At 44.1% G+C, this 60,948-nt stretch overlaps 1 protein-coding gene across 1 annotated transcript; it reads right to left on the reverse strand.

The window, feature by feature from the left end:
- Window positions 1–4,937: 4,937 nt before the first annotated feature.
- ELAPOR2 (endosome-lysosome associated apoptosis and autophagy regulator family member 2) lies at window positions 4,938–42,490 on the reverse strand. The gene is made up of 21 exons (XM_070946866.1): window positions 42,414–42,490; window positions 38,147–38,342; window positions 36,604–36,751; window positions 34,453–34,539; window positions 32,840–32,945; window positions 31,033–31,185; window positions 29,269–29,357; window positions 27,373–27,553; window positions 25,449–25,577; window positions 24,616–24,706; window positions 23,272–23,374; window positions 22,257–22,394; window positions 20,527–20,790; window positions 17,769–17,942; window positions 15,203–15,392; window positions 13,956–14,052; window positions 11,986–12,087; window positions 8,851–8,977; window positions 7,299–7,477; window positions 6,573–6,738; window positions 4,938–5,340 (listed from the first exon to the last, which is right to left on the reverse strand). The coding sequence occupies exons 2-21, from the start codon at window positions 38,308–38,310 to the stop codon at window positions 5,281–5,283; spliced, it is 2,748 nt and encodes a 915-aa protein (XP_070802967.1). The 5' UTR covers window positions 38,311–38,342; window positions 42,414–42,490; the 3' UTR covers window positions 4,938–5,280.
- Between the last annotated feature and the right edge of the window lie 18,458 nt (window positions 42,491–60,948).

The raw sequence follows: 60,948 nt of genomic DNA on the forward strand, positions 1-60,948 counted from the left end.
CTTGTTGAGGAGGAGACAAGTGACACCGTACACCTTGCACCTCGCTGCACAATGAGGCAAATAACATATTTTGCAAATTTGTGTGATGTTGTGTTGAGCACGGTATCAAGGTGTGTTCTATGAGCCACTTGCTTTGCTGAACTTCCCCTGGCTTCCAACAGCCCGTGGTTAATGTTGCAAGACGTGTTCAACCTCACCCAGAGGCAGAGGTGGGCTTCAAAACTTTTAGCAAGGAGTTCTCTGCCCGGTTGCTGGGTGGGCGTGGCCATGGTGGGCGTGGCTAGTTGGCCTCCTGCACCATGCCGGGGGGGGAGTCTCCAGGAGGGCGAAAACGGCCTCCCCAGGCTCCAGAGGCTGAAAAGGGGCCTGTTCCCGCTCTTCCCGAACTTCTGGTAGGCCTGTTTTTCGCTCTCCCTGAGGCTCTGTGCGTGCTCTGCACTTATCTGCATCCAAACTGGGCCGCGTGGGGACTCCTGGGAGGGGAGGGGTGAGGTGGGTGGGTCTGCACAGAATCTTAGCTAGAGGTTCTCCCAAACCCCTGCCCAGAGGCCACAGGTTCTGACTATACCCCCATCAAGCATGTAAAAGAGATGCTCTTGAGAAAAATTAGAAACAATTCATGTTTTGGTCTTCATAGAAAGGGGGGGGGAAAGTAGAGACGTTTGCCTTTTATGGTGCATAGAGTGTATCGTACCTCTGTGTGCCACAAATAGAAAGATACAGAATCCAACATTGATAATTTAGATCAGGGGTCTCCAACCCTGGCAACTCCCAGAGTTGAGGTCCACAGGTCTTAAATTCTGAGAGTTGACGTCCACAATTCTTAAAGTTGCCAAGGTTGGAGACCCCTGGTTTAGATAAGCCAGCTTCAACCAGGGCGGTGTAGTGAGGAAAGTGTCAGACCAAGGCTGGGAAGACCAAGTTCGAGTCCAGCCTTAGCCGTGCAACCTCTCATCCAGTTAACCTCTCTCAACTTGTAGTTGCAGTGGAGAAAAAGCTGGAGGAGAGGGTGTTATAGATGGTGCCTTGAACTCCTAGAGAAAAAGAGGGAGATGCACACCTAAGAAAGAAGTGAAAGACGTCAACAGTTAGAGCCAAGAAAGGTAGAGCCAAGCCAAAACAAGGGGACAAATTCTCCGGTGGCTTGGATGAACTTCTCTTCAGTAGATATTTGAACCTCCAGGAAGACCCAAGTTTAAGTCCAGCCATAGCCATGCAACCTCTCATCCAGTTAACCTCTCTCGACCCAGTCTACCTGTTGTTGCAGAGGAGAAAAAGCTGGAGGAGAGGGTGTTATAGATGGTGCCTTGTACGTCTGGGGAAAAAGAGGGAGATGTGCATCTAAGAAAGAAGTGAAAGATGTCAACAGTTAGAGCCAAGAAAGATAGAGCCAAGACAAAACAAGGGGACAAATTCTCCTGTGGCGAGGATGAACTTCTCTTCAACAGATATCTGAACACTCAGGAATGACCAGGTGAGCATCTGATCCAGAACCAACACCTTTCTCTCTAAGGTCCATGGAGATTCTCCATCATCCAGGAGGTCCTGGTCCTTTTCCAAAAGGCAACTGGACTTCCTTGGAGTTGTTGTTTTTCTTTGATAACGTTTCACTTCTCATCTGAGAAGCTTCTTCGGTTGAGTTCTCTCTGTGGTGCCACACGCCCATTTAAGCATCTCAGAAACCACACATGGGAGAAGAACTGTGGGGCCAGAGGGCACCCTTCAAAACCGATGAAGGCAGGCTAGGGGCCTCTTGCAGCCATGGGACCTCTTTGAAAAAAGTGATGCGGCTGCTTTAAAGACTCGGGTGACCCCCGAATGGGTTTGTTAAAGCCGCAACTGTTTTGAGGACGCTGCTTTCGAAGGAGAAGAACATTCTTCTGGGTAGCCTATGGTTGCTATACTGGCTGGAGAATCCTGGGAGTTGAAGTCCACAAGTCTTAAAGCTGCCAAGTTTGAAGGCCTCTGTTCTCCTGGATTAGTTATGAGACAGCCAAGGCTTCTCTTCGGTTGTTTCTTTGTTCTAAAACCATCTTTCCTGAGGTGGCAGTTTCCTCACACTCTTCCCACACCACAACTGGAGTCCACAAAACCGAAGTATGAGGGGGAAAGTGTTCCCGAGCAGCACAACTGGGCTGCCATAACTTTCCGAGGAAAGCCCTGGTTTTCAGACGCTCCTCAAGCATCTCTTGAAGCCCTTCAAGAGGGTTCTTCTAACTCAGAGGTCTTCAAACTTGGCAGCTTTAAGACTTGTGGAGTTGAAGTCCAGAAGTCTTAAAGCTGCCAAGTCTGAAGGCCTCTGTTCTAACTGCTTGGGCCCCACACTTTCAAAATAGCCCATTCACATTTTAGCAATGCAACCAAAATTATTCAAAAAGCCAACTTCTACTGTTTAAACCAAGAAGGATGTCCCTTAGATGTTCCACAGAGAAATAATAATAATAATAATAACAACACTACAATGCCCGTCAAGTAAAGAGCAGTACAGGTAGTCCTTGACTTACAACAGTTCGTTTAGTGACCATTTGAAGTTATAACAGCACTGGGAAAAAAAGGGACGTTTTTCACACTTACGACCGCTGCATCTTCCCCAAGGTCACCTGGTCAAAATTCAGACTTTTGGAAATTGACTCACAGTTATGACGGTTGCAGTGTCCCCGGGAAGGGGGGGTCACCTGATCCCCTTTTGCGACCTTCTGACGAGGAAAGTCAAGGGGGAAGCCAGATTCACTTAACAACCGTGCTACTAACTTAACAACTGCAGTGATTCGCTTAACAACATCGGCCTGAAAGGTCGTAAAATAGGGCAACACTCACTGAACTGTCTCTCTCTCTCTCTCTTAGCAATGGAAATTTTGGGCTCAATTGTGGTCGTAAGTTGAGGAATCCCAAACTGTTACAGCAAATAAATAAAGAAAACCTTATAGGCAAAAGCTCACCAAATATACAAAAAAAAAAGGGTGTTTATAATTATTTATCCAATGCATAGCCACTATGGAGTAAGTCTCCCTTGCAACCTACTTCTGACTAAAAATGCACAAGATTGTTTTGTTCAAGCATTCAAAAGTAAAGAAAAGATGCTGGGTTTTGTTGTTGTTGTTTGCTTTTGCATCTTTTGTGTGCCTGTGTTTGTCAGGCACAACACAATTTTGACAATGAGGAATTGCGAACCATCTCTGAATTTCTGTGACACCCCCCCCCCCCGCAGAAAGAAGGAGAAATCTTATATTCTGCCACTGTATGCAGCACATTTGGTAAATTTAATTATCTTTCTCCTATGAAAGATTAATAAATCTTCAGAATCCAGTATTGGGGACTCTGGAATAATTATTCCGAATCCTGTATACAGTTTCAGATTTCGGTTTCATTCAGAGAAGGATTATTAATCAAACGTCTACCATAAACCCCAGCAAATGAATGGCTTTTTTTCTTTTCTTTTCTTTTTTCTTTTAAAAAAACCCTCACTACAGTACTCGCACTTCATTTTTTCAGTGCTTTATATTATACACCCAGTTTTTATATATATATATATATATATATATATATATACAAAAAATAATAATCATTAGAACCTATTAGAACTCATTTAAAATCCCCGTCCACGGTTCACCCATAATTTAACTATACGTTTATAAAACATACTGCTTCTTTCATAGAATTTATCTCCCTGGTTTTATGCTGATGGATATTTTTGCATCAATAGCCTTTATGTCGGAAATTCTGAAAAAAACGTGATAAGTTATAGGAAATCCTTATGGCTGATTTTTGACATGGGGGAGGAATTCGGTAGGAGAATGGAGGAAGACCGAAATGGTTTTTCCAGCCCTGGGCTACCGTTCAGGTGCTTCTCACCTGATGGGAAATGATCCTGCAGCAACAAAAAAAGCTTTTATGATCCATGAGTTATTCCTTCTTTCTTTCCCTTTCAGCCCCTCAGCTCTTATACCCAATTTCTGCCTTGGTTCCCCTTGAATATTTCTTCTGTTGCAACAGGGAGGGCACCCCCAGAAAAAAAACGTGCAAAAGAAGTAAGATTATATCCCTTTTTTTTTTTTTTGGAGCCCAATTTGCACTGATTATTTCCCTCTACTTCTAGAAAGATGTGCATAGACCAAAAACGGCCCTTCTGCATTCAAACTTTTCAGGTGACCGTGGACACGAAGGTCCTACATTTGGTAGCCCTGGGCCATCGGTCCTTTAAAAGGCAGCTAATTTCTCATGAACAAACCCAGGTCCTGAACAGCCCCATGTCTCACACACCACCCTTGAAAAGAGTGTGCACAGGATTGATGAAGGTGTAAGCGAAGCGAACCAAATCACGGGGAAAAGGGATCCCCGTAAGAAAGGGGTTGTGTGAAGCCAATGGGTTTGGGTGTGGGTGTGAGCTGCACCAACTCTCAGATCATTCTGGTTAGGGAAGAAGTCCCACCGAAGACGGAGGAGTAGGGGTTGCCCTTCTGGATAACCATGTAGAGAGCGACATAGTTAACCTTGAGTGTGGTCCACCTCCTGGATGTATCTGCAACCAGAAGAGGCTGGTTCTGCTGGAGAGAAACTAGATTCCCAGTCTTCCCCAAGACCCCACCATCACTTTCTAGGTCAAGCACGTTCCTTTCCAAAGTTGAGACTGGAACCATTCTTCCGTTTCAAGCATTTGACGGATGTTTCAATTTCAAGACGAAAACTCAACGCGGCAACCCACGGCTCATGGGGGGGGGGGAGCCTGGTGGTGACATTCGAAGACTCAAGCAGTTTCATGTGGGCGACAGCAGGGAGCTTGAAGCAGCATCGGCCATGCCAGAGCAACGCGCAGGTAGATCTCCACCTGGCGTCAGGTAGGACCTTCTCTCCCAGGACAGAGTGAAGCAATGTTCTGGAACGGAGGATGGGAACCGAGGGAGCAGGGAGGGCAGGAAACTGTCTGTTTCTTGCTACTGTATATTTTAAGGAAACGCCATGCAGCTTTTCTGCCTCGGAGCCAACCCAACGGGCTACTCCATCATGGTTCCTCCTTCCCTGAGTTGAGCCAGCTGTAGGATGCCAAGGGCTGGCTTTGCTTTTGGCAACTGAGTCTCACAATAAGGCAGTGTCTCCTCTTTTTTTTTTTTCCTTCTTCTTCTTCTTCTTGTTCTTCTACTTCTTCTCTTTCTCTTTTGCTTTCTTTGTCCATCGCTCAACGTTTCTCACGCAGGAAGCCAGTCCTCCGATGTGGTCCAGCACGAGTTTGAAGAATTGGTCCCCTGGAAATAGAAATTGGGCTCAACGGGCAAAACCGAACCTTCATATATTTTGAGATCTGGAGGATTTCAGCTGGACAGATTCGAAGCGGTCTTCTTTTTCCTAGGTCAGAAAAGAAAGAAGATTGAAGGTGGTCACTGATCCAGCCAGCAGAACTGAGCAAAGGGCCCCTCCTTAATGTAGTGTACTACAAAGCAAGACTACAAAATGGCAATAGCACTTAGACTTATATGTGCTTTTACAGCCCTCTCTGAGTGGTTTACAGAGTCAGCCTCTGGCCCCCCAACAATCTGGGTCCTCATTTGACCCACCTCGGATGGACAGAAGGCTGAGGCAACCTTGAGCCAGTGACAATCGGTGACAGTGGGCAGAATTAGCCTGCAATGCTGCATTCTAACCACTGTGCTACCACAGCTCTTAATAATAGGGAAAATACAACAAAAATATCTAAGCTCACATATAACAATGTGTGTCTATGTGTGTGTGAGGACTGAGTTTCTACATATTACATTTTGTATCTAGTTTGCATACTTACTACACCTGGGGGGAAAAACAATTATCTTTCAGGCAAAACTTTTTATTCCGCTCACTCATTTCTTGTTAAAACGTTCCATTTTGAATATACTTAATTGTCTAATGTTAAATAGCTTTCCAAAGATTTTCTGGAAGCTGCTTTGAAGTTTAGAGGGATGGGGGACACGATAGTTTTACAGGAAGGAACAGTTCCATCTCCTTCAAGTTAAAAAGGGAAAAATAACCAATGAGCAAGAGGGAAAAAACAGAAGAAAGGGAGACAAGATTTGTACCGTAAGAAATAATAATGAAAGAGCATAGATGACGTGTTCCTACAAAATTGGCCCCATGCAATAACCAGTCTTATTGATGAAATATTCTGTACAGGTGGCCACAATTGAGACGGGAATTTCCATTGCTAAGTGAGATGGTTGTTAAGTGAATCACGACAGATTTTATGATCTTTTTGGCACGGCTGGTAAGTTAATCAATACGGTTATTAGATTAATCACAGTCATTAAGCAATTCCTACTTTCTCTATTGACTTTGCTTCTTGGAAGCCAACAGAGAAGGTCCCAATGGCCATCATGTGACCCCCAGAAGATCCCCAACGATGGGGATGCTGCCATTTTAGCGACAGTTGTAAGGGCGAGAACCAGTCGTAAGGCACATTTTTCGCTGCTGTTGCAGCTTCAAACAGTCACTAAACAAATGGTTGTCAGAGGAGTTCTACTACCTGTTTTGGCAATCCACCTGCATTTCCCACTAACTTATTCTGCTGTATTAATTCCGCAGTCAGAAATTCTCCCTCCCACGCTTACCTTGGTGGCCAAGGACTTGAGTTTTCCTAGCAACGACTGTTTATTCGAATACACAATTTCCTCTTCATTGTCTTCCCCTTCCATGATAGCACAGCTGTCAGCAGCCGGAAGCTCGCACTCTTTTGAATTGGCCGTCATCACCAGTTTTGAATATTTATACTCCAATCTGTGGGAACCAATACAGACAGAAGCAATGTTGTAGCTAAACTGACTGCTTTGATTAAATTTAAAAAAACAAACAAACACCACAATTACTTTTCTTTCTTCTTGGAAACCGCTTCTGGACTTTCTGCTCGAGGTGCGGAGGGAGGGAGAGTAAATGAAACTTTGATTTTGGGTTTTACCGATTAGATAGGTTTGTTGGTGTAGAAATGGCTAGTTTTTGTTTCATTTTCTTAATTTTTTTTAAACTAAATAATAAAAGAATCTTTATTATCTCTTCCTAAAGTTAAGACAGAACTCGTGTGTGTCAAAATTCCTGATGAAGTCCACAAGTCTTAAATTTGCCACAGTTGGACACCTTTATATATTGTCACATACTATTTGTACTATTTGTACTTTGTAATTTGGGGGGAAAGGATAAAAAGAGGCACCCCGGAAACTCTGTCCGCTGAGAACAAGAGATCTAGATGGCAAGAAAAAGACAGAATCCTGAACTGATGGATTTAACTCTGCAAAATCAGCCAATCAACTAGATATCTCCTTAAAAGGACGTCTAGGACTCACTTCTGATTTTTCTTCCAGAAATAACAAGTTAAGGCAATGAGCAGGACTCCTGTGAAAGCACCGACCCCTGCACCGACTTTCAGCCAGAAATCCACCGTTTCGCAGATTATAATCTTTTTTTCAGGCAAGGAAACCCCTTTTATACATAACTTGGGTTCATTCCAGACATATAAGGTTTCCTAAGAGAGAGAGAGAGAATGAATGAATGAATCAGTCAATCAGTCAACCCATCAATAATCAATCAATTTTATACATTTGATTTTTTTCCTAGGAGGCAATTCCATTCAGTTCTTCAGAGCTTATGTTGAAGCAATGACAGAATCAGTCAATCCCATGAAAGCTAAAGGAGACCTAAGAAATAATGCATATACATTATAGATATGTACTGTAGATAGGTTTTTATTTTAATAGTTTAATATCAAAGTGAGACATCCTAGGACCTTCAGGATCTAATCAACCATCATCTATGATTTCCACTGAGGACAAATAATTCCACTGTAAGTAAATAGTCAGGATAGGAATACAACTAGTAGAGTTTTTTCCCCCTTCCTCTCTTCCTCGTTGTACAGCACATTGAATGGACTCCTCTCTGTTATGTTTCTAAGCAAGACCTCACATTCAAGGTATTTCTTCTAGAAGTTGAACTAATCTACATGTTATTGAAGGTATCTTTTTTCTGCCTGGCCAGAGAATGCTTAGCATTCTCTGTAAGAAGCTTTGCAAATGACAAGGACTTTGTCTTCCATCTATGGGGATTTTCAGCCATCCCAACTCATGGTTGTCCCAAAGGTACTTTTTATTCAAAAGGCAACTGGGTTTTTCTTTGTTTTTCCCTTGAAGACATTTTGCTTCTCATCCAAGAAGCTTCTTCAGTTCTGGAGAAGTTCTTCAGAAGTTCTCCAGAACTGAAGAAGCTTCTTGGATGAGAAGCAAAACATCTTCAAAGGAAAAGAAAAACAAAGGAAAACCCAGTTGCCTTTTGAAAAAAAAAGCACCTTTGGGACAACCATGAGTTGGGATGGCTGAAAATCCCCATAGATGGAAGACACAGTCCTTGTCATTTGGGACTAAATCTTCCATTCAAATAATACCTTTCACCATCTATGTATTATTTTATACATCTTGACTCTATGGCCACATTTAAGAGGGTTTCTCACCCTTTCTTTTGAATTCAAGATATCCCCATCAGCATTCATCCACACCCATTTTTATCCCCAGGCCTAGCGGTCTACATAAAACCAGCTGGTGATCAAAATGATGGTTTGTAAACAATCGTCTTCAACAACTGCCATATTATTCCTCTCTTCGTACTTCGTACTTTGTACTGATTTTAAGTCTTAGTATATTCTCGTATTTTGAAGGATCTTATGTTTCAGCTCTTCTCGTGGGAGGAAAAAGTGAAGGATCAAGGTAATTGGCGATATGTTTGAGGTCCCTCATGCCCTACCCAAACTTGTAACAGAATTAAGTATTTTTAATAAGACCGGAAGTATAATGTCTAACTACACAACCTGTGTTGATGCTGCCACCAAAGATGTAACCGGTTAATTACCTGGTGCCCCTTTTTACAAGCACCCTCGATCTCGTGATAGTCCTGCTTGGTGCACATGGGACACGCTTCTGCGCTTTCCCACAAGAAGTAGAACATACACCCATCACAGGTACCTGCAGGACAAGAACTGGAGGAGAAACGCTGGCTGGGTTAGAGTGATGCATTCAGAAGGGAGAAAATTGTTAACTTAATTGGTTCTCACAGAGGTTTTTCCACCCTGTCACACCATCAGTCCATGAACTGCAAAAAAAACCCACACCCATTGCCAAGTTGGCCATTAACGATGTTCCGAAAACGCAAAACTATGGTCTGTTCAACTCCTACGTCCAAGATAAATATATTATGAGCACTCTGCTTCTTTAATGGGCTGTCTTCTACTTCGTTACTCAGCGTGCTTTCAGGGCATCCTCCAACGAGGATTCAATTCTCCATCACACGGTCTTCTCTTTGGACTCTGACATGCCAGAGGCTGCTCTTTTGCGAGCATCAATCCGTAAGTGCAGTGTTTGGAGTTGAGTCTGTACATGGTTAAGAGTTCAGGTTGGTGGAACTACGCAAAGGAAAGGGGTCTCGTTTGGTCTCCGCTAAACTGCACGTCAAATTCAGAAGATCCTTTGCAATAGTGGTGAACATCTGCAGTTCAGGTGTAGGATGAGGGTGAACGTTTGTTCTCCAAGCTTGTGCATTGGTTTCCAAACATTTCGTTACCAGGCTAAATAACATACCTACGAGACCGCCTTCTGCCACCGGTAGCCTCTCACCAGCCAGTACGCTCCCACAGAGAGGGGCTCCTCAGGGTGCCGTCGGTCAAACAGTGTCGACTGGCGGCCCCCAGGGGGAGAGCCTTCTCTGTGGGGGCACCTACCATCTGGAATGAGCTCCCCCCGGAGATACGGAGGATCCCGGATCTGCGCTCCTTCCGCTGTGCCCTCAAGACCTTTTTATTCCAGCAGGCTGGGCTGGCCTAACTCCTTTTAATTGTTTAATTTTAATTTGTTTTTTAAAATAAGGGTGTTTTAATCAGTATGGGCCAAATTTATTTAATGTGTTTTAAATTGTTTTTTAAATTTTATATTATATGTGTTTTATCTTTTGGCTGTTCACCGCCCTGAGTCCTTCGGCAGTAGGGCGGTATATAAATCCAAACTAAACTAAACTAAACATCTTCAGCGGAGTTTAGGGATGTCAGTCAGGGGTGAAATCCAGCAGGTTCTGACAGGTTCTGGAGAACCGGGAGCGGAAATTTTGAGCAGTTCGGAGAACTGGCAAATACCACCTCTGGCTGGCCCCAGAGTAGGGTGGGAATGGAGATTTTGCAATATCCTACCCCCTGGAGTGAGGAGGGAATGGGGGTTTTGCAGTATCCTTCCCCTGCCATGCCTACCAAGCCACACCCACCAAGCCACGCCCACAGAACCAGTAGTAAAAAAAATTGGATTTCACCACTGATGCCAGTGCAAGTCTTCTGTTTATAAGGGCTTCAGGTGTGGGTGTCTCAAGTGAAGGTCACAAGACCGTCACAAGACCAGTGGTGGGTTGCTACTGGTTCGCCCCGGATCGGGTAAACCTGTAGCGACGATGGCGGGAGGCTCCGCCCACCCGCCCGGACACTTCTGTGCATGCACAGAAGCGTCACAGATGTGGATGAGTGTGCGCACGCGCCCATGAGCGAACCGGTCGTGACGGGTTTTGAAACCCGACCCTGCACAAGACCCTCACTTGACACACCCACACCTGAAGCCCTTATACACAGAAGAACACGGACATTGACATTCCCTGAACTCCGCTGAAGATGTTACTTAGCCTGGTAACGAAACACTCATAAACCAACCCGCAGGCTCGGAGGACAAACCTGCACCGTCAAAAGAGCCTCTCCGGCTGAACAGACAAATGAAGCAAAACCCCACAGAGTAAGAGTGAAATTTGTTAGGAAGAAGAAGAATAGGAGCCTGATATTCTAGACCAGAGGTTTTTAAGATGGCTTCTGCGGATAGATTTCAAGGCATTGGTGAACCTGGATGGGGAAAAGGTGAAGCCTTTTATTTTCATTACATTCTTCATTACATTTAGACCCAAAGGTGCTTTTTCAAAAGGCAAGTGGACTTCCTTGGGTTTTTTTTTTTCCCTTGAAAACATTTCACTTCTCATCCCAGAGGCTTCTTCAGTTCGTAACTTCTCTTGAATGAGAAGCATAGCGTTTTCGAGGCGGGGGGGGGGGACCAAGAAAACGCAGCTGCCTCTTGAAAAAGCACTTTTGGGACAACCATGACCTGGATGACTGAAGATCTCCGGAGACACTAAAACTTAGCTTTTCATTCATTACGAGGAGTTCTCAACCTGGGACATCAATTGGGATTTCCATTGCTAAGGGATGCAGCGCATGACTGCAGAGGTGCTGGAACTGCCCGAATTCCAAAGACTGGTTGTAACTACCATTCATTCAGCACCATCACTGAACAAACGGTCGTAGGCCAAGGACTACTTGTTTTGAATGTAGGCAACAAAGTAATTGATGCATGACTCCAAAAATGTTTGGTAACCTGAATATATCATCATCCTCTTTTAATGACCCCATAATCCCTTGTGGGGTGGAGTCTGGGCAACTGAATGGAGCTGAGTGTTTACTGGCCAGATGCCCTTCCTGTCACCAGTGCAGAGTTATATTCAGGAGATATATATTCATTGTGCCCAGAGAGAGAAATATCTGCCTCTACCTAGGAACGAACTCACAGCCTCCTGATTGTGAGGTGAGAGCTCCACCTCGCACCACTCAGGTAACCTGAATATATCTCACTATCTAATGTTATTTGAATTATTTTTAATATTTTGATCACTGAGAGTAAGTAGTTTCCTTTGTGCATTTTATTTTTAGGCAATGAAATACATTTTTCTCAGAAGAAGCCCAGGGATTATTGTCAGATTTTTCAGAAGGCTCCGTGGCCCAAAATGGTTGAGGAAGCCCACTCAAGAGGCTCTCCAGATTTCACTTAAATTGAAGGTGATACCAATCATACAGGTGCTTCTTCCAATAACCTTCTGAAAGAATGGCACGTGAATCTGAAACATATGAAATTATCCAGGAGGATGGACACCTGCCGAGAGGTCTCCGCTCGAGTTTCTTGTCCTAACACATACCTGGGAACTGAGATCTCTCCCTGGCCAAGTTTTGTGGGGTTGCACCTCATCGTCACAACAGATGCACGCCCGTTTTCACAAGTGGCCGAAGCTCCCGAAGACCTGGGCAAAAAAAAAGGAGAAAAAAGAATTCCAGGTGTTAGCCAGAGAGGTGCAGAGCTCTCGGCCTCCTGCGGTGAAAAACGAGGTGCTTGCTTTGGTTGGGATGTTGACAGCTTCAAGTTCTTTTTTTGGGTGGGAGACGATGTCTTCTCCCATGCTTGTCTCAGCTACAAATGAAGCTTTGGCTGGATGCTTTATGAAGTGATTGCCGGTTTTTATAATATTTTATAATAATGACTCCACATGCCCACTTCACAGTCTGTTCCTGTTGCTTCTCTCCGGGAGGAGGTTTCGAAGTATTTCTAGCAGGACGACCAGATTCTGTAACAGCTTTGTTCCTTTGGCCATCCATCCGTCTGGTAAACTCGCAAGATTCGTTTTTCTAGCCATCTACATGTATGCATCCTGTTGTTTCTCTGTGTCATATTAATATGTGTGGGTATATGCATAATTTTGTATTAATTAATTTATTTAGTCATGTTTATGTAATGTATATTGGAAGTGGAGACCCTCTGAGAGCTGAATGCAATGAAGTTTCATTTTAATGTATGCCGATTAGTGCACATTCAAAGTGGCGATAAAGTTATTCTAAGTCTATTTATTAGCAGCTGTAAGATTTGGCAATAAAGATACTCTTGAGTCAAGCTCTACCCCTTTACATCTCTTTGCGGATGATGTAAAACGCTGATGATGTACAACTATTCAACACCACCGACAATGCTGCTACCCTACAGAAAGACCTTGACTATGTCTCAGAATGGCCAAACAACTGGCAACTCCAAATCTCAACCAACAAATGCGCTTTCTTACACATTGGCAAAAAAAATCAGAACCCAAAATACAAGCTGGGCAGATACGACCTCGTAGACGACCCTCACTCTGTCAAGGACCTAGGAGTACTCATCTCAAACATCTAAGTGCCAGAGCTCACTGTAACAGCATTGCCAAAAAAGCATTAAGAGTTGTTAACCTAATCTTGCGTAGCTTCTTCTCAAGTAATATTGAATTGCAAACTAGGGCATACAAAACTTTTGCCAAACCAATTCTTGAATACAGCTCATCTGTCTGGAACCCACACTGCCTATCGAACATTAATACAATCGAACAAGTCCAGAGATATTTCACGAGAAGAGTCCTCCACTCCTCCACTCGCAACAGAATACCTTGTGCCACCAGACTTGAAATTTTGGACTTAGACAATTTAGAACTATGCCGCCTACGGTCTGACTGAAGCGTAGTACATAAAATCATCTGCTACAATGTCCTACCTGTCAATGACTACTTCAGCTTCAACCACAACAATACACGAGCACACAATAGATACAAAGTCAAGGTAAACTGCTCCAAACTTGATTGCAGAAAACACAACTTCAGCAGGAGTGGTCAATGCCTGGAATGCCCTACCTGACTCTGTGGTTTCTTCCCCAAACCCCCAAAACTTTAACCTTAGACTGTCTACTGTCGACCTCACCCCATTCCTAAGAGGTCTGTAAGGGGCGTGCATAAGCGCACCAGCCTGCCTATCGTTCCTGTCCTAATGTCCCCTTTTATTCGTATTCATTTCATGTATTCATATTTATATTTATCTCTGTTATCTAATACTTGCTTGATGAAATAAATAAAAGAAAAGTTGCTTCTCTCTTTGATTAGTTTGATGCCAAACAGAACGCAGCCATAGAGAGAAGAAAGAAAGAAAGCATGATATTACGGGGGGGTTATAACACCCACAGTCCAAACAAATTATGGTGCCTCCTGACTATTTAATTTGGTCCTTGATGACAGTGTCAGTTTCTCGTGAATTTTCACATTCCCTCCTCTGCAGATTGCAAAGGAGAACGAAGAATCAAGCGATTCATTCTTCTACTTACTTGTAATAAAAATGAACATCAGGCAGCTTTGTTTCAGATGGTGCAAACATTTCCGGCTTAATATTAACATTTCCCAGGGTGCTTTCAACAGTTGCTCCTGCAGAGAAGAAAAGGAAACCATTTCTGAAAGAATTTATAGGCGGTTGGGAAAAAGACTATATATTCCACAAAATGTTATCGGGCAGATTTGATTTGTTACAATGCAAGTTGGTCTAAGGCCAAACCTTGAGGGGTCCCTGGTGCTCTCTGAGCTTGGTTGTTTTCTTGCGGATGTTTCATTACCAACCTAGGTGACATCATCAGCGCTACTAGGGAGTGAAGTTTGCTCTCATTTAATATTCTAGTGGACATTTTATATTCTAGTTTATATTCTATTCTAAAATGAGAGGAAACCCCATAGCCCTGAAAACTTATTTATTTCACCTAGCCGGGCTGGCTTGATCTCACAGTTTTGGTTAAATTTAATTGATTTTAATTGGGTTATTTTAAATTGTGGCCAAAAATATTTAATTATTTTAAAACTGTTTTTAAATTTTGTATGTTCTGTTTTATTTTGGCTGTTCACCGCCCTGAGTCCTGCCGGAGAAGGGCGGTATACAAATTAAAACAAACAAATAAATAAATAAATAGCCTACTGGCACTCATGATGTTACTTAGTTGGGTCATGAAACATCTGTAAGAAAACCACCAAAATCAGAGAGCATCAAGGACCCTTCAGTCCTCCTCCTCCTCCTCCTCCTCCTCCTCCTCCTCCTCCTCCTCCTCCTCCTCTCTGCAAACCCCTCTCCCTTCTAGCACTGATGATGTTCCCTAGTTGGGTCATGAAACGTCTGCAAGGAAACCATCAAGATCAAAGAGCACCAAGGACCCCATAGTCCTCCTCCTCCTCCTCTTCTTCCTCCTCCTTCCTCTCCCTCTTCTCCTCCTCCCCCCTCTCTTCTAGCACTGATGATGTTACCTAGCTGGGTAGTGAAACATCTGCAAGAAAACTGCCAAGCCCAGAGAGCACCAAGGACCCCATAATTAAACCCAGAACTACAAATATTCTCCTCTACCAAGACCACCCTTGACAGATGATGCGGACATCCCCTGACGCCTGTCTTTAGACTTGCAAAAATTGCCCATCAAAACCATCCTATTTCTAAGTATCAGAGCTCTGTTGGGTGAAGTCCATGACCTCCTATTCCCCCTCTAAAGCCTCAGCTTTACTGCTGTCCATTCTTGCATCGCCACAAGGAGAAGATTACCCAGGAACACGTCGGCCAGGCTGGTTGACTGGAGGGCCAGAGCTGTGCGGAAGCCCTTGCTGTCCGGAGGGATGATGGTCGACTGGCAGACAAACGCCCGCACGACGTTGGAATAATCTTCTGACTCGGCCACCATATCCTTAAGGGTGATATCCGTTATGTTGTCTGCACAGATGGCTCTCTTTTCTCCCTGTGGAAGTTGAAAGGGGAAAAGGGCGATTTGTTTATTGATGAGCATGGCAAACTTCTTAACGTAGGTCAAACCACAGTCAGAGGCTTCTACAATTCCATGCCAGTTTGCTGACAAATTCAGGAAACCATCCGCAAAAAATGGAGTTGCGTGACAGTGAAAGGAACCTGGTGATTCCTTTCAAGATAATCAAACAACTAGGAGGAGGAGAGAGAGGAGGGGGGGAGGGAAGGAGGGAGGGAGAGAGAGAGAGGGGGGGGAGAGGAGGTTGGCCTCTGCAGTGGGGAGAACAGGAGGAAGAAGAGGAGGGGGGGAGAAGGAGGGAGGAAAGAAAGAAAGAAAGAAGGAAAGAAAGAGGGAGGGAGGGAGAAAGAGAGAGAGGGAGAGAGAGAGAGAGAAAGGAGATTGGCCTCTGCATTGGGGGGAAGAGGAGGAAGAGGAGGAGGAGCAGGAGGAAAAGGAGGAGGAGGAGAGGGGGAGGGAAGGAAAGAAACAAAGAAAGAAAGAAGGAGGGAAGGAAGGAAGGAAGGAAGGGAGAAAGAGAAAAGAGAGAGAGAGAGAAAGGAAGGAAGGAAGAGAAAGAAAGGAAGAAAGAAAGAAAGAGAGAGAGAGAGAGAGAGAGAGAGAGAGAGAGAGAGAAAGAAAGAAAGAAAGAAAGAAAGAAAGAAAGAAAGAAAGAAAGAAAGAAAGAAAGAAAGAAAGAAAGAAAGAAAGAAAGGAATCATGTTGCTTTCTTGCACAGGACAATGAGCTGTAATTTGACTTTTAAATAACAATCCAGCCACTTAAGGGTGATTTAGAAGAAGGGATACTGCCACTTTCATGAATAGCCTGAGAAAAAGGCTCTGTGGACTTCAGTATGGAACCACTGATCCATATTGCCTATCTGCATGCTAGTTATAAACCTTTCGAGTCTTGCATATACGTAAATGGATCTGTTCTTCCTCCTGCACAAATAATGCCAGGTTTTGTGTGAGGTTGCTCTGCCACCGTACAACAATGGCCACAAAACAGAATGATGGCATATTCCTCCGATTTCATTTTGACACTGACAATGGTGACTGCTGGGCGTATTAGTTTTTCCCCCAAATAACCAGAAGGCAGTGGGTGCCATCTAGCGCAATAAACGATCACAAACTTGAGTAAAAATAGCAGGAGAGAGCTATAAAATGTCAGATGCTGCCATGGGATGGGGCAAATGGGACCAATAAAACAAGAAACAATACTTCTAGATCAGTTTCATGATTGATCTCAGACAATAATACAAAACATCATTTTGTGAGTGGAATGTCCCCTGTATGGACATTGATCTTCTTCCATCTGGATGTCTGCCAGAAAAGGGTCCATTTCAAAAACAATATTTGCGAAGATTTTGTGATAGAATGACAACCTCAAAACTCTAATTAAAAAACGACTTCATGTTATTCTGTACATACAGTGTAGCCATTCTTTTCTCAGGTTTCAAGAGTACAAAGAGGCAGCTGTTTTAATAGCCATCTTAATGATCTGGCTACTTTAATGAGTTGACAGTGAGATGAACAGTGAAAGGAGATAATTTGATAATAGTATGGCTGCCAGATCTGGGAGAAAGAAAGAAAGAAAGAAAGAAAGAAAGAAAGAAAGAAAGAAAGAAAGAAAGGAAGGAAGGAAGGAAGGAAGGAAGGAAGGAAGGAAGGAAGGAAGGAAGGAAGAAAGAAGGAGGGAGGGAGGGAGGGAGGGAGGGAGGAAGGAAGGAAGGAAGGAAGGAAAGAGAGGGAGGGAGGGAGGGAGGAAGGAAGGAAGGAAAACCAGAACTGCAGATGGTAGCAGAGAATTAAATTTTTCTGTAATTGTCTGATTTTTGCATCCCAAATCTATGGCCAGACCAACCACATCCCTCCCTCTCTAGATCAGACTTGATAGTGTGATTGACATCTTCCTAACAGGGGCAAGAGTCAACCAGTCCCTATTTCATTTCACTCATTCTCCAATCGGCTGGAGATCCCAATAAGATGACATGTTTTATTTATCTGTCTGTTTAGGTTCGGATTCGTACGGCCACCCAAACTGCGGGGCCGTGACTCCAGGCATCGGACATTAAAAGAACAGCATGGTAGGAACCAAAACTTAAATCAACATAACCGCAGCATCCTTCAAACCCGCCTCCCACCTTCCCAAAACCGGCTTCTCTGTTAGCCAGGTTCATCTCCCATGGGGAAACCTAGGTTTCCGGAGCCTTCCTAAATGCTAAAAGGCTCAAGGCCTGTTGAGTGACAGAGGGGAGACGGTTACAAACGGCAGGCACTGCAACAGAGGAGACACACGACTCCTAGCTCTGACCAGGTAAGATTGCCTGGGATTTGGCCTGCGACAGATCTTGGGCAGGCAGGTGCTTACTTGGGAGCCGCAGAGGCTGATGTTGAAGAAATGGAAGAATTTCGTGCCTCTGGCGGTGAAGCTCGGCCCGTTCATTAAGGAGCCCACCCGGCTCAGGCGGCCAAAATCGTAAGTCAGGCTTCGGTTGTTCCTGACGGAGGAGAAGAGGCAGTCGTTGTAGCAGGCGGAACGGTCCTGAGAAGAGAAGAGGAAAAGAGGACCAAACAGAAGTGAGCGGCTGCAGAAGATAAAAGTCTGTAGAGATTCTCCGTCCTCCAGGTCACGGTTGTCCCAAAGGTGCTTTTTTTTTTTTCCTTTTGAAGACGTTTCGCTTCAAAAGTAGGAATGGATTTCCAGAAGAAAAAAATTGCAGACTACAGGAACCAGGAGCTCTACTCAGGTATCCCTGAGGACCAGTGGTGAAACGTAAAATTTGTTCCTACTGGTTCTTTGGGCGTGGCTTGGTGGACGTGGCTTGGTGGGGGGGTTCATGTGACTGAGTGGGCGTGGCCAACTTTTTTATTTTTTACTTTTTTAAAGCACTTTTTTACTACCGGTTTGGGCAAATAGGTAGTAAAAAAATGCTTTAAAAAAGTAAAAAAAAAAAAAAGGTTACCGATGATCATGTGGCACAGCTGTGATCGTCAGAACCTTTTTTTTTTTTTTACTTTTTTAAAGCATTTTTTTACTACCTATTCACCCAAACCGGTAGCTTTTATCACTACTAGTTTGCCCGAACCGGAGCGAACCGATAGCATTTCACCCCTGCTGAGGACACAGATAAACCTCCAAGTGCTTCAAGGACCCTCTAAAAGGATGCAAATGGCCAGTTGTCTGCAAGGGACATTAATCCGTCCATTCCCCACCATCCAGTCGGAGCTGAAGAAGCTTCTTGGATGAGAAGCGAAATGTCTTCAAAAGAAAAAACCAGAAAGTCCAGTTGCCTCCTGAAAAATCACCTTCGGGACAGCTGTAGGGATGATTAAGAAAAGTCAGAAACTAGGCTTAGGGGGAAACAAACCACACAAATAATCATTACGAAGGGGTGGATCAGAAAAGGTGACACCAACAGCTTCCAGACACTCATAAACTATAACTTCCAGCATCCCTTCCTTCCTATTCATCATGCAGGGGCTGGGTGTATTGGGAATTGTAGCTCACTGAAAGTTCTATATCCTGAAGTTGACCAAAGAAGGGACTATTATCATCTCCTTGTACTTTGCAGTAAGAGAATCAATCAATCAATCAATCAATCAATCAGAATAGAGCTTGAAGGGACCTTCTAGTCCAACACACTGCTCAAGCAGGAGATCCTATACCCTTTCAGGCAGGTAGCTGTCCAGTCTCTTCTGATGGAGCACCCACAACTTCTGGAGGCCAATCCACTGGTTGATTGTCCTTCAGTGTCAGGAAGTTTCTCCTTAATTTCAGGTTGCTTCTCTCCTTGATTAGTTCCCATCCATTGTTTCTTGTCCTGCCTTTTGGTGCTTTTGGAAAATAAGTTGACCCATGGCGGCCCTTCAAATGCTGGAAGACTGCTATCATGTCCCCCCTAGTCCTTCTTTTCTCTAGACTGGCCAAACCCAAAACCTGCAGCCGTTCATCATGTTCTCTCTAGACTACCCATACCCAGTTCCTGCAACCCTTCCTGATGCGTTTTAGTCTCCAGGCCTTTGATCATTTAAGAGAGATGAATGAGTTCTTGAAAGTTTCTGGCATGACTAGGTAAAGCTTTGACGAGAAAAGAGAAAGAAGATAACTCTCTTCTAATCTCTGGAAACGTGATTTGGTTTACAACTGCTTAAGTCAGCTGTGTGCCACAGTTGCTAAAAAAAAAGAAAAAGAAAAAAGCCAACACACTCCTAGGCTGCATCAACTGAGGGATGTGGCGGCCCCTTCGGCTGCCAGCAGAGCTAGCCGCAGAGTCAGACGAGGAGGAGGTTGAGGAAGGGCCTGGTCCAGCTTCGGAGCCTTTGGAAGGCTCTGATAAGGAAACAGCATCCGAGACAGAGGCAGAGTCGGGGCATTCGGTCCGCCCACAGGTGAAGAGGCAGCTGCCTTCGGGGCCTGAGCTGAGTGAGGGGGAGGAACAGATGGGGCCCATCCCAGATGCACAGATGCGTAGAGAGGAGAGGAGAGCAAAGGAAAGCAATAAGCCGGCTCTCGGGGAAAGGCAAATGCAGATGTTAGCAAAGCCCCTCCCTGGCTGGGAAATAAATAGGAGGGGATTGGGAGGGGCCGGTTGTCGCAGACAATCATTTGTTTCTAGTACCCAGAAAGCCTTCAGATTCCTTGGCTAAACCCAGGTTTGTTGGGACGAATTACGTTTGATATTTTGTTTATCCCTGTGAACGAAAGACCGTTACTGCCATTATAAAATGGGGCTTGTTTTACTCACGAGTAAACGGCTTAGCATTACTTGCGAGGGCTGGGTCAGAACAAGGGATGGTATCAAGGTCACGGGAAGTGATGGGGCCACTCTGCACTGCCTCAATGAAGCCACACTTGGAATACCGCATCCGGTTCTCGTGACCATGATGCAGGAAAGGAACCGAGATTCTAGAAAAAGAGGGCAGAGAAAAACAACCAAGATGATCAGGGTCCGAAGGCCAAATTGTATGAGGAACAGCTAAGGGAACTAGTAGGTTTGGTCTAACAAAGAGAGAGCTCAGGAAGACTTGGTGATGGACAAGGATTGGACACACCTTGGTCTAGACAAGCCACTGATGTAATCCTTCGTAGCCACATTTATTTCAAAGTCGAACATTTCTAACTTTACCTTGGTGCTCTGGCTGCCAGGCCCACAAGGGACGCAGGCTTCTTCCCCATAGGCCTGGTGGATGGAGAGGTATGTATGGGGAGGGCATGCCTGGCACTGGTTGGTTTCCTTCTCTATGTAGTGCCCAAGAGGGCACGGGACGCAGGAGGAGCCGGACTGTTCTATGCCAATGGCACAGGCCCGGCAGGAGGAGGCCACTCCGTCGACTGCATTGCTCACAGTGATCGAGTAGATCTTGGCCACGTCGTTGATCAGCTTCCTGTTCTGAAAGAAACAATACAAAAAAAAGGAGAGAGAGAGAGACCATTAAGACCCATTAAATGCATCAATTTTCCATCTTGTCTATCGTTGTCATCGTGATCATCATCTAAGAAACACTACACTCAGATAAATAAAGAGCCATTTGTAACACCTCCACTTCAGTCATTACCAAGAGAAGAGAATATTTGTAGCTGGAGGTTGAAGTCTGGGCTCCTTGGTGACCTCTGAGCTTGGTGGTTTTCTTGCAGATGGTTCATTCTCCCACTGGGGAACATAATCGGTGCTAGAAGGGAGTGGAGTTTGCAGAAAGGAGGGGGAGGAGGGGGAGGGGGAGGAGGAGGAGGAGGGAGGAGGGGGAGGAAGAGGAGGAGGAAGAGAAAGGAAAAGGAAAACTAAGGAGAGGAAGAAGAGAAAGGAAGAGGAGGAGGAGGAGAAGGGAGGAGGAGGAGGAGGAGGAGGAGGAGAAAGGAGAAGGAAGAGACAGAACAAGAAGAAGAGGAGGAGGAAAACTAAGAAGAGAAGAGGAAGAAGAGAAAGGAAGAGGAGGAGAAGGAGGAGGAAAATTAAGAGGAGAGGAAGCAGAGAACGGAGGAGGAGGAGGAGGAGAAGGAGAAGAGGAGTGGGGAGGAGGAGGAAGGAGGAGGAGGAAGATGAGGAGGAGGAGGAAGAGAAAGGAAGAGGAGGAGAAGGAGGAGGTAAATTAAGAGGAGAGGAAGCAGAGAACGGAGGAGGAGGAGGAGAAGGAGAAGAAGAGGAGTGGGGAGGAGGAGGAAGGAGGAGGAGGAGGAAAATGAGGAAGAAGAGAAAGGAAGAGGAAGAGGAGGAGAAGAAGAAAAGGAGGAGGAGGAGAAAGGAGAATGAGAATGAGAATGAGAATGAGAAAAAGAGGAGGAGGAGGAAAACTAAGAAGATGAGAGGAAGAAGAGAAAGGAAGAGGAGGAGGAGAAGGAAAACTAAGAAGAGGAGAGGAAGAAGAGAAAGGAGGAGATAGACAGACGAGAGCACTGTGGTGTCTTTGATGGTCTGTGTTCAAAGTTGAATGGCCCTGAAAAAAGGCATTTATGACCATGTCTCACACTTATGACCTTTGAAGTAACTGGTTCATATTTATGAAGGTGGCAGTGTCCCGGGGTCAAGTAATCCCCTTTTGTGACCTTCTGACGAGGCAAAATCAAGGGGGAAGACGGCTTCACTTAACAACCGGGTTACTAACTTATCCACAGCGGTGATTCACTTAACAACCGAGAGAAGAATGGTCGTAAAATGGGGCAAAACTCACTTAACCAATGTCTGACTCAACAACAGAAACGTTGGGCTCCATTGTGGTCCTAAGTCAAGGCCCCCCTGTAATCGTAATGCTTGGGGATTAGAGTTTGCTAGCTCTTTGAAAACTGCAAACAAAGGTTTGTTTCATAGATTAAAAAAAAAAAAAGAGCTTTATTTTGACCGAAAGGATTGGTGGGACTTACATCTTGGCCTTGGTTGGTTCTTTGGAAAGCCCAGGTGAAGGTGAAGGAAGCGTTCTTGGAAATGAGGTGGGCGTACGACTGCTTGCCCTTAGCCCCACTCCACGACTCCACCACGTTGGTGCTCTTCTTGTTGATGTCCTGAAAGGCAGCCCACCCAAAAAACACACCAAGAAAACGCACGTTAGGTAGCGGAACTGAGGCTGTTGGATAAGGTTGGCAGGATTGGGTCAACTGGAAGACTTGGCCTGTTCCAGGGAAAGGAAACCTTTTCTGGTGACGTTACTTCGTATGGTAATGAATTTTAATACCAGGAGGGATGAGTTCCCTTTTAAGAACAGGAGGTGTCAAGGTTGCTTATTGTTAGGATATGGTTTGAGCCTAACAAGTTGTCCAGGCAATATATGTGTTCTGTGACTTTAATGTGAATATGTATTGTGTGACTTTAAAGTTTTCCTGCTGATTCATTGTAATGCTGAGTCATGCTGTAATTAGTTGTGAACGTATTTAAGAGAGGTACTGTAATGTATTCAGTTGATGATAAGCTACCATTGTGTATGGAGTTGCTGTCATTGTGCTATCATCGTTGGATGGATCTGCTCTGGTTTGTGAACCAGAGTGAGTTTGTTATTCTAACCAACTACTGTTTGTGTGGTAAGAAGAGTTTCTGTATCACTGGACTGATTTAACTGGCAAAGACTTGGGTTGATTTAAAGACTATGAGATTGTTTTTTTACTATAAAGTAAACTTTTGATAAACCAGTTTGCACATCTCTTATTCATTGCTCTCAGCAACGTTTCTCTGTGCTCTGCACTCTGCTGGTTGGTAACATAACAACAATATCCTTAACACTTATCTAGGACTGAGGACGGAGGTCAGAAAGGGTGAAGTTCTCTCTTCTACCACCCCTGAAGGGATGGCATCCATCACTGCCACCCAGAAGGTTCCTGCTTAGGAATGAGAGCGGCTGGGAGGAAGGCCGCACGCAGTGGTCCTCAGTGGATCCCCCTCACTTACCACCATGAAGTAGAGCACACAGTCTGCAGAGCAAATGGTCTCAAACACGAACGTGATGCGTCCAAGTTCTGAGCCGGTCGCTCCTGTTACAGATGTGGGAGGCCTGTTCAACAGAGCGGAAGGGATGAGTTGCCAGGTGCTCCGAGACAGCGTCCTTTCAAAACAACTTGCCACTTAAGGTCCAAAGAAACGAAAAGCCCATCTTGCTGTTTGCCTATGGAGATACTCAGTCCTCCAGGTCACAGTTGTCCCAAAGGTCCTTTTTTTCAAGAGTCAACTGGACTTTCTGGATTTTTCTTTTGAAGACGTTTCGCTTCTCATCCAAGGAGTTTCTTCGGCTCAGAGCTCAGCGGTGAAGAAGCTCAGAACTGAAGAAGCTTCTTGGATGAGAAGCGAAATGTCTTCAAAGAAAAACCAGAAAGTCCAGCTGCCTCTTGAAAAAAAAGGACCTTTGGAATATCTTGCTGTTCATTAGTTTGCTCGTCTAAAACTCAGTAATGGATTTCTCATTTTAAAAAAAGTTGAGCATCTTTAGCCTTGTGCGGACTATTTTTGTTCATTTTCTCTTCTTTTTTTTTTACTAAACTAATAAAGGATCTTTATTTCCTCTTCCTAAATTTAAGACTGAACTCATGTGTCTCAAAAGATCCTGATGAAGTCCACAAGTCTTAAAGTTGCCAAGGTTGGACAACCTTAAAACAGAGCCTGTTTGGTGCCTGCAATGAACTGTTAATTTTATATATGTATATATTGTCACATAAAGCATGTTATGCTATTTGTACTTTACCTTATCAAGGTTGAGCTTCAGAAATTATGTTTCTTATTAAAGAAAAAAAAAAACACCACAATTACTTTTGTTTCTATTTGGAAACCACCTCTGGACTTTGTGCTTGAGGTGGAAAAAACCTGAAACTTTGATTTTGGGTTTTACCGGTTAAATAGGTTTGTTGTTATAGAAATGGCTAGTTGATGTTGCTATGGAAAAGTAAAAAAATTGAGGTTTGATGCTATTATCTTATTCTACTGCATCAAAGGGAGTCAGAATTCAACACCTTTTCTTTCTTTTTTTCCCCCTTTTTCCTACACTTTTCCCTTCCCTTCTCCCTCCCCTATTTTCCTACTGGGTTTCCCCCCCCCCCGTATTTTTGTATTTTAGAGTCTAAACTAATAAAATAAAAACATATTTAAAAAGAAATCCTGCTTCTTAACGCACAGACAAAGCCAACTGCAACAAGGACCCCCACGGCCTCCCACCCAGGTTTGGCAGGCTCCACCTGAGAGCAGGCTAAAGGATCAGAACACAAGCCCCTCGCCAGGCCCATCAGATACGGCACGATTCCTTACTTAAATCCAGGTACGTGAAGGTTCACAATGAGATAGTCGTTATCTGTGCCTCCTGCTCCGCTCCGGATGTGGTCACCAGCAACTTCCCAGCCTGAAAAAAAATAAAAGCCCCGTCTAAAGATAGACCAGCCGTAATTTTGAAAATGGAAACAAATCTCCCCTAAATCCAATCACTTTTGTTTACACAAACACACACAGAGACACACATCCCTTGCCCGTAGGCACAGAAACTACAGCTTGCTATGGTAGCCTTCAAGGAACATTGTCAAACTGTTATGAAGAGGAATCGCTGATCATGCAAATGATCCAACTTGCCGGAGGTCCAAGCAGAGGACATCTCCAAGCTTCTGGCCACCAAAAGGGCCACAAGAGACAACTTGAAGATGCCATGAACCTCCAGAATGGGTGTCGTCAATTTAGGGAAATTGTTGTGGACCTTTTAAGAGAAGAAATGGGAGCTTGAAGTCTCTGAGAGGCATAGCAGGCCCATTTCTCACCTTAAAAACAAGGGCTGCATCTTGGCTGTAACTTTCTCCTCTGCCAGGGACTGCCGAGTTCCTTGGGTGGAATTTCTTCCTTTGCTCTCAGTTGGATGTGCTTTTCCTAACCACACAGCTGAACCTTGGGTGAAGGTTCAAGTTTAGGAGAAAATGTCCTCCAGTCTTGGAGAACAGCTAAATCCTTATCTCCTGTTAAGACGAAAGCACAGACCGAGTCCTTGATGTTGTAGGAAACGCTACGCTTGGTTTGATCCTTGCTCACCCAACATCTCTTGCAGGGCCTGAAGCAACAGGAAGGTAGAGATGGGAAATGTAATATAAAGGCCAGCTCACCATTCATCCCATCGCATTTGGAGTTCCCAACGTTGAAGCAGGAAGTCTTCATGTTGAGAGGCAGCATATTCCACCACTTATATTCCAGTCCAAGCACTGGCTCGGTGCCAGCAGGACAGGCCTTGCAGTCTAAAGAAGGAGGAGACAAGAATTAAGATATTCCTGTTGTGGCCTGTCGGCCTCCGGCCCCTCCAGCAGCCGAATCAGAGGAGGAGGAGGAGGCGTGGGAGTCAGGGCCAGCATCAGGGCAACCTGGGAGCTCCAAGGGGGAAGAGGGAATGGAGCTGGCAGAGAGAGAGAGAGAGAGATGGAGCCTGGGCCATCCGTCAGCACTCAGATGGAGAGTCAACAGCCCCCAGCTCTGGAGGTGGCTAATGAGGAAGAGGAGGAACAGCTGGGTCCAGTGCCTGATGCACGGATGTGCAGAAGTCAGAGGAGAGGAGAGAGGAGAGAGGAGAGGAGAGGAGAGGAGAGGAGAGGAGAGGAGAGGAGAGGAGAGGAGAGGAGAGGAGAGGAGAGGAGAGGAGAGGAGAGGAGAGGAGAGGAGAGGAAATCTATGGGCCGGTCCTTGGGAAGGAAGACCCACTGCTCCTAGCACCGGTGCACCCTAGCTCTGGGGATAAAAGGCAGGGGGCAGAGATGAATAGATGTGGCAGATGGACTTGTTAGCCTGCGGTGAGGGAGAGAGAGACTTTTTGCCGGGGCTGCTGGCACTCCTAATTAAAGGAATCTTTGAGTTCGCTTCAGAGGGTTTGTCGTGTTTGGGGAGCTGAGTCAGAACAATCCCCCCACCCAAAAAAACCCTTGATTTTTAAAACAAACTGTTTTAATAGGCACCGTAAAAACAAAAACAACCCCACCCCAGTCTATATGCCCCCACAGAGAGAGAATGAAAAATTTCAAGAGGATGGTTGCAACCATGGAGCCAAAGCTCTGTCCTCTTTTTTTTTTACACAAGCCACACAGATCACACGGTTGTGGGTGGCATCTTGACACAGACCTTCGTGGATGAACCTGCTTCGATTATTCCAAGGCCAGCTACCTTTCAGTTAACACAGGGTTCATCATTTTGGAAAGCGTGATGCTCCCCTTGCATGAGGGCCTTGTACTACTCAATAGACACATTGGGTCAGAAACCACCCTACGTTATTCTGCCTTTGACGATCGAGAGGAAGTTGGCACTAAAGGGAGCCTCCAGGGCTTCAGGGCCAGAGAAAGATCCTTAAGAAGGACCCGCCCTAATGAACCAATCCCTTAAAAGTGGAAGCAAGAAGCTTGTACCTTCAGGCATGCCAGGTTCTGTTAACGTAGCCTTACAATAAAGTCAAATTAATTCATCCAGTCTAGTTTCTGTCAGATTATTCATGAACTGGCAGAGACATGATAACAAGGTCAGCCAATGAATAGGCATGGCAACTAAGTCAGCCAATTCGGAGCTGAGACAGACTGGAGCCAGGGCGTGTCTTAGTCTACAGCTTCTGAGTCTGTGCTGAGAAGCGAAAGTGAAACCAGTTTGTGTGTGAACTAGTCTACTCTGCTGAAATGAAACTAATAGTTCTCTCCTGCCTTGTGTTGTAACTGCTACTATGTTGAAGAAGAATCTATATCGGTATTGTAAATACTTCATCTGTTATTATGTATATAAAGAAGTTAATGAATCCAACTGAATCAGTTATCTGTGTGTGCTTCTGGATTTGATTTTTGCAAGAAACTCTGATAGTTTCCTGTCTGTTTTGCCTCTGATTAAATGAGTTTCCCCATTTTTAAGAGACAGAAGATCCTTCAAGATCCGTGTTGTATATATATCACAGTCTGAGTTCATAGAGAGGAGGACGTATGGGTACCACCACTAACACTACCTCAAATAAAAGCGAGGGCTTCTATTACTAATCCAGAGTTTCCATCCCCGGTCAGTTTCTCATACCTTGATTTCCATTAGAAAACATCCCCGGTGGACACGGAGTGCAGAATGATGAGCCGTTGTTGTAGAAACCAGGGTTGCAAGGTGGACATTCTTTCTTCTCTCCCGAAGGAGGGAGCTTCACCGCTTCGGAGACGTCCTCTTGGCAGATCTTGGGCTCCACCCATTTGTACATGATCTGCGTCTGAAAACGAGAAGACACAGAAGCAAAGAAAGACTGATATGCTTAAGAAAGATGGACAGTCAGGTAGGCACAGCTGGAAGAGGAAAGAAAGCAAGGGAAAGAAGCAACTGTCAGGGGTCCAAGTCACATACCCACAGCAAACGAAAACTCTGAGGCAAGTATATTCGTCAAAGAATACGTTTACTGGATATGTCATATTGGCACAGACTTGGTGAAAATCGACTCTGAATATTCCCACCATTTTCACCTAATTAAAAGTACCGTATTTTTCGGAGTATAAGACCCACCGGAGTATAAGACGCAGCTTAGTTTTTGGGGAGGAAAAAAAATATCGGCCTCCCAGGTATTCATCTGGCTAGCGTCCTTAGTCTGGTCAGCTTCAGCACATTAATTTGCTGTTTTTTATCCCCTGCTTGGGGATTAAAATAAAAGCTTCTAAAGCACAACTGATCTTCGGAGAGAGAAGCACTGTCCAACCCTGAGCTACAAATCTTCCCTTCTATTGGTGACATCAAGAATGAGCAACCTGGCTGGGCATGGACTGCTTTTCTGCCATGACATTTGACACTGGGCCCATCTTGTTATCTTAAATTGGGGCCAAATTAATATATATCCTTTTAATTGTTTTTAATGTTTGTATTGTATGTTTTTATCTGGCTGTACACCGCCCTGAGACCCTCGGGAGAAGGTGCAGTATATAAATTCGAAATAAAATAAAAATAAAATAAAATAAATAAAAATAAAAATCTACCTCCAAGGCATTTGAAACCATTTTATTCTTGTAAAATAAATAAATAAATAAATAAATAAATAAATAAATAAATAAATAAATAAATAAATAAATAAATAAATAATTTTATTTCTATACCGCCCTTCTCCCGAAGGACACAGGGCGGTGTACAGCCAATTTAAAAACACAAGACACAACAATAATTAAAAATTAAAATAATTAAATAGATTTGGCCGATTTAAAACCCTAAAAATTAAAATACCCCAATTTAAAACTATTGTATTGATAGTCCGGCCTGGCGGAACAACAGGGTCTTCAGTGCGCAGCGGAACACCCGGAGGTCGGAGATCTTACGTATTTCTGGGGGCAGTTCATTCCACAGGGCTGGGGCTCCCACAGAGAAGGCCCTCCCCCTGGATGTCGCCAGCCGACATAACTTGGCTGATGGCACCCTGAGGAGACCCTCTCTGTGGGAGCGGACTGGTCGGTGGGAGGCTATTGGTGGCAGAAGACGGTCTCAAAGGTACCCGGGTCCTATGCCATGGAGCACTTTAAAGGTGGTAACCAGCACCTTGAATCGCACCCGGAAGACCACCGGGAGCCAGTGCAGCTCGCGCAGGAGGGGCGTCATGCGGACACAACGAGTTGCACCCATAACCACCCGCGCAGCCGCATTCTGGACCAGTTGGAGCCTTCGAGTGCTCTTCAAGGGGAGCCCCATGTAGAGAGCATTACAATAGTCCAGCCGGGAGGTGACAAGGGCATGAGTGACCGTGCGCAAGGCGTCCCGGTCCAGAAAGGACAAACGCAGATTTCAGCCCAGCCAAGGACTTTGACGCCCAGGAGCCAATCCCTGGTCAAAGGAGGAGCAGCCTTCAGACACTCCTGAGTGGAGACTTCTGACGTCTGACCCACTGCCATCTCCCCATTTTAAACCGATTGGGAAGATTTAGGATTGGGAGCAGGGGAAGGGACGGCAACTCACTTTTCCTTCCGAATCGCACGGAGTATGGATTTGGAAAAAGTCCTTGTTGGAGCAAGGAAGGCGTTCCAGACATTGGCCTGATCCTTCATCTGAAAGCAAAAGACATGAAGCGTGAGACCCACCTTGCCTGGCAAGTCATGAGACATGAAATACCGAAGGTGGGGTTTTTTTCTTCCACTGGGGGAGAAGCAAGAGCCAGGATGACAGAGCTGGGAGGGACCTCGGAGGTCTTCTAGACCAACCCCCTGCTCAAACAGGAGAACCCTATGCCTTTCCAGACAAGGGGTTGTCCAATCTCTTCTTGAAAGCCTCCTCTGATGGAGCAGCCACAACTTCTGGAGGCCAGCAGTTCCACTGGTTAATTGTTCTCACTGACGGGAGATTTCTCTTTATTTCTAGGTTGGCTCTCTTTGTTTGCCTGCTATTTTGGTTACAATAAATCTGGAAAGCAGATTCTCTTTAACTGTCTCTCGAGGCAACTTTATTTATGAAGAGAAGGGTTATGGGGAGGGGGGCATGTAGCTGTCTTCCAGGACTTGTGGGGCCGTCATAAAGAAGAGGGGATTGACTTATTCTCTATGACACCAGAGAGCAGGACAAGAAGCAATGGGTGGAAGCTTGAGCAAGAGAGATCCAACTTAGAAATAAGGGTGAAAAAATCTGATAGTGCAAATAAGTGACAGAATGATCTTCCATTAGGTGCAGAGTTTGTCTCCCAGTTGATGTCAGAGTAGTTAAAGTCCCTCATTACTATTGCAGTGGGCTTCCTACATAACTTAGTTAACTGACTAGCAAAAAGTTCATCTATTCTGCATGGTTGAGTGGCCTGTAGAATACATCTATGGCCATACAATTCTTTTTTCCTTTTATATTGACACAAATCTATTTCATCATTGTTCTGCTGTAGTTCTGTAGAAATGTAGTCACTTCTGATATACAGTGCAACTCTACCTCCTCTTTTATTAGGTCTGTTTCTTTTAAACAATTTAAATCCCTCTAGGTGTGTATTCCATTCTTTTTTTTCTTTTTTTAATTTGATTTATATGCCGCCCTTCTCCGGAGACCCAGGGCGGTTTACAAGGCGTTAAGCAATAGCCTTCATACTTTTGTATATTTTATACAAAGTCAACTTATTGCCCCCACAAACTGGGTCCTCATTTTACCCACCTTAGAAAGGATGGAAGGCTGAGTCAACCTTGAGCCTGGTGAGATTTGAACTTGCAGTAATTGCAGGCAGCTGATGTTAATAACAGTGCTTTTAGTCTGCTGAGCCACCAGGCCCCTTAGTGCCTGGTGGCACTAAGGGGTCTGGTTCTTGGCTTGCATCCCACCAAGTAACGGCATTAATATACGGTAACATCTGCCCAATTAATCCATGGAATAGCTTGCCTCCCAGAGTTGTGGGTGCCCCAGGACTGGAGGTTTTCAAAAATAGACTGGACAACCATTTGGCTGGGATACTCTAAGGCTCTTGTCTTGAGCTGGGAGCTGGACTAGAAGACCTCTGAGGTCCCTGCCAACTCTTATCATGCTATGTTCTATGATGCCCCTTCATTCATGCAAACTTCTCAACATGCAACATTAATGACCTTTCTTATTTAATATCACATCACAAAGGCCTCCATGCTTACAAAGTGCTTCTCTGTCTGGCTACGAGTTCTTAGAGCTGCCTTCATAAAAAGTGGGTCTCTAATCTCTGAATCTTCCTTCGCTTTGAAGAGGCATCTCCGTCCGTCCGGTGCTTCCTTGGCGAAGGGAAAGTACCTGAGTAATGGGTGGCTTCTGGACACTTCGTGCATTCCTTGGCCCCTTTTTCTGAGTAGGTGTTTCTTGGACAGATTTCGCACAGGGAGGAACCTGATTTGTTGCTAAAGGTGCCCGGTTTGCAGGGAAAGCATTCAGACGTGTAGGCCACCCCTGCAAAACAAGACAGAGCCATTTAGAAAGTACACAACCAACCCAGAAGTAGCTTGCTTCCAATTGCAACAATGGAGGTGTGTGTACATATGAGGGTATTTTGGAGTGCATAATGTTGGATTGGAGCAAGATTATCTGGGTTTCAATCCCTGTTCAGCTACAAAATTCAGAATTTTATTTACCTAGAACTTTCTTGGATTAGCCAGTATAAAGCTTCTTTATACTCAAGTCTAAACAGTGGAGGATGTATTAAAAAACTGAACACAAATAACAGATCTACTTTCTTTTAAAAGCTTCAAGTGTTCAAAGGGCTCACATATAAAATGACAGCTGAAGGATACAATTCTGTGAATTCCTTTGACACCTAGGGATGCGTGTCTTCTTCAGTGTCAACTTTCACTCAAAAGTTTGGCGAGAGGTTTTTAAAAAGGAGGTGGGAGGAAGGGAAATTCCTGGGAGGCAGGCATGCAGAAAGGGACGCTTATCTCTTAGATGGGATTTTGCCTCTCCCAAAACATCTTGGGGGAAAAAATCCTTGTGTAATCCATTTCATAGGCTGCAATCAACTCATTTGCAGAGCGCTCTCCTATTCTAACAATAAAATTTACACAATTTACAAATTACACATAAATGAAAAACTATAATTCTTTTCCCACCCAATGCATTTTTTTCTTGCTGTTCTACAAAAGAGGGGCCATTTTGTGTAATGATATTATTCCATCTATTGTTCTAAACTCAGGCATTAACCTCATGTGAATTTTAATTTTTCACTCACCCGAATTCTTAATCAAGCTACTATTTTCCCTGCGGATTCGCTTCTATCCAGCAGGTGTCACTGTTTTCCTAGTAACTAACTCACCCACCAAACTGCTATATACTAACCCAACTAGTACACATTTTTTAAAAAAATGCCACTGCAAATATTTATTTATATTCCCTATTTCTTAACCTCCTATCTCCCTCAGAGAGATATAAGAGTGGGAAAGTAAGAATAAGAAATCAGAAATCAGAAACTTCACTTTTTCATTTTAAGTCTTTTCCTATACATGCCCCATTCCAGCTGCAAAGATAAACATTCTCACAAGCTGATCTAAATTCCTGGAGTTTCCATGAACTTATCTATATTGTTTGCCTGGCCACAAGATAGAAATAGATAGTTTCTTTTTCCATGATTTTAAAAATTATTATTATTATTATTACTTTTTTAAAGGATTCCTTTTCAACTTGGAGGTTTCCTGTTGGTGTCCCATCCACCAGCTATGCAGCTGATTGGCTGAGCTGAGCCTCATGAAAATTTTTGCCTTTGCATACAAAGAGTTTTTCAGAGTAACTCTTTGTATCCAAAGGCACAAATTTTCAAGTGCCACTCAAGGCCTCCCGATTTTTAATTTCCATTTTATTGCGTTTTGATTTAATCCTCTCCTCCTGGTTATTATTATTTATTTTTGCCATTGGCTTTCCTTGAAGAAATGCATTCAAACACAATCAAGGTGTTTTTATAACCGGTTTTGCATGATTCGTCTTTTGATTTTTTTAAGAAAAGCAGAATAGAACTGTTTTAAGTACCTAAAAGTGCAAGAGCTGTTATTACAAGACAAGAGCGTTCCTTGCAATCAAAACAAAATTGTCATATTGATGCACTGAAAATGGTCACCTTCGATTGTGATGTTTTTCAGAAGGATGGGCTTTACCACCTGCGACCCCATCAGGATCCCCGTGGTTCTCCAGTACAAGATATTTGTTCCTGATTTCAGCGTTACCTGAAAGGAAGAAAGGAATAACACGATTAGGACTCCAGACAGACTCACGTTAACCCAAACTAAGCACAGCACAGACTGGATGGAAGAGAAAGAGGCCAATCAATCAATCAATCAATCAATCACAAGAGAGCTGGAAGGGACCTTAGAAGTCATGTAGTCCAACCCCCTGCTCAAGCAGGAAACCCTACAGGTGGTTTCAGACAGGTGGTTGTCCAGCCTTTTAGTCAAGACGCAGTTAAAACTTTTTCCTGGAAAGTATAAGTCTCTGGCCAGCCTTTCCACACCCCAAGTCCGGAGGAAAGGAGTTCATTTTCTAAAAGGAAAGCCTCACCCTGTTGGTTCTGCCCTGGAGTTTGCTCAGAAATGTTTACACGTGTGATAAGGCAAAGGGTGGGTAACTAAAATGCACCGTCTCACATATCCGAGCATTTTATGCGACGTTTCTCTCCACCGTTCTGAAGACAGTCCACACCCCCACACCAGGCACACAATCTCAAAACAGAAGCGCCTTCGCTTTATTGTGAGTATGGAAATTGGGAGTTCTCTAGGAGACTCCTTACAAAAAGACTACAGCGGCCTCACTTAAATGCTGCTTTAATCGATCAATTACATCGTTCAAAGGCATGGATTTTTTAAAAATTTCTAAAAGTAAAGCCGCAACGGCTGGCCTCATTACAGTACAAATTTCCGTGACCAACCATAACAGTTTGTGGCACTAAGTCACGAAATGCACCACTAGCCATCTTGTGACTTAGTGTAACACATAAGCCTAGTTATTTAGTGGCTGCATCACTTCCTTCAATCCGGGTGAAACGGCAGAAGGGAGACCATGCATAGAATAATAGAATAACAGAGCTGGAAGGCACCTTGGAGGTCATGTAGTCCAACCCCCTGCTCAATAAATCAAGCAGGAGACTCTACACCATTTCAGACCGGTGAATGTCCAGTCTCTTCTTAAAAGCCTCCAGGGATGGAGCAGCCACAACTAAATCAGCCATCCCACTGATTAATTGTGAGGAAAGTTCTCCTTAGTTCTAGATTAGACCTTTATTTAATGATCTTCCACCCGTTACTTCTTATCCTGCCCTCAAAGGCTTTGGAGAACAGGTGGGCCTATTCACTATTCACTAAGATTAGCCAAGTTGTGACTGCTGGATTTTCATGAATTTGTTGGCAACTTCAGAGAACCAAGGAAAGAAAAAAATAAGGAAGGATGAATAATATATTTTTTTAAAAAAAAACCATATCCTTTTGGGCTGTTAGCACTTCATTATTCGGCCATTAAGTAACAGAGACCCACAAAAGGTTTTGAGATCAAAACAGTCTGAGGTCAGAACATCTGACCACTAAATTTGTCACTGTTAAAATTCTGGAACATCGTCAAGCCAAACGGTCAGATCCAGAGTCAAATCATTTTGATCTTGGAATATAGTTTGGACCACTTTGGGATGCTCAACATAATCGCTCTAAAAAAACAACAACTGAAGCTACACAAGGTCACACTTACCGAATAGGAACCCCATTCTCCATTATCTGTTAATTTCACCCATTTATCACTGGTGGAGTCCATCTCTTGGCACTGGTCGTTTTGAATCTGAAAAAAATAATAAAATAATGATCAAGAGAGCCTTGATAGTACAGTGGTCTAAAGCACCCTGTTACTAACACAGCTGCCTGCAATTACTGCAGGTTCGAATCTCACCAGGCTCAAGGTTGACTCAGCCTTCCATCCTTTCTAAGGTAGGTGAAATGAGGACCCAGTTTGTGGGGGCAATAAGCTGATTTTGTATAAATATACAAAAGCATGAAGGCTATTGCTTAGCGCATTGTAAGCCGCCCTGAGTCTCTGGAGAAGGGCGGCATATAGATCAAATTTTTAAAAATAATAATAATAATAATAACAGGAGTTACCAGGCTGTCGATCAAGGCAAACAAACAATTAGAATTTATGCCACCTTTACCTGCAATCCCATCATCCTTGCCCTGTCATAAAGTGAGCTACGGGTCCCCTCACCCTATTTACAGAATCAGAGGACTTATGGGGGACAGAGGGGAACGCAAGAGAAACGTGGTTTGCATAAAACATTGTGTGGTCCTTCTTCCTCGTGAAAAAAATTGCATGCGTATTCGAAGCAAAGCTTTGCTAATTTACAGTGAGATTCCTTTGCTGTGTAACGGCCTTTGTGCTTTTTAGATTCATGTGACGTTTGAACCCAGGTCACACTGCAAAAAAAAAAAAAATCACTTTACAATAATCACGCTAAGATCCCTGAGCGGTATTATTCAGTAGACAAGTTACTAACCAGTTCAGCTGGCCTGGGAGAGAAAATGTACTAAGTTGTGGCATCCATGTCTAACACTTTTGTCCGTGTCATTTAACAAGAACAAACGTGTGTTGAAAGATGGGGTCCTTCCAATGGTCAGATGTCCAAATATAACAGAAACATAAGGAGGGTCTCTAGGGGGTGGGGAAGGCCCGTTTTTCGCTCTCCCCAGGCTCCAGAGCCTTTCTAGGAGCCTGAAGAGGGTGAAAACAGTCTTCCCCACTCCCCTGGAGGCCCTCCGGAGGCTGGAAATGGCCCGGAAGTCAGCAAACAGGACATTTCTGGCATCCGGGGGGTGGGGAAGGCCGTTTTTGCCCTCCCTAGGCTCCAAGAAAGCCCACCGTGCCATTGCGTGCCAAAAGCGGAGGGAGCACCGGAGAGGGGGGGTTGTGTGCGCATGCATGGGGTTCGGGCACATTGAATTATGGGTGTGGGCACATGCGCGCGCGACCCCCCTGCTTTTGGCACGTGACGGCAAAAAGGTTCGCCATCACTGGTCCAGGGTCTCCTGTTTGACTAGAAGACCTCCAAGGTCCCTTCCGACTCTATTCTATTCTGTTACTCAAGTATTATAAAGTCCATCCTACGTGGCCCTCACTGCCCAACTTGGCTCAGGACCTCCACGATGAGATCCTTCAGATGTTTCTAGAGGAACCTCTGGAAATTTCAAGCTGATATTTCCAGTGGTTTTGTCTGCTTAATAGCCAACGGCTATTTCCGGTCCATTAGTGGCCTTATTTTATCCAACCAAGTCAAACACTCACAGAACTAGGCAGCATCCCTTCCGACGTTCAGTAAGTTCACATGGTGATCTTACTGGAAATTCCAAGATTGTTTGAGAGAGAGAGAGAGAGAGAGAAGGAAAAAAAAGCAATGGGGAATCACTTCCATATTGTTGCCAAGAAAATGACCTAGAGTCTACACAGTTCGATCAGAACTTCCAAACCATCTCAACCTGATCATGAAGCACAAGAGGAACCAAGCCACAGGCTACAACTAGAGCACCCAAAATCATGTGAATTTACTCTTAAAGAGCCGATGTCTACAACATTTTGCCTTGCAAAGTTACGATAGTCTCTGAGTGGGCCACTTTTCCTATCTGGTGGACATCAAAGCCTCAGAGATCTTGGAGAATTGCAGCCTATCGGATCTCATCAGGCAACTCTGGGTAAGGACTCTGTCTTATTGTAGGGGGAGAATCACGTCTTCGTAAGCCCTAAAAAAAATGTCACTGAGAAGGCCAATAAACTATCTTAAAATTATCCTCCCTAGGCTCTGTTTCGGAATATCATGCGTCAATTCAAGATGGATTTAGTGCAGAAATTCTCCCTTACAAAGAATTCAAAGAAGATGTTGTTATCAATATACTGATACTCGAAGAAGACAGAGCCGGGTTTCTTCAGGTGGACAGTGTAGATCAAAGAGACGGTGCAGTCATCCCTGTTGGACTCAATGTAATTCCCACGAGGGGCCCACGAAGATCTGGAGAAATATAACGAGAAACAAAGCCTTGTGTTATCCCAGCCACGTTTATATATCTATATCAGGAACTGTTAACTTACAGCAGGGGTGTCAAACTCAATTTCATTGAGGGTCGCATCAGGGCTGTGGTTGACCTTGAGGGGGATAAGTGGGTGTGGACTACTGAGTGGGTGTGGCCAGCTTGACGCCACTCAAGGGGCATGGTCAACTTGGTGGGCATGTCTGATTGGGTTGGCGTAGACAGCTTGATGCCACTCCCCAAACTGTTGGCATGTTTCCTCTTCGCATTGGGTAGACCAGGCCAAAGCCACGCAGGCTGCCCCCTTACATTTTCTAGGATGGCCGCGTGGGCTGGATCTGACCACATCGTGGGCTAGATCTGGCCCGCAGATCTTGTGTTTGACACCCCTGACTTATAGGCTCTTTATTTAATTATCTATTTGGCGTATGTCAACAGGCTGTTTACTAAACTACTGGAATGGGGGAAGGGAGTTTGTTTTTTTAAGGAAGGCAATCTTAAAATATTTTTTTAATGGATCTATTTCCTTTTCGATACTGTCTGTGGGGTTTTCTTGGCAATACCGGAGTGGGTGGCCATTGCCTTTTCCAGTCAAAGCTACGGGGTTTATGTCTGGCTGCGAGAGTTGGACCACAAGGAAGACCGAGTGCCGAAGAATGGATGCTTTCTGATTGGGGTTTTTTGGAGAAGGCTCTTGAGAGCCCCCTGGACTGCAAGGAGATCCTATACATCGATCCTAAAGGAAATCAACCCTGAGTGCCCTTTGGAAGGACAGACCCTGACACTGAAGCTCAAATACTTCGGCCCCTTAATGAGAAGAGGGGAGTCATTGGCAAAGACCCTGATGTTGGGAAAGACAGAAGGCCAAAGGAGAAGGAGATGGCAGAGGAGAAGATGTTTAGATGGTGTCATCAACGCAATGAAGGTGGATTTGGGCAAACTCTGGGAGAGAATGGAGGACATTGTCTCCTGGAATTAGTCCAAACTCATGTTCATTGTGTCAATGACACTATCTCGCCTTTGCTAGAGATGCTTAAATAAACACCGGATGGGTGACCATCAGTCAGGAACGTCGCAACAAAGCTTCCTACACTGGACAAAGATTGGACCAGCTAGTTTCCAATATTCTTCCTGACTCCTGCATCCAATGATTGTGTAATACATCCTCATGCTTTTTTACAACACTGGACTGGTCTCTAGGAGGATCCTGGCCATCTGAATGCTAAACCAAGACCAGATTCCTTTCAGGCGAGTTTCTGTTTACATCCTCTAGCTGGCATCTTCTGGCTACTATTGGAGCCTTGGCATCCATAAGGAGAGGAAGGGGTTAGTTCTCATCGAAGTCCTGGAGACCAGTAGATCGGTGAGGTCCTTACTTGGCACAGCTGTCTGCTTTACTCTCGGCTGAGCCAAGAGTGGAGTCCATGTACGTGGCTACGTTAGAGAATCCCGCTGGCAGGTCATCCCATTCGTCAAACTTGATCCCGCTTCCCAGCGAGTAAGTCCCTTCTGCGCATTTACTGCAAACCTGATTCTTCATCTCCAGGTATTCACCAGAAGCACAAGAGAAAGCTGAGGAGGAAAAAGTTTACAAATGATTAGTAGAGAAAGGCAGCAGTTCACATTTTAATGATGTTTTTTTTTTAAAAAAAGCATTGATTATTGCACAATTCACTTACAACAATGGTAGCAGCAATTCGGGGAATTGCACTAAACGTGCCCTCCCATTTTTGGCATTCAAGGACCTTCATGTTTTAACTATGGTAGGGAGTGGTTAGGGTGAGGAGGGGCTGCTCCAGACCTCCTGTTCTATTCTTACTTCAAGAGTCACCAAAAGTGAAATGGCAATGCAACGAATTCATTGCAAGGAACACGAATTTTCCTGCTGAGGTTTCATTTGGTTTTTAACAGTTTGGGCAACTTATTGTTACCTGTTGAGGTTATGCGGCTGAAGCTGTGAACTTTGCCACCAAAATCTCTCAAGGTACCCAGAGAGGTTTCGTGGTTAGAGTTATATGGGTCCTGTAGCTGTTTTACACAGAAGGTGGGCTGCTTTTGAAGCTCAAAATAAAAATATATTTTGCTATGATTATCCGGAATGTATTCCTTGTGTTCTAACACTGCAGCAGGGAGGGAGGGAGGGAGAATGGGGAAGGGAAGAGAAGAGAAGGAGGGGGGAGGAAGGAAGGAAGGAAGGAAGGAAGGAAGGAAGGAAGGAAGGAAGGAAGGAAGGAAGGAAGGAAGGAAGGATGGATCCAACCAATATCTTTTAGGTCATTGCTGATCTTCTACTCATAATTCATCTCAGGAGAACATGAAATTTCCATAATGCTCTTTTCTTTACAATGCTGATCTGTGCTGAACTTGTGGGCCTCCTACCAAGAGGAACCTCCTAGGAGTGGAGAATATCATTCACTTGTGTGCCTTCCAACCACACTTGACTTTCAGGTTTGACCACAACTCACACATCCTTCCAAGTAGGTTCTCATTCCTGACCTACAGCAGGGTGGAACATAATTTATTATATATATTCAGCTGAAAATGCAGTGAATTAGAACCTACGCTAGTTTAGGTCACCAATGAAGTTTTCTGTTTCTTCATTAACGTGCTTTGATCCCTGCTCAGCCTCTTCTTTCCACGTTCCACGGCTGTGTCTTTGTTCCCTTAATAGCACATATGTCCATAAGGAGGAATAATGCCAGATGTTGCCTGTTTTAATCAGCAGCCGATGGCCACTAATAGCAAATTAGTACCTGGGACCCCCGGACGGCTTGATTTTCAGCTAAATTTGTTATTCTCTCAGACCATCAACAAGTCTTCCCGCCCCCTGCAATTAGCTGGGCCACAGACTGGGTGAGGAGGGTGTGGGGAACACACCTTCTGGGCTTCTGAGCTCTCTCTGGGGAGACCAAGAATACACACCTGGCTCCCAGGTGAGTTTGCATCAGAGGAACAGCTGACCGTGGTTGCTAAGCTGCCTTTTGTGAAAACTGAGATAGCCCATCCTATTATTTCTCTTCTCCCTGAAAAACAAACTCTCCAAATTTCTTCCCCAAAGCTTCATCTTTACCCAAAAGGAGGTTGCAGTAATTTCATAGAATATACATTGTGAGATCTTTTTTTCCATATTGATTGATTGATGATAATGATGTTATCCATTCAGTCAGGTGTGGCTGTCTGTTTTTTTTTTATAAAAAAATTAAAAGTCAGTGTAACTAGCCAAATGAAAAAAAAAATCTAAAAAAAAAAAATAACCATTTGTCCAAAATGGTAGAGGGCCATGATGGGGAACCTATGGCAAGCGGAGCCTTTTCTGCAGGCACATGAGCCATCGCCCTCCACCGCGCATGTGCACGCAGTTCCCGCCAGCCAGCTGATCTTCAGGATGCTTGGGGGACACATGCGGGAGACATGCACGCATGCATGGGGGGGCGGCCCATTTTTGGGCCCAGGAGGGTGCAGGGAGGCTACTAGACCCAAAATAGAGGGTGCACATGTGTGGGGGGGCATGGGGAGAATGCACGGGGAGCGTACATGAAAAATTAATACTAGTCAGTTGGGGCAATTTTTTTTCAATTCCCAAAGGGAAAAAAAAACAACAACGAAGATCCATCAGCCAGCTCTCTGAAAAACAACAAGCCTTTAACATGGGAACAATACTCATACTTTTCTGCTAAATTATGACCAGGCTGAGCGAGGAAAATACCCAGCCAAATTGTGAAGCCTCATTAGCCACAACTGCTTTTTTGCTCTACTGAAATATCAGCAATACATAACTACATAAAAAGAAATTACATTTCCCTCCTGCGCTGGTAAAAGAAAAACCACACTGGGCACCTAATTGTAAATTTATATTCTTCCACCTTTTACTTAAAATATCAAGGTGGTTATGAATAAAATGAAACCACAGAACGGCAGGAAGCAAACACTCCTCTAACGAGCGGCAACAGGCAGCCCAACAAAAACAATAAAATTTATAACCGAGAAACAGATCAAAATCCTGAGAAACAGGATCGCATTTTATCGACCTCGGAAGAATGGAAGGCTGAGTTAACCTTGAGGTGCCAGGAGGTCAGGATCGAACTCCTGGCACTCAGCAGAATTAGCCTGCAATGCTGCATTCTAACCTTCCTTCCTTCCTTTCTTCCTTCCTTCCTTCCTCCCTCCCTCCCTCCCTCCCTCCCTCCCTCCCTCCCTCTGTAAGCACTTTACAGTGTCATCATAATTGCCCCCAACAATCTGGGTCCTCATTTTACCCACCTCAGAAGGATGGAAGGCCTGAGTCAACCTTAAACAGGTCAGGATCAAACTGCTGGCATTCGGCAGAATTAGCCTGCAATACTGCATGCCGACCACTGCGCCACCACAGCTCTTTAGGTTAAGAGTGACCATGCTTAGGGGGCACCGCTGAGAAGAGCCACCCTCTGCTAGATGTCTTCCCAAGCTCAGATACTAAATAAATAGTTCATATGAGGATTAAGGAAGTTTTCAGTGAGGTGTCCAAAGGGCTCGTTTTTGAGGTCAGACCATGTCGGCTTCATGGCATCAACCAGGTAAGAATCACAATCAGGCGAGCTAATTCGACTTCATTGTGAAGCTACATTGACAGAGCCTTGCAAGTCTGAAAGTGCAAATCTGCCACTGTCTCTTTTACAGCCTGAGAAACTAAATGAACGTAGCCCATAAATGGAAGCAATGAGGATTGGTGAAGTCTGTAGCAGATTTATTAGCACATTATTATTATTATTATTATTATTATTATTATTATTATTATTATTATTATTATTATTATTACTATTATTAAATTGTTACTTTTAAAAAATTAAATTATTTTTTTCTTTTTTTTTTCTTTTTTGTTATATGTTTTTTCTTTTATTTTTATATATACATCAAGATCAATACATGAACAGAGTGGTATCTGGGTATCATTCATTTTGATACAAATAACAACACTAATATCAATAATATTTGTTACCTTAATTAAGCTTGTATACTCCTAGTATTAATACCCTTACCCTGTTTCCCCCAAAATAAAGACCTCCCCTGATAATAAGCCCAATCGGGCTTTTGAGTGCATGGCAATAAGGCCAAGCGCTTATTTCAGGGTACAAAAAAATATAAGACCCTCTTATTTTCGGGGAAACACAGAATTTGTATTAAGATATAAACCTTATTTAATTATTCAGTATTTAAATGTATCATTCTAATGCAAATTACAACATTGTTTAAGCATGCATAATACTATCTTTCAGCCCCTAATCTTTCCACTTAATTCTTTAATTTATTCTATTTAATCAGGCCATCCTTACTAATCCTAGTATAGTACACATGCCCTGTTTCCCCAAAAATAAGACCTCCCCTGATAATAAGCCCAATCGGGCATGCGCTAAAATAAGCCGCACCCAAAAATAAGCCCTCCCCAAAAATATTTAAACGCAGAGCTGGAAATCAGGTAAGAGGGCAAGAGGAGCCCCATCTTGCTCCACACGCCCCAAAATAATAAGACCTCCCCGAAAATAAGGCCAAGTGCTTATTTTGGGGTTCAAAAAAATATAGGGCAGGGTCTTATTTTCGGGGAAACACGGGGCATTATTTTTTTCTGATGTGTTATTCTATTTATCTTTTAAATCCAGAAAGACCTACTGCATTCTTTTCCTTTGACGGGATCAGGCAAGCCAGAACATTTGGCTCCCGGATTCGGGATGGCCACTCTCCATCTGGAGCCGCTGCTGTCACATTCGGTGTACTCAAAGTGGTAGTCGGCCTGCAAGAAATTTAAAAAAAAAAAAGAAAGAATAAGAACAAATTTTGTCCATTTGTCTGAAGTGGTGTAGGGTTTCCTGCCTGAGCAGGGGGTTGGACTAGAAGACCTCCGAGGTCCCTTCCGACTCTGTTATTCTATATTCTAAATCTTTTTTTTTTTTTCCCTGCCTTAGATAAGCTTCTTCTTTGGGTCAGATGAGATTTGTGAGATTCAGCCACGACATGACCTGGTTAAGAGCCTCCCGAGGGACGGCCAAGGAAGGGACCCACCTGTCCCACTGCCATTGTTTCTGCCACAGCCACAACACAACCGAACACGGCTGCTGCTCTCGACCCTTCAACGCCAACCCTTCTCCCTCTAGAGAGTCAGCAGCCTCGCTTTAGATCTTGGTCGGGGGTCGATGGTGGAGAAGAAAGAGAAGGAGAAGAGGTTTCGAAAAGGGGGTGGCAGAAAAAACGTAGTTGAATTGTCATTCTTTTCACAGGCATCTCAAAGACACCACGCAAATCCGGGTTGTAAACCCCCCCACCCCCCCCAGCGTTTGACTTTATCTAAAGCCTTCAGTAAGATTGAGGTTTGAGGTCAGAGTCAGAAGGTGAATATCGCTATTAAAAATCCACCTACCGCTTAGCCTTTTATATATCTTCTTTTCTCTCTCTCTCTCTCTCTCTCTCCACCACCACCCCGTGTGTGTGTGTGTGTGTGTGTGTGTGTGTGTGTGTGTGTGTGTGTGTGAGAGAGAGAGAGAGAGAGAGAGAGAGAGAGAGAGAGAGAGAGAAGTAGACACAGAGAAAAGGAGGGAAGGAAATAATAAATGTGTGTTCCATCTATCATCCATCTATCTATCTATCATCTATGATTATCTATCTATCTATCTATCTATCTATCTATCTATCTATCTATCTATCTATCTATCATCTATCTATCTATCTACCTACCTACCTATCTATCTATCTATCTATCTATCTATCATTCATCTATCATCTATGATTAATCTATCTATCATCTATCTATCATCTATCATCCATCTATCTATCATCTATGATTATCTATCATCTATGATTATCTATCTATCATCCATCTATCTATCTATCATCTATCATCTATCATCCATCCATCTATCTATCTATCATCTATCATCCATTTATTTATCTGTCATCTATTATTAATCTATCTATCATCCATCTATCTATGTATCTATCATCTATGATTATCTATCTATCTATCTATCTATCTATCTATCTATCTATCTATCTATCTATCTATCTATCTGATATTTTTCCAAGTATTCCAGAGAGCCTGCCATAATAAATTTTGCAAGGGTCAGCTACAAAAGTTAACAGTAACATAGCAAAGAAAGCAATTTGTGTGTGTGTAATTGTTTCATTCTGCACTTTTCTTTGACCTTTGCCTCCCTCCACCCAGATAGTGAAAATCCAGCTGTTTTCCAACAAATGGACAGAGTTAAAAAAATGTTTTCAGACTCCTCAAGCAATAAGGCACAGAGATATGGAACAATCTTAATATTATCCTGGTGATTTTTCAAAGTGAAGTGGAGGTGGGGGGGATTCCAGACTAGGGCACTGGGAACCATTTCAGTACTAGACCTGATGGGTCTCTTCGTGTTGACATTGTCCAGCTGATGAACTGGTGGCTTAGCTAACGTTCGTCTGAACACCCACCGAAGGCGGCCTTTGGATCAAAAGCGAGATCACCCTGCAGCGTTTGTGGGTGACTTTGCGTTCCTTCCCTGGCAGGAATTCTAGCTTCCCACTCCCACCTCCCCTCCACTCACACATGCAGCCTTCTCCTTCTTTCCTGCCTTCCCCAAGGGGGCCCAGTCACTGCCGCACTATTTTTAGCGTTTGAAGATACCAGGAAGAAAAGATGCTCCCAAGTCAAGAGGGCTTTTAGCAGGACTGTGGAATGGAAACGACGGGAGAAGATGCGGAATTATTCAGGAAAGAGAGCGACCGCTGCCTCTTTGGTTGGAATAATTGCCTAGGTGAGTTATATTGGACATAATCCCTGCGTAGGACGCACAGGGGTGGTTGATTCGCTTGGTCTTCATCAGTGCCAGCGGCTGTGGGGCACATCACTCTCTAATTGCCGTGATTCATTGGCGCCCTGTGGCTCCAATCTCTTTTGCCTGCCAAATGCAACGGGGATCATTTACTCATCCTCCTCCCCTCGTCTCTGTTTCACCTCATTACCGGTGGAAAGCAGGGTTGTCCACGGGGGAGGCTTTTAAAAGGCCCTCAAGAGGGCAGCCATGACAGGGCAATCAAAGCTGCCATCTTGATTTCTCTGACCTCTTTCCGCCCCCCACCCCCCGATGGAAAGCCTCTTTCAAAGGCAGGGGGTCCCTTCATGGACCCCTTCCTATATTGTCTCTTTCTTGTGTAAGACACGGTTTATCTGTAGGAAAAGAAGAGGCAGAGCCCGGAGGCGGCGTCAAGAGAGGACTTGGCCTGGAGTCATTACATGTTCACAAATGGTCTCAGTCCACATGCCTGGCAGGGGAATTCTGGGAGTTGAAGTCCGCACGTCTTGAACAGTGGTGGGATTCAAAAAATTTTACTACCAGTTCTGTGGGCGTGGATTGGTGGGCATTGCAGGGGAAGGGTATTGTAAAATCTCCATTCCCACCCCATTCCAGGGGATGGTTACTGCAAAATCCCCATTTCCTCCCGATCAGAGAATAGATGGGGGCGGGGCCAGCCAGAGGTGGTATTTACCGGTTCTCCAAGCTGCTCAAAATTCCCGCTGCTGGTTCTCCAGAACTGGTCAAAACCTGCTGAAACCCACCTCTGGTCTTAAAATTGCCAAGGTTTGCAAACTCTGCAATAAATTGCATTATATTACTAGAGCTACTGAGATCCTCGTTTTACGTTACAGAGCACAGACTATGACACGGAAATACATGCAGCTGGGCTTCTGAATACATCTCTCCTTGAAGGCCATGCAGTGCAGATGATTGACTTCTGTCTCCACTCCCACTTGGCCTCAAACAATCACAAATATTCCTTCAAATATTTTTGCAAGCCTGTGGTTCAAAAAGGAAGCACCGCTAGCTAACAAGGACCACAGTTGAGCCAGACGGCTGGTATAGGTACAATTCTTCCTTCAACCCCTGATCAAAAATTGCTCACAATCAGAAGGAGCCACGCTTGATCTTGTGTTGACTATATAACACCCACACAGAACTTGCTCATTCAATGACCTCAACAGTGTAGCCACAAGAGAGATCTTTCAGGTAGGACAACAATGATAAAATCGGGACGTGGCTCACAAACAGCCAAGGAGGAAATACAGAACCTGAGAAAGCTGAAAGCGGAGGTGCCTCTTGCTCTCCTTTAACCCTGACACAATTTTCACCTCCAAACCTTAAACCAAGTGGACATTCCTGACAGCCCTAACAAGCAGCTGAAGAACGGGACTCATTAGCACAACACAGTAACTCTACATTTTAAGGAACACCCATTAGTCATGTCTCCTTCCTCCTAGGTGTGATGTCAAGGAAGGTGATGTGGCTTTCCTCAACTGTCAAACCATTGTGCTTCTTTGTGTTGTCTCTTGTTAAAGTCTAGAGGGTTTTTTTTACACCACAAATGATAAGAGTAACCAGATTCTGAAAGGCTGGATCCATCACTGATGTACACTTGTACGAAAGACCCAAGGTCTTCAGAAAGTCTTCAGAAGGCTCGAACTACCCATGTCAACCCATACTACTAAGTGCTCCACTACCAAAGTTAACAATGCAACCTCCCATGAGAGAAGCTGGGTAAGAACATTATTTAGAGGAGCACAAACCCACTACAGCAGGGGTGTCAGGCTCAAGGCCCATGGGCCAGAGCCAGCCTGCAATGTGGTTGGATCTGGCCCTTGGGCCGTCCTGGAAAATGTAAGGGGCTGGTCCACATTGCTTTGGCCCGGTCTACCCAATGCGAAGAGGAAACATGCACAAAATTGGAAATCAGAGAAAATACCTTTGGAAGAAGAAGTGATAAAAAAAAAATTAGACTGTGCAGAAATGAATAGATTAACTTTGATGATTAAAGATAAGGAGGAATCAGAATATTTTAAAACATGGAATTACTTTTATAGTTGGTTGGAAAAGAGATATAAATGACTGATACTATAATTGTGTACAAATGATGATTATAATACTGATTTAGAAATGAAATGTTAGAATGATTTGCATGAATATGAAGATAGAAGAAATTTATGGAAGATGGAGAAGAAGTCTAGAAGATAACACCGAGGCGTCACAGGGAAGGGAGGGTTGATGTATTAAATGTTTGTTGGTCTTAAAAAATAAAAAAAAATTACCAAAAAAAAAAAAAGGAAACATGCCAGCAGTTTGGGGAGTGGCGTCAAGCTGGCCACACCTGGCCGCCCCCCCCAAGGTCAACCACAGCCCTGATGTGGCCCTCAGTGAAATTGCACCCCTGCACTACAGCAATCTTGAATAGCAGAAAAAGGAATGAGAACGGCTATGCAACATCTTCCAACAAAGTGGATACACACACAACTTTACCAAAGCGTGCCTGGACACTCAACCCATTGCAGCGCAATCAACCCAAGTTATGAAAAGGATCCTCCTAAACAGCTACATCCATACTCAGTGTAATCATATCTCACATACAAGTTTAACATACACTGACATGTCCGTTTCTAGACATTCGCTACACCTTCCTCTTAGCAGTCCTCCTCCTGTCCAACCATTCATAAAATTTAGTCCAGATTTCGTAGTACGCTGATTCAGTTTTATCCTTGAGCTCCAAGGTCAGTCTGTCCATTTCTGCACAATTGAGGATTTTGATGAGCACTTCTTCTTCCGATTAAGTTTCTTTGCTCTTCCATTTTTGGGCAAAGGCTAATCTTGCTGCTGTTAATATGTATAATATTAGCTAGCTTGTGTTCTTGTTATATTTGCCCTCTATAATACCTAATAGGAAAAATTCCGGTTTAACCTCTATTTTTAATGTTAGAATCTCTTCTAGCCAACACCTTATTTGATGCCAAAATTTTTAGGAGGAATTAATCTTGACATGCAAGAAGTAATGTAAATTTGTACGAAGATAAAGGAGGATGTTATGCATTAGCTTAAAATTGATGATAATGGTTAAAACCAGAGACGTTAAACCCTAAGTAAACCAAAACACCCTAAGTAAACTGAAAGACCTAGCAGCCCAAGAAGAAGACAGAAGAAGAAAGAACAGAGTCATTTACAACATACAATACAAGGAAACAGATAGCACAAGGATTACGTAAATGTTATTTTATCGCCAGTTTCCGTCTGCAACTCTTTCATCAAACTGATCCACATCCGGGTGGCATGGTGGCTCAGCGGTTAAGACACTGAGCTTGTCAGCTGGAAAGTTGGCAGCCCATGTTCGAGACCTGAGTGCCACGTGATGGGCTGAGCTCCCGTCCTCACCCCTGCAGCTGCCCACCTAGCAGTTCGAAAGCACGCAAGTGCGAGTAGATAAATAGGTACCACTTTTGCGGGAAGGTAGGAGTGCTCTGTGACATCATGTGGCCACATGACCATGGGAATATCTTTGGACAGCACTGGCTCAATGGCCTTGAAACAGAGATGAGCAGCTCCCCCTAAACTCAGCAAAAAGATAGCAGAGTAAAATCTTCCTTTACCTTAACCACCAAACTGGGTTCCTCATGCACCCTGTTTCCCACGCAGACAGATTTATTTTTAAAAGTTGCTATCTGTGTGAAATTCCATTCTGGAATAAAAGAATAGCCATCACTGTTATACCTGAATCTATTTTCAGGTTACTTTGTTCTATGATTTTGATGAATGAATGGATGACAACATCACAGCAGAGAGAAAGATTCGTCGCTGGCTGCACCTCCAACGTGTCTGAAATGATGAGTAGTTGAGGAGGCTTGCAAGAGAAGCCTTGTTCTTTCACACGATTCACTAATGAGGATTCTGTGTCTGCAGAAACGCCATGCGCCCTCCGCGCCATCTGTGCAGAAGGCTAGACGACAGAAACCTTGCTTAGACGTTTCTTCTGTTACACCCTCAACACGCAGAGGGAGCAGTTGGTGGCTCTCCCCCACAAACATCTCACCAACCTCCACAAACCGAACAGAAGGCCTTCCAGACGCCAGCAGAAAATGGCCAGAATCCGACTGCCCACGTGGAAAACCTCAGTACGGGTTTCATATTGATAGCAGACAACAAGGTTTGTAGGGACGCGGTAGCTCAGGGGGCTAAGACGCTGAGCTTGTTGATCGAAAGGTCGGCAGTTCAGCGGTTCGAATCCCTAGTGCCGCGTAACAGGGTGAGCTCCCGTGACTTGTCCCAGCTTCTGCCAACCTAGCCGTTCGAAAGCAGGTAAAAAATGCAATAGGGACCACCTTTGGTGGGGAGGGAACAGCGTTCACTGCGCCTTTGGCATTGAGTCATGCCGGCCACATGACCACAGAGACGTCTTCGGACAGCGCTGGCTCTTCGGCTTTGAAACGGAGATGAGCACCGCCCCCTAGAGTCGGGAACGACTAGCACATACCTGCGAGGGGAACCTTTACCTTTTTAGTGTCTTTTTATAACAGGAAGAAGATGTAGGAGGGAACACAGATATGTGTGAAATGCCATGAATGTGAAAATGCAGCATTCTGGTTTGGTAAAAGAATGAACAGAGCAGATCTGCCTGATTAGCCAGGAAGTTTCCACTCCTATATTTGTTAATATCTTTATTATTTGCAATTATCTTTTCCCAATCATGCCTTTGAGTTCCTCGCCATATAATTCCCAATGCTCTATTTAAGAAAATTCAGTGCAAAAAACCCGCTTTTATTATTTTTACAAATAATTCAGGGCAGCGAATATATCCTAGATCTCGATCAGAAGCCAGTTCCATCACATATGGTAGTGGCCAAAATTGTGGAAACCTTTTGGGAATAGTGTATTTTCTAAAACTAGCTAAGAACACCATGGGGTTTTTTTGTTGTTGTTGTTTTGTTTTGTTTTTTTGGAGTAGTACCATAGAATTATATGGTTGAGAGCATTTAATACATAGAATTATATGTCCTTTTACATAAGATTTTGTGACTGCCGCTTGCAATATAGTTCCAAGATGAAGCTAGCCAACTCATTTTCTCGAAGAGAAAAAATTAGGCATGTGTTTTAAATGGAAATGACAGCCTGCTAGAGATGAAACAGTTAGTTTGGGCTCTTAAGTCTGAATTACTCTGACGCTGAGTTGTTCGTGTTAAAAAGAGCACAATACACCAACTGTCAAAACGGTTTCCAGGTTTCCATCTTCACTGAAGAAATGACCAGATTTATATCTCTCGTTTAAAAATAATTAACAAGAACTCATTTAGTGAACAAGAATCATACTTCCCAAATATCCATTAGTAATATACTAACAGGGATGGATGGATGGACGGACAGACAGACGGACAGACAGACAGGCAGGCAGATAGATGTACAGTAGATATAGACAGGTATAGAGATGTGTGTGTGTGAGAGAGAGAGAGATGTATAGATGAAGTAGATAGATAGATAGATAGATAGATAGATAGATAGATAGATAGATAGATAGAACAGAAGTTGCCTTCAGAATTTGCGGGTGCCCCACCCTTGAAGGTTTTTAAGAAGAGACTGGAGAACCATTTGCCTGAAATGGTAGAGGGTTTCCTTCTCAAGCAGGGGATTAGACTAGAAGACCTCCAAGGTCCCTTCCAGCTCTGCTCTGATTGGTTGACTCCCGCCTTGTCTTACACGCAGCAAGAAAGCCTCCGACACAACAGCAGCTGCTATTTTCTTGCCTGTATTCAGAGATGCTTTCTCCGCTTGTTGCTGCCATTTAATTCGGCCGTATCTGCCTCGCTGCTTCGAGGGCATTTGAGGCAGGTCGAGAGCGAAGAGTCACTGCCGGCCTGAGCGAGGTCTTCTTTATTTAACTCTCCAGGGCTGGATGGCTTGGGAAGCAAGAGGGAGATTGTGACACCGAGCCCAGAAAAAAAGCCATCCATCTTCTCCTAGGCAGCCCCAGGGAACGCCTCCAAGGTTAATGTAGTCTAGACAGCGAGAGAGAAACACAACAAGACGGAAGCAAATGCAACTACCAAACAGCAGGTTGTCAAATCCTGCTAATTCAGCACCTTAACGCACAAATTACAAGGCTGCCCCCGTTTTTCCCTTCGAGATGTAAACGAGCGCGGCTGAAAAAAATATGAATGCTTTGGCTGCAACTGCACCAGCTTTTCCCTATAATTTTGATAAACCTCTTCGATTCCACCCCAGAAGCTGCGAGACGTCTCCAAGGTCATCCTTGACGTGTGACCACAAATGAGCCCCAAATTTCGCCTCAGGCATGTGTTAAGCGAAGTCTGCCCCATCTTGCCAGTTGTTAAGTGAATCACTACAGTTGTTAAATGAGCAGCAATAGCAATAGCACTTCAACCAGTGTTTCTCAACCTTGGAAGCTTGAAGATGGGTGGACTTCAACTCCCAGAATCCCCCAGCCAGCGCGGAGGACCCGGATTGTGGGGGCAATAAACTGACTTTGTATAAAAAAGAACAGCGCTTAGGGGGCCCCCGAAAGCCCTACTAAGCAGGTATATACAAAAGTATGAAGGCTATTGCTTAAAAGCATTGAAAGCCGCCCTGAGTCTCTGGAGAAGGGCGGCATATAAATCGAACCAATCAATCAATCAATAAGTTGAAGTCCACCCATCTTCAAGCTACCAAGGTTGAGAAACACTGACTTAGACTTATATACCGCTTTACAGTGCTTCACAAGCAGTTTACTGAGTCAGCCTCTTGTCCCCGACAATCTGAGTCCTCATTTTCCTGACTTAGGAAGGATGGCAGGTTGAGCCATCTTTGAGCCGGTCAGGATTGAACTGCTGGCAGTGGGCAGAATTTGCCTGCAGTACTGCATTCTAACCACTGCGCCACCATGGCTCTTTGGTAACAGAGTTGCTAAGTGACTCTGGCTTCCCTATTGACTTAGCTCCTCAAAAAGGAGTCATATGATGCCGGGACATTGAGACGGTCATAAATATGAGTCAGATGTCTGCATTTTGATCATGTGACCATGGAGATACTGCAATGGACTAGGGCAGTAATGGCTAACCTTTTTGCTGCCATGTGCCAAAAGCAGCATGGGGGCGTGGGGGGGTCACACATGCGCATGCCCACACCCATAATTCAATGTGCCCCCCCTGCACATGCACGTGCGACTCCCCCATGCTCCCCTTCCCCCTGGGCCTGGTAGGTCTGTTTTTCGCCCTTCCCAGGCTCCAGAGGCTTTCTTGGGGGGGGGGGACTGGAAGTTGAGAAACGTGTTGTTTTTGGCCTCCGGGGGGCCTCCAGAGGGGTGGGAGGGTGGGGAAAGCCTCTGGAGCCTGGGAAGAGTGAAAAACGGGCCTTCCGGTCCCACTGGGAGTTGACAAATGGGACGTTTCCGGCCTCCGGAGGGCCTCCAGGGGGAAGGCCATTTTTGCCCTCCCCAGGCTCCTAGAAAGGCTCTGGAGCCTGGGGAGAGCAAAAAATGGGCCTTCCCACCCCCCGGAGGCCCTCCCGCCGGAGCTGGGCTAGGGCAACGCTCGCGTGTCCACTGATATGGCTCCGAGTGCCACCTGTGCCACGCGTGCCATCACAGGTTCGCCATCACAGGTCCAGGGTCTCCTGCTTGAGCAGGACCAGAAGACCTCCAAGGTCCCTTCCAACTCTGTTATTCTGTTAAGTATTTTTTCCCTTATTAGCAAGGGGCTAATCAGAATTCACTGTGACTGAGTAGCTAAAGTGCATTTAGGAATCTAACTCCGTTTCCAATGTAATACATGACAGGTTTCACTCCAAAGATAGTAAGAACTGTAATTTTGTGAGTCAATATGGTGTGTCGCGATTCAGGAAAGAGATGAAAAACGCAGCAAGAATTGCTTAATGGAATTGGGAATTTACAAACGGTTAGAGCACCTACAAGTTACTAGAAGAAAAAAAAGAGATCTCAATGCAAAAGAAACTTTGAGAAATAGGACAGAATTTGAAGCATGCCCAACTCAATATAATCAACCAAGACACATCTATAAATTGCCTTTGAAATAAGCCACGGAAAAGGAACCAATTAAAAATTGTGTGACAAAATGAATGGAAAACTCCAAACAGGCAATCAATTGAGAAAAATAATGGAGGGGAAAAAAAATCAGTTTTAAAAAAAATCACCTGAAACTACAGTTTGAGAGAAAATTAGTACAAAATCCCTGTCAGCGGTTAACCAGAAGAAGAAACCCTAAAATAAGAAATGTCGGAAGTGCAATATTAAGGAAAGAAGACTACCACACGTGGTGCTTGTTTAAAAACAACCAAGGCTACTGGAAGGGAATACATCAAAACATTAATAATATTTTTTAAAAAATAACATCTGACTGAAAACCACAAATATTTTTTACCAGGATTAATTCCAGAGAGGAGAAACAAAACGTAATCACGATCTACTAAGAAACATTAACATCAGCAAGAACCAATTTGGCTCAAGATTGCAAAAGGGAAACCCTGCCAAGAATACAAGAACGGAAGGCCAAAAGTGGAGGATATATGTAGGGATGGCAAAACTGACTTTATTTATTCATACTTTAACTACATTCAAGCTAGAAGGGCTCCCATAGACATACATTACAAAGCAAGGTGTGTTTGGATATTTCAATACAGATTATGATGAAAAGATTACAAATCAAGATAAAAATATTTTTTTAAAACATAAGCCACAGTTTTCCATATTTCAAAAAAAGTACAAATATTTAAAATGTGATTCATGTCTAAGGACAACGAAAGAAAAACAAGTTGTCTAAGGGTTTTTTTTTCCTTTATGACGTTCTTCAGGTATTTTAAAGTATTTTGTTTTGGTGTGTATTTTTTCTGTATCTGCAGGTTTTTGTTGTGACCTAGGCTTACTGAGTAATTACAATACACAATTAGTCCCAAACCAACCTATTTTATTGTAACAGCTGAGAATTACGTTCATTCCCAGCTGAGTCCCAATTAGTTGCAAAGCAAGTCCTTCAGAAGAAGTCCTTCGGGATAATCACCAACCTTTATCTTCTTTGACACCCTGCGAAAGGCCTTACTTGGCAAAGCCCCACAAAGTTCAGAAACAAACAAGAGATGCCAATTGGAAACAGAGTTAGCAACGTTGCTTTCCTGAAAAAGGCCCAAGTGTCTTTGTTTCTCTTTTAAGCCTTATGGGAGGGGCCAATCATCTCCTGGCCTTACTCCTGAGTCGTTCCTTTTGCTTTAGCTGCTCTTGCCTTCTGGCAGCTCTGCACATGTGTGCAGTAGGAACAGGCTCCTCCTGTTGTCTGAGTCTGGGGGCTCCAGAGTCTGCGCATCACTCCCAGATGGCCCTGGCCCCATCTCTGCCTCCGATGCAGAGCCCTCGTCCGAGCCTTCCCCAGACTCCAGGACTGGCCCATGTTCCTCCCCAGCCTCCTCACTGTCTGACTCCGCTGCAAGCTCTGCAGGCTGCTGGCTGACCACAACAGTTTTATTCTTCACTATCAGTGAGAAGAATGCAGTGACATTAAAGTAAAAGAACTCCCTGCTATCCGCATCTGCATTGCCATCCAGCCCAAACATTGATTTAAGTTCAAGGTAGTCAACAGGTGTCCCATTTTGTGACCCCGAAGCAAATTTTTGCCTTCGACACCCGGGACATGTGTCCAACTCCCAATCATAGGAAGAAAGGCTGTTTTGGTCAGCAGAGAAGTCAGCCTCTCTGGATTTTTACCCCCAAGCTCAGAAATCTTATCAGCTCCCTTGAGCTGCGCTGATTTCCTTCCTTGACTTCCTGCAACCGATTTTTAAATCCCAAATACTTTCCACCCGAAACGACCGTGGCAGGCAGGGCATAATCTCATTATGTTGTTTTTTTTTTTTTTCAATTCCCACAAGAGACCCAAACATGCATTCAATCTGTTCGCCCTAATCGAGAAGGAAAATCCTTGGCAAGGTTCATTAAACCGTGCGTTTGATTTCGATATCTGAATGCAAAGATTTTTGAGTGTGAAGCATCTGCGTGTTGGATACAGTCACATTCCTTTCCAAAGGATTGTATAGCTAAGAGCCAAATCAGAATAGAGCTTGAAGGGACCTTGGGGGTCTTCTAGTCCAACCCCCTGCTCGAGCAGGAGACCCTATGCCATTTCTGACAAATGGTTGTCTAGTCTTTGCCACAACTTCTGGTGGCAAGCTGTTCCACTGGTTAATTGTCCTCACTGTTAGGAAGTTTCTCCTTAATTCCTGGTTGCTTCTCTCCTTGATGAATTTCCATCCGTTGCTTCTTCTTCTGCCTTCAGGTGCTTTGGAGAATAGATTGACCCCCCTCTTCTTTGTGGCAGCCCCTCAAATCCTGGAAGAGTGCTCTCCTGTCTCCCCTGGTCCTTCTCTTCACTAGTCTAGCCGTGCCCAGTTCCTGCAACCGTCCTTTATATGTTTTAGCCTCCAGGCCCCTCATCATCTTAGTTGCTCTTCTCTGCGCTTTTTCCAAAGTCTCAACCTCTTTGTGGTGATCAAAACTGGATGCAGGATTCCTGTGGTGGCCTTGCGAAGGCTTTATGAGGCTTTGTTTTTATGTGGTCCTTGGATACACTGTACATATATAAGTCGGGATAATTATAACTTTATACCAGGAGATTTGCAATCTTTCCCTTCAGAATTTTCTGTTTTATTTCTCCTGTGGGGTTTTTTGTTTTTTAACAGATGGCTAACTGTATTTTGGCATCTCCCACTTGTTACAATGTTCTGTGAAGTCTCTCCAATGCGCATTTAATTCCAGATTTGTTCCATAAAACACAGGACTGTAATTTGGAGGGAAAGACTGAACAAATGTCTTTTAAAAATCTCTGGCTTAATACGAAGGTTTTTATTGCAATGGCAGAAGCAGCCTTTCCGAGACTAAACATTTTTCTTTCCACACCACCTTCAAACAAAGTCTCACGCCTGTTGCTTCAGTTGAGTGAACAGATTCAAAAGCAGAAGTTGAGTTTGTAAAAAAGGAAAGAAGAAGGAATGAAAGAAAAAGAAAGAAAGAGGGAGGGAGGGAGGAAGGAAGGGAGGAAGAAAGGAAGGAAGGAAGGAAGGAAGGAAAACACAATGAAAGAATAACAAAGTCGGAAGGGACCTTGGAGGTCTTTTAGTCCAACCTCTTGCTCAAGCAGGAGACCCTCTACCATTTCAGACAAATGGCTCTCCAGTCTCTTCTTAAAAACCTCCAGTGATGAAGCAGCCACAACTTCTGGAGGCAAGGAGTTCCACTGGTTAACTGATATCGCTGTCATGAAATTTCTCCTTAGTTCCAAGTTGCTTCTCTCCTTAGTTATTTTTCATCCGTTGCTCCCTTACCAACACTTCTAGCCATTATTAAATTATTAAAAATAATTTGCAAAAAAAAAAAAACCCACCCCTAAATCCAACTCTGCATTATCCCCCACCTCAGATTGGAGGGGAGGGGGGTTGTCCTTGGCGTGTGCCCCTTGCTCTGCCAGCAGAAATGGAAGCCAGAAAATGACGCGGCTTCTGAAGAGCTGAAGGATTCCAGCTCCTGCACAGAATAACCTAAAATGTTATTCTATTTTGAAATAAAAGATGGATGCTTATTAGATCTTCGCTAATAACCAGGATTGGCAGTTTCACTTTTTAAAAACCAGCAGCGTCTCAAATTCCAAAACAGAAAAATTGGCTTTAGGAAACATTCAGCCTTTGGTGACATGGTATGTAAAACATTGGCAATTCTACAATGCCATAAAGCGTATAAAACATTCTCGGGGGGGGGGGTTGTAAGTAGCCTTTCGTGAAAGTAACTTTCGATGAATAAACAATACCTTTTTAAAAGGAAACATTTTTGACTGTTGCCATTATCTTTAAGGCCAAAAAACCAAAAACCAGATATAAAAATGATATGAGTTTCCTATAAGGAAAAGCTTTCTTAGAAAATTTATCTATCTGTCCATCTATCTATCTATCTATCTATCTATCTATCTATCTATCTATCTATCTATCTATCTATCTATCTATCTATCTACAGTATTTATCTATCCATCCATCTATCCATCCATCCATCCCCTTGACATTCACCATGCACTACTGCAATTCCTGAAAATATTTGAATTCAGATCTCAAATATTTTTGAGTTCTCTTTAGCCTGGTATCATTATCAAACATTTACGTAGTTTAGGTTAAATGGAATTTGATGCTCTAATCTATATAAAACCAGACTGGGGCTCTTTGCTCATCGCCCAGCTCATCCCAGTCAATGTATAAACCTTGTTTACCATTACGTGATACAGGGAACCAAAGGCTTAGTTAAAAATGATACGAAGCCCGCCTTTTTTTTTTTTTTTAATTTGATTTATATGTGTTTCTGGTTTCCTTGCCTGCTTTTGGTCCTTAAAAGGCCAGCAGGCTGGAAAATGCGAGCTCCATTCCGAAGGCTGTCCTACTTCCAGAACCAGGGCCAATAGATCAATTGCAATTAGGCAAAATACAAAGCCAATCAGATACAATTGTGTTTGCAAATTGCCTGCCTTCGGGGGAAATTTTCCTAATTGGACGTCTCCATCGAAGGACCGTGGTGAGCTGAACAGAGCCTGGGCCATGCCAAGAATTGTCCCTGTGGCCAGATAAAGGACAGCCTGTATCTAATTCTCCCTTACCATTTCCAGAGTTAAAGGCTACGCAGTGATTACAATTTGATTATAAATTGCCTCTCAAAGTTGTGCTGCTCCATCACTGGAGATTTTCAAGAAGAGGGAGTTGAAGTCTGGGAGTTGAATTCTGGGAGTTGAAGTCATCCAGGCTTAAAGTTGCTAAGGTTGGAGACCCCTGGTATAAGGTCTCCTGCCCCTGATCAGGGGGTTGGACTAGATGACCTCCAAGGTCCCTTCCAGCCCTAGGATTCTATGTTCTAAGAATAAACCAGAAAGAATTGGGGTTATAACCTCATTCTCAAGGCTGCAATTAGAAAGGAACGTCATGAAGGATCTGGGGATGAAGAACAAAAGGTGTGTCTTTTTGTTCTTGAAAGAGATGGAGCCAGGAGCATCCACGGAAGGAGTCATAAAGCCATGATCTGACTACACAATCAAGATTTTTTGAGTCCCCAGGGAAGCCCGTCCTCCCTAGCAATAGATCCACGCAACCATAGGGTCCTTTTATCCATTGTAACATTGAGTTTACTGTTCCTACCGATGCAATTCACATCTCCCCGGTTATTAATATTGCATGATGCTGACGTTAGCATACCAAGCATTATAGATGAGTGGTATAAAAATGTCAGTAAGTAAAAATAAACAAATACCGATACATGCCTGGTGGAATATATCTTCTGGGCACGCAAGCTAGACTTTTAAGGTAAGCGGTCAATGGAAATAGATCGGACATTAAAGACTCACCACATTTGGAAGTCTGTTGATGTTCTTTCCTGCTCAGAAAGGGACCACGTCTGGAGTGGGCTTCCTGAACCAAAGCAATTCAGGGAGAGAAATGGAACACGGGATAAGAGAGTAAGAATGTGGGCTTAAAAAATGGGATGGTTTTGGACTTGCTTGGCAAAAGACAGATGGCAGCTACCTTCGCAGAAAGGAGTTGACCTAGTTAGACATTCCCCTGGTTAGAGATCCATCTTTCTGTGGATACAGGACACAATCTCTGGGCTCTGAAAAAGTGTGAAATCCCTTGGGTCTAGATTGCAGTGTTCACATCTCACCACTTATCCCATGAGTTCCTGATGCTTATGGGAACAGGGACCGTTTGTAAAGATGTAGAGAACTTTGGACCAGGGGTGAAATCCAGCAGATTCTGACAGGTTCTGGAGAACCGGTAGCAGAAATTTTGAATAGTTCAGAGAACCGGCAAATACTACCTCTGGCTGGCCCCAGAGTGGGGAGGGAATGGGAATTTTGCAGTATATTTTCCCTGGAGTGGGGAGGGAATGGGAATTTTGCAGTATCCTTCCCCTGGAGTGGGGTGGGAATGGAGATTTTGCAGTATCCTTCCCCTGGAGTGGGGAGGGAATGAGGATTTTGCAGTATCTTTCTTCTGCCACGCCCACCAAGCCACGCTCATAGAACCGGCAATAAAAAAAATTGGATTTCACCACTGCTTTGGACCTGGATGTCAAAAGAAGACTTTGTGGCCCATGTCTTCAACTGCACGAAGCTATGGTGTTTGTTCTGGGGCAGTGTCCTACAGAGCCACATGTAATCCTGGCCAAAAAAAAAAGTGTTTTGTTGAAGTCTTTTTAGGCAGATGCCACAAAGCCATCGGCTCGGAAGCATCTTTTTCCCCTCCTAATCCAAACTGATGGTTCAACCACTGAGGCAGAAGAAGTGGGTGAGGCTTATGATCGGGTTTAGCCTGAAATAGGCAGAAGAGTCAAGCTGGAATGGGCTGCTGGAATGCCAGTGGTGGGGAAATATGATGGAGGAAAACACAGTTGGATTCTGTGCAATGGGGAACAGAAGGGAGGAGCAGAAGGACTTATCAGGTTTGACAATCCAATTGCTGCCAACACATGAGGGGACCGGAGGCTAAGAACATATGAAGAACGGTTGCAGGAATTGGGTATGCTTAGTATAATGAAAAGAAGGCCTAGGGGGGTGACATGATAGCATCTTCCAATATTTAAGGGGCTGCCACAGAGAAAAGGAGGGTCAAACTATTCTCCAAAGCACCAGAAGGCAGGTCAAGAAGCCATGGATGGAAACTAATCATGGAGAGAAGCAACCTAGAACTAAGGAGGAATTTCCCCACAGTGAGAACAATTAACCAGTGGAACAACTTGCCACCAGAAGTTGTGGGTGCTCCATACTGGGGGTTTTTAAGAAGAGCTTGGACAGCCATTCATCTGAAATGGCCTAGGGCTTCCTGCTTGAGCAGGGGGTTGGACTAGAAGACCTCCAAGGTCCCTCCCAACTCTGTTATGCTCTTCTTCAACTGATCCATGTATTCATGGGCATCACCGGACACAGTACACAGAAATGAAATAGATTATATTATTGGAATCAGAAACTGGAAGAGCTCAGCAACAACAGCAGAGACATAGCCGGGAGCCAACTAGAGAAACACACCATGAACTGCTTACGTGCAGCTGCCAGGTCAAAGCAGATCAAAGCCAGCCAGCCTTCATCCTGGGATCTTGAACAGATAACCCATCATTTTAATCTCAGGAACCTTCTACGTTTGCCTTAGAATTCAGAAAGGGAGTAAAAAGGATGGCGTATGTAATTTTGGAGCAAATCTGAATAACCTGAGGAAAAGGAAGAGCAAAGCAATTTGTACTAAATGAAGGGGAAAGGCAGAAAGTTATGGAAATAGAAGAGCTTTGAGGGCAATTGGAAATAAGGTCTGGACGTATTTGGCTTGTTACAAGCCATTATAACACATTATTCTTGGAATAAATGAAGCAACTCACAAGTTTGATTAGAGACTGGCTTTCCCAATACACCAGCCATTGATCATCTGCATCTTTATTTCCACTTATTCAAACGCCCGTTTAACCGTTACCTGTGCCGCAGTGCCAGGGTTTCCCCTACCCATGCCAAGCCAGCCTACAAAGCAGACAGATGGTAATCCTGGCCAATCCTTGTCTGAGTATTTTACCAGCTCCAGCCAGCAAAGGAGCAAAATGTTTCCAATGGTGTGTTTGATCACTGAGGAAACCCTCCCTGGTTCTGTGCAAACACTTGCTAGTTTTTGGACCAGAAAGACTTGGTATCAAATTCATTAAATGCCTTCCTGCCTGCCTGCCTGCCTATCATCTATCTAGCTAGCTATCATCTATATCTATTTATCTGTCTATCTACTGGGTCTCTATATCTATCTATCCATCCATCTATCTATCACTTATCTATCTACCCACCTACCTATTATCTATCTATCTATCTATCTATCTATCTATCTATCTATCTATCTAACATGTCTGTATCTATCTATCTATCATCTATATCTATTTATCTGTCTATCTACTGGGTCTCTATATATATCTATCTATGCATCTATCTATCTACCTATCTATCTACCTACCTACCTACCTACCTACCTACCTACCTATCTATCTATCTATCTATCTATCTATCTATCTATCTATCTATCTATCTGTCTCACATTCCTTGCCTGCCAAAACAATTCAGCAACTACTTACTAACTTCAAGGCAAAAACAGACACCATTGCAATGAGGATTGTAAAATGCCTCATTTACTTATGGCTGCATGGATAATTAACTCCCTTCCTCTTTCCAGGGATCTTCTCCCTTTTCCCTTCAGCCAAGGGAGGGTGGGGGGAGGGGGTGGGCTACTGACAGCAAAAGGCAGCAGAGGAAGATGGATGGGCTCATGATCTCCTGCGGGAGAGGTTTAAAACACCCACCCACACCCAC

Source organism: Pituophis catenifer, unplaced genomic scaffold (genome assembly GCF_029215685.1).
Source record: "Pituophis catenifer annectens isolate HBS135680 unplaced genomic scaffold, rPitCat1.0.hap2 SCAF_7, whole genome shotgun sequence".
NCBI classification, from domain to species: Eukaryota; Metazoa; Chordata; class Lepidosauria; order Squamata; family Colubridae; genus Pituophis; species Pituophis catenifer.

Coding starts and splice junctions, on each gene's coding strand:
- ELAPOR2 (XM_070946866.1), bottom strand. CDS start 38,310: ATGAAGAATCAGGTTTGCAGTAAATGCGCAGAAGGGACTTACTCGCTG. Junction 17,943..20,526: donor CTGGCAGCCAGAGCACCAAG/GTAAAGTTAGAA, acceptor TTCTCTTCTCAG/GACCGTTCCGCCTGCTACAA. Junction 7,478..8,850: donor CTTGTAAAAAGGGGCACCAG/GTAATTAACCGG, acceptor TCTCTCTCTTAG/GAAACCTTATATGTCTGGAA.